General features: G+C 37.3%; 3 protein-coding genes across 5 annotated transcripts; 1 reads left to right on the forward strand and 2 right to left on the reverse strand.

Annotated features, from left to right (window-relative positions):
* The first annotated feature begins 3867 nt into the window (after positions 1 to 3867).
* On the forward strand, positions 3868 to 10187 carry LOC141667124 (phragmoplastin DRP1E-like). The gene is made up of 15 exons (XM_074473494.1): positions 3868 to 4168; positions 4334 to 4397; positions 4827 to 4934; positions 5409 to 5510; positions 5962 to 6012; positions 6105 to 6166; positions 6597 to 6687; positions 6770 to 6834; positions 7280 to 7474; positions 7567 to 7686; positions 7765 to 7835; positions 8036 to 8261; positions 9015 to 9065; positions 9148 to 9516; positions 9756 to 10187. The coding sequence occupies exons 1-15, from the start codon at positions 4037 to 4039 to the stop codon at positions 9882 to 9884; spliced, it is 1836 nt and encodes a 611-aa protein (XP_074329595.1). The 5' UTR covers positions 3868 to 4036; the 3' UTR covers positions 9885 to 10187.
* Positions 10188 to 15574: 5387 nt separating this feature from the next.
* On the reverse strand, positions 15575 to 55930 carry LOC141667936 (haloacid dehalogenase-like hydrolase domain-containing protein Sgpp). 3 transcript variants are annotated; one of them, XM_074474583.1, is made up of 6 exons: positions 55791 to 55930; positions 54713 to 54827; positions 54326 to 54477; positions 53988 to 54249; positions 53724 to 53904; positions 15575 to 15653 (listed from the first exon to the last, which is right to left on the reverse strand). In XM_074474583.1, the coding sequence occupies exons 1-6, from the start codon at positions 55817 to 55819 to the stop codon at positions 15643 to 15645; spliced, it is 750 nt and encodes a 249-aa protein (XP_074330684.1). In that variant the 5' UTR covers positions 55820 to 55930; the 3' UTR covers positions 15575 to 15642. The 3 variants fall into 3 exon arrangements, with proteins under 3 accessions (XP_074330684.1, XP_074330685.1, XP_074330683.1); XM_074474582.1 differs by lacking the exon at positions 15575 to 15653 and adding an exon at positions 38357 to 38592; XM_074474584.1 differs by lacking the exons at positions 15575 to 15653; positions 54713 to 54827; positions 55791 to 55930 and adding exons at positions 38354 to 38592; positions 54590 to 54664.
* A 1666-nt stretch (positions 55931 to 57596) lies between these two features.
* Positions 57597 to 60198, reverse strand: LOC141667666 (pentatricopeptide repeat-containing protein At2g20540-like). The gene has a single exon (XM_074474233.1). The coding sequence runs from the start codon at positions 60153 to 60155 to the stop codon at positions 58266 to 58268; it is 1890 nt and encodes a 629-aa protein (XP_074330334.1). The 5' UTR covers positions 60156 to 60198; the 3' UTR covers positions 57597 to 58265.
* Between the last annotated feature and the right edge of the window lie 11891 nt (positions 60199 to 72089).

The raw sequence follows: 72089 nt of genomic DNA on the forward strand, positions 1-72089 counted from the left end.
TGATACAAAATGGCACATGTCAAATTTTTATTGATTACTTATAAATATAACCTCTTGCATTCACACTAATAACATTAATTATATTATGAGTAGTGTTATGTGCACAAAATCGTGTACAAATATTTGCACAAAATGACGTAACAATTATTGTGCGATGATTTAATTTATATGGTTAGTATGAATACGTGAGCCTCATTCCAATTACAATCTAACTCATGTCAACAAATTTTTGTATCCAATTTTGTGCAATAATCATTTTTCTTATATTATACTACCTCCGTCCCCGCCATTTGTGTACAAATGGTTTGGGCACGAGTACAAGAAACATGTTAAAATGACATTATTTTTGATAAGATAGTGGGACGAGAGAGAAAAACAAAAATATAATTTAATGAGAAAAAATATAAAGTTGGAAAAAGTGGTGAGACCAATCAATTTTTAATAAATAAAGTGAGTGTAGTGGGAGAAAGTAGTGGATGTAGTTGAATTTTATATTATTAAACTACTATTTTGGGTAAATTTTGAAATTTATAGAATTGAATGGGAAATACCAATAAAGTGTATATAAATGAATGGAAAGAGGGAGTATTATATTGCCACGTCACTTTTTAATAATTTATTGTAACATTTATTGTAACTTTTTAGACCAGCTTTATTGTATAGGGCGGAATGTTGGGCGGTAATGAAGGCCCCAGAACAATGCCTAGAGATAGCGGAAATGAGGATGTTGCGTTCGATTTGTGGCCGCACCTTGTTAGATAGATTGTCGATGGGTTTTATCAGAAGACAATTAAGAGTTGCATCATAATAAAAAAAAGTAAGGGAAGGTAGACTGCGATAGTTTGGACATGTTCGGAGTAGGCGTATAACGGCTCCAGTGCGGAGAGTTGAAGGTTTAGTGTTGCCGGGTGTGAGAAGGAAAGGAAGACCGAGAAGAAGGAAAGGAAGACCGAGGAGAACGAGGGATAACCTACTTTCACTAGATTTGCATTGTTTAAACCTTCGGGGGGATATGATATTAGATAGAAGATCTGGAAGGCGTAGAATTAGAGTGGTTGATTAACTTATGGGATTGATGGATCTTGTATTTTGAGGGGTTAGTAGAATACAGTGTTAGTAACATATAGTGTCAGTTTATTCATTCTGTTAAGGTACTTAATTCTATTATTATTGTATTTTGGGTTTCATATATTATTGGCACTAATCATTTTTTGGTAGATAGAATGTCTTGTCTTTTTTGAACAGGGAGTTATTTGATTTACACATTAGAAGTTATGCGAGTGTTCTTAACCAAGATTGGGTTAAAGATATCAAAAGTGTTTTTATATGGATAAAAGTGACTACAAACAGTCACTATTCGGTATTGCGTATTATATCTTTTTTTAGTTATATTCTATATTTACACATGTTCACACACAAGCCGAGGGTCTTTTGGGAAACAGCCTATTCGTTCTTCTGAATGAGGGGAAGGCTGCGTACATCATACCCTCCCCAGACCCTGCTTTTGCGGGATATACTGGGTACGTTTGGTTTGGTTTTTTTTTTGCTTTGACTCTAGCATTAGTCTTTTAAAATTGAACGGGACCATCTACCCAAAAATTGAATTAGCTTTGGGCTTTAGGGATTATATATATGGTGCAGTTAGAGGTGGCCAAACGAACGGGCCGTGCGTGCTGGGCCGAATTATCATCAGGCCGATTTGGTCACCTCCCAACTCGTGAATGACACGTGAAGGTAAACGGGGCGTGCCGGGTTCGGGCCGGTTCGAAAAATATAAGCTCGTGTACAGCTCATCGGGTTATACGGGCTGGCGAGTTATGTTAAATTATTATTTTTTAATTACAGATTCAGATTTTGGCGTGTTGGAACAGGCGTGCCGGGCGTACGTGCCGGGCGTACGTGCCGGGCTGGGGGCGAGCTGGATTGTCACCTGGCGAGTTAGACGGGCCGAATTGTGTGGATAACAACTTGTATATAGACCTGGCAATTCGTTCGTGTCGTATACTTTCGTGTCGTGTATTTTCGTGTTTCGTGTACTTGAACGCCAAATACAAAACCGACATGTTTAGCATTCGTGTACATTCGTGTTCGTATACTTTCATTTCATGTCGTTTCGTGTCGTGTATGTCGTGTTAATTGAATATTAATATATATTAAATTTAATATTAATATATATTAAATTTAATATTAATATAAATTAAAATATAAGATTTTTAGATAAAAATTTATAAAATGTATGAAAAATATATATTGATCTCAATTCTATACAATATAATGAAATCAAATAATATTTTAAAAATAAATATACATACATTTATTATAATTCTACATATTATTTATAAAAAATATTAAAATTTAATTATAATATTCATCTATGTCTTATACTTCGTGTCGTGTACTCGAAGGATAAACACAAAACCGACACTACATCTCGACCATGTACTTTCGTGTTCGTGTACTTTCGTGTCGTGTACTAAAAAAATAAACACAAATACTAAATTTTCGTGTCGTTTCATGTCGTGTCCAAAATTGCCGGGTATATTTGTATACCACTGCCACAATATTATTTATCATATTTAATGTATTTTTCCATTTGTTTCGTATGTTGGCCACCTGGTTTGGCATAGCTTAAAAATTAACTATGGTTTTTGTTAATTTATTTTTTCTAAATTGGAAGTGAATGAAATAATTAATTATTTAATAATAATCATTTTAAGATTACATATATTAAAATGAAAAGAAAAACAATTTAAAGTTATTTCTAATAAAATATATAAATTATTGGCATTTTACAATATATTAAATAAAAGCAACTTTCTAACAAAGAAAAAGAAATGAGATATTAACTACAAAACAAATGTTTTTAGTGCAACCGAGTAGTAGTGTGCAGACTACTTTGTTTATTCAAATGGCAGTGAAACAAACTGAATGTGCCGCGCTAGGCGTGTCCAGGCGAGTTAGGCGGGTTGGCGGTCCGAAGCGGATCCGTGCCGTACCGATTTGACAATCCGTGTCGTGCCAATTCTCGAATAATGATTATTAGACCCGTGAACGTCCCGTTATTTTTTATGATCCGTGCCGAGTTTGATTCGGCCCGATACAAGCCGATTTTATACGAGTATAACAGTGAGTCGGGCCGAGTCTAACCGTCAGTTTGGCCACTTCCAGGTGCAGCCACTAATATTTTCGGTATCCCCATATACCTGGCCTAAAGCCAGGTAAAATTGGCCGCCAGATCATCATAATATTATTTATTTAAAATATTGAAAACAAAGCAAAGAGCACGTTAATTACTAACCACGTTGAGGTAAAACTTTATTTAAAATATTTACTTTTGAATCTATTAAATAATTATAATATAGATAAAAAATGATACTTTTTTTAATATATATAAAATTGATTTGAAATTCTGAATCGATCATTTTTGCTTCCAAAATATTGATTAATTATAATATTTTAACGGGTCTAAACTGTGTAGGTCAGACACATCTATCCATGAGTGCATTTTACAGTATAAAATGAACTTGATAAGCTATTAAACTTTCCTTAAGAAACATGTATCATATTCTAAAATTAATCTAGTATTAAATAAACTTACTGCATTTGCAGATTCTATCTCGATTTTGTTGACAGAAAAAAATGATATCCTGATAATAAACAAAATCAAAAACTCATTATAACAAAAATTCTAAACATTGGTATTCAAAAATACGTTATTTACTCGTTTAATTTAAATCAAAAAATTTAAATTGTAATTTTTTTTTAAAAAAAATTAAGCTAAATTATCCATACACGCCCGGTTAACTTCTCAAGTCTCAACTTCTCCCCTTTTTACTCTCGTCAACAACTGCACACACTCTATAAATATATACACACACATAAAATTACACTCTCTCCTTTTATACTAGTTTGGACTGTTTGAGTATAAAATTATAATTAACAAGAATCACCTGAGAGAGAGAGAGAGGCTAAAGAGATAGAGAGAGACGCTAGGATTTTGATATATATAGAGAGAGAGGCTAGGGTTTAGAGAGAGATGGACGGTTTGATCGCACTGGTGAATCGTATACAAAGAGCTTGTACTGTTCTCGGTGATTTTCCCGATGATCGGAATTCCCTACCGTCGCTTTGGGACTCTCTTCCGACTATCGTCGTCGTTGGCGGTCAGGTACATTTACATTCTCATCTCTTCCCCTAATTTCTCATTCTCATACATGTCTTATATGCATAAACATTATATGTGTGTGTAATGTGTATATTTATGTGTGTGTGTGTGTGTTAAATTGCTTGTATACTGATTTGATGCTGGTTGTTATTATTGTTGATTGTGTAGAGTTCCGGAAAGTCTTCGGTGTTAGAGAGCTTCGTTGGCCGCGATTTTCTGCCCCGGGGATCAGGTAGTTTTGATGTTTTGTTTCGTAATTCTATATATTATTTGTGTTTCATTTCTGATTAAAATGTTATTTAATTATCAATTGTCCGACTCAAATTGTTGCATTGTGTGTGATTGTAGACGAAATGTAGGGTTTTCGGTTTTAGGCTAATTTTATGTAAGGTGGTGGAACTGTTGGTACTTGATTGATAAAGCTTGGTTAATTTATTTGACAGGGGATTTATAAGCATGGCAATTCCTTTTATTTAATAATTATACATTGTAGTATAATGTGGTTTAATTAGTGTTGATTCTGATGGAGTAACATGATTTTCTAGGATTTAATTTTTTAATTATGTATCCAATTTAATTTTGCATGTACGGTTTGTAATTTCGAGTGGAAGCATGGGAATGCTGATGATTGTATTGTATATATTTTATGTATTGTTTTCAGGAATTGTGACAAGGAGGCCCTTGGTTTTACAACTGAATCAGATTGAGAAGGGACAACAGGACTACGCTCAGTTTCTTCACACTGGGAACAAAAGATTTACTGATTTTTGTATGTGATTTACTGCTATTGATAAAGAACTTCCTTGGTCTAATTCATTTTGTATAAATTTTTTATCCAATGTAAATCACTTTTATACTCTACTCATAGTCGAGGTTATGTTGTGGTCTCCTTCAATATGTTTGCTATGGTACATACAGAGAGTAACATTTTAATGGACAGAGATATGTGAATTAACTGCTACTGATTTGAGTTTAGTTTCTTATATGATTGTAACTGTTGTTTTGGTTATTGTCATTGGAACACATATATCAGTATTGGATGATTGGATCATCTTGCTACCAAGTGTCATCGAAGTGATTGTTTACAAGATCTAGACTTTAGCTAGTCAGGATGCATCTGCATGTTATTATTAGCCATGCTGCATGTATTACCTTACAAAAATGTTTGGTATATGCACGATATATTTGTTAGTAAAAGATGTTTGATTTCTTTTTTTTTTTTTGCATGTTCCTTATAATGAAGCTGCTGTAAGGAAAGAGATTGAGGATGAAACTGACAGAGTGACTGCAAAAAAGAAGCAGATCTCTCCACTGCCTATTAATCTTAGCATTTACTCACCAAATGGTAGTTCTTTTTCTTTTTCTCTGTGAGAAATGGGATGCTATGTTAAATCTTTTTTAGTTTCTGAGGATTTTTTTATACAATATAGTGCTTACTGCAATAACAGTAACAAATCTGTATATTTTCTCTCCACTCTCGTGGTGCAATATCTGGGTAATCAGTTCTATATGTCATATATGCTCATAACATACAGTAAACCAAATCTGGTTGTGTTAAAACATCCACATCCCCTATGTGTCACCAAAATACTCTTCAATTCCTTTTGGCAAATGAGCATTATTATACCCCTCCCCACCAAGTAACTCATTAGGACTTGAAGAGGCTTTTGCAAAGTTGCTAGATTGGGACTATTGCTAAGTAATCTAATTTATTATGTTTATGTTATAAGTTTTTTGCTCATCTTCTAAATTACCTTGTTTTTTTACAAAACAATTGCCTTCTACTATTGTGGCAGTTGTCAACTTAACGCTGATCGATCTACCTGGTTTAACTAAGGTCGCTGTAGGTATAACACCTCAACCTCTTATTCACGTTGCACACATATATTTTGCAAGTTTCTCCGTGCGTAAATGTTAATGTTAAACTCATTTTTGACAGAGGGGCAGCCAGAGGGTATTGTTCAAGAAATAGAGAATTTGGTTCGTTCATATGTGGAGAAGGTAACAATCATCTACAACCACTTCTTATGCAATTAAGTAAAAGTCTCTAAATTCTTTTTCTTGCAGCGTTTATATATGAAATCATAATTTTGAAGAATTTATTATACATCCGAGGAAACTAATTAATAAGGGACAATGGATTAAATATCAGTAAAAATGATACATATCATAGATTAATGTTACGCTATCTGAACTAGAGATCTTCCATCATTCTGTTCTAGTTTAGCGACATTGTCAGCATACCGTTGTAGAAAACAGTAAGGTAACCTTATTCACTTGTTACACAATGCAGGAGAAATAAATTGACAGTGTTTCCTATTTTGGTTTTTAGAACTTCAATGGAAAAAATATGTATTACTGAATTATGCCTTTTTATTTATACACATATTTTAAAAATTACTATATATGTAAACTTGTTTCTTGTTTGTAGCCAAATTGCATTATATTAGCTATAACTCCTGCTAATCAAGATGTTGCAACATCTGATGCCATGAAGCTTGCCCGAGAAGTTGATCCTAAAGGTACAAGTGATTTCATCTTTACCCATCCAGTTTTCTTAAATCTGTAGATAGATTGTTTAAATAACTAAATACCTTTTATTAGGTGAAAGGACATTTGGTGTGTTAACAAAGCTTGATTTGATGGATAAAGGAACAAATGCACTGGATGTAAGTTTTCTCCTTGTATAAGATTCATACCGGATAAATCTCAGTGACTGACACTGTGGAGGCTGGTCAATAAGCATAGACACCTATTAAGCAAAGCAATCGAGTTTTCTTTCTTACACTTTAGCCTTTTAATTTAACAAGAAGTTGAAGCCTGAAGGTCTTATTATTTCTATGACTTTATACAGTTCCTCTCCATTTACTTCCGGAAAGACTATCTACTCTAATGGCTTTAGGTGCATAATGCATTAGAAGAATCAGTAAAGTTTGTTTTATCATTAAGAGTCAAGCTTTATTATATTAATTAACTGCGTACCAATGATAATTTATAACTGAACATATTTGGCACTCTCCCTTTGAATTCACCCTCTAATTGAAGACCATACAGCTCACAACATATATGAAGCCTGTTATGTTTTTAAAGATTAATCTATGTTATATATTAAAGGTTCTTGAAGGAAGATCATACCGGCTACAACACCCTTGGGTTGGAGTTGTCAACCGGTCACAGGCTGATATCAATAGAAATGTTAATGTAAATGCTGCACGCCTGAGTGAGCGTGATTTCTTTGCCACCAGTCCTGATTATGGACACATTCATAGCAGGTTGGGTTCGGAGTATCTCGCAAAACTTCTCTCAAAGGTTCTGTGTACACATCATAAACCATGATATCTCTTATAGTTTTAGTTATCACATTAGGATGGTTGCTCAAATTTGCCTTCAATTTGTTTCAGCAATTAGAGACTGTTATTAAGGCTCGCATTCCTGGTATTATGTCAATGATAAGTAATAGAATCGACGATCTTGAAGCAGAGTTAGATCATCTTGGTAGACCTACTTCTATAGATGCTGGGGTAAAAGAGTCTTAAGCTTTTCTAATACTTGTGTATAAGTTCAAATTCGAGTTTTAACAGGATTTTTCTTATTAATAGGCCCAGTTATACACTATCCTGGAGCTCTGCCGCGCATTTGACAGAATATTTCACGAGCACCTTGATGGAGGGTAATTTTTTGAACCTTCTCTCCTCTCTGTCTCCTCCCTCTTTACGTGCTCCTGCATATGTTCCTTTCTTGGCGATGGTACTGTCTCAAGCTGGTCATTAGTCATTACCACCAAACTGTTATTATAACTTATTAGGTGTCTAAGCTTCCTATGACAGTAATCTCTTACTTTAGCAAACTAATTTCTGTTCATGTGATTAGACGACCAGGAGGTGACCGGATTTATGAAATTTTTGACTACCAGCTTCCATCTGCACTAAAGAAGCTTCCATTAGATCGTCACCTTTCACTGCAGAATGTAAAAAAAGTGGTTTGTGAGGCAGATGGCTACCAGCCCCATTTGATAGCGCCTGAACAAGGTTATAGACGCCTTATTGAAGGCGCTCTCAACTTTTTTAGAGGCCCAGCTGAAGCTTCAGTAGATGCAGTAAGTGTGTTTCTTAGCATTGAACTCGTCGTTACAAGGATGCATTCCCATACTTCATGTTATTTGGTTCTGCATTTGTCTTCAAAAATCCCAGAGATGGTGCTTTTGTAAAACTGGTAGTCACATGTGCACACTTTCTGAATTTGCTTGTTTAACCTTATGATGAACACCTTTATCCCGGGTTAGCAGTTGTCTGATTAGATAATAGATACTGGATGCATCTTCTCCTTTTAATTTTTTTGCATTTCCTTTTCAATCAATTATGTGACGTAGCTTCTTCATTCCGAATAAGGTATGGCCATCCCTACATTTGACTCAGAAAGATAATGTTATACTGCATCCATTTGAAAATAGTAGTACACTTTTGGAAAAAAAAATCTGTTTCAAATAAGTTGTCCATGTTCAACTTTCAATGTAATTTTTGACTTAAGATTCCAGAGAATTCTTCAATTTCTATTCCCAAGATTAGCTATTCCACTTACTTTTATTCAATCAATGCGATACGGTTACCAGTGGAATTTTTCTTATCAACATTAAATTTTCTTTATATGCATAATTTTTTGAAAGTGGACTATTATATTGAAACGAACGGAGTATATTGATACAAACTACTCATCGAAATATATATATTAGTTTTAGTTTGATAAGGCTGGTATCTTGTGCTTGTCTGGAATTCTTTTGAATGTTGAGAGAGCAGAATTGTCTGAATCGGACTTGTTAATTTAATTGTAGTAACTCGTTATACTGTACCAGGTTCACTTCATTCTCAAGGAACTTGTAAGGAAATCCGTCGGAGAAACTAAGGTTTGTTTCCAACTATACAGCATGTGGAGTTACCTGGCTAAAGAACTAGGAAGGGTGTTTTATATGTGTCTTCTTAGTGCAGGAGTTGAAACGCTTCCCAACTCTTCAAGCAGACTTAGCAGCAGCTGCCAATGCAGCACTGGAGAGGTTCCGTGATGCAAGTAAGAAGTATGTCTTGTTCCTCGTGGACATGGAATCTAGTTACTTGACTGTAGATTTCTTCCGTAGACTTCCTCAGGAAGGGGAACGAATGGGAAATCCAACTGCTGCTAATGTGGATAGATACACAGAGGACCACTTTAAGGCAATAAGTACCAATGTATCCTCTTATATTAGGCAGGTGTCTGATAGTTTTAGGAGGACAATTCCAAAAGCAGTTGTTCATTGCCAAGTTCGTCAGGCCAAACAAGCCTTGCTAGATCACTTCTACACAAAAGTGGGGAGATACGAGGTATCAATTTCCTTATTTGCTCTTTGCTTTTAACAAATAACACCAAGCTGAAAATTTTGAAAACTAAGACAGAAAAGTTAAATGAAATAAAATGGCATTCAATTTTAAACACTTAAATTGGAGGTAACCGATGAAGTTGTAATTACGTTATCATGCTAGTTTAGTAATTTGGCATCAGCTTCGGCACGTAAGTGTCAATTTATATATCTGTCTATTATTTGTTTATTTATTACCTTTAGACCCCGGAGTTTGCACGATTACTTGATGAAGATCCGGTATTGATGGAGAGAAGGCAGCGTTGCGCAAGAAGACTGGAGTTGTATAAATCTGCAAGGAACGAAATTGATTCGGTATTGTGGGCAAGATGAGATGCATACTCTGCATAGCTTCCTTCTGCAGCTTTTGTTGTCTTCAGATATGATTTTCAAGGTCACTGAGTAGTATTAACTCTTTTTTTTTGGCTTTCCGTTTTATTTTATATTCTAAATTGATAGAGGCGGTTCTATTCTATGTAGTTTTCCTGGAATTACAAGTTTTGATCGGATAATAGACCAAACAGATTGGCTATTTGGCATTGTATTGTACACTATTGCTTATTGGCCGTTGGCTAGTTTTTTACTCTGTCCAAAACCAAATTCCAGTTATCCCCCAATTTAGACCCGAGGGTCTTCTGAAGATAATCAAACCAAAATATAGCCTCTTTTAACTAGATATTGATATTGCATGTATGTGATTATGCTAATCCAATCCATTTGGCCGGAAGTATGGTATGCCTGTATCGGCTTCAGTAAAGAGGCTATATTTGCGCCTCTTTTAACACTTCTAATGCGAATACATTTGAAAAAAAAACATGTTTTACTGAATAAGCGATTGTCGTGTATTTTTAACATTTTCATGATAAAAACTTGTCGCGGATTCCTTAGGCAAAACCTGCCTTCAAATTTATCGATTCATCCTAATGTGGGATTTCAATATTAGCCAATCCTTCACAAATTGTAAATTAAGTTCACGGTTATACATCAAAGCAGTCACTCAATTGGTTCCCATATATCAAATATTTTATCACTGTGAACGGGATCTTAATTGCACTACTATAGTAATGAATAATGACCCGGACGTTAGCTTGACCAGTTGACTAAACGGAAAAGTCTACATGGCACGTAGTAGTTGGACAGAGTGGCACACTAACGGCTCTTTTTGCTGACTCGGCTATTATATACGTATAACTTTCATTCGGTTAGTTTATATAAGTGCAGTTAGGGTTCTTGGACAAAAAAAAACACTCACATCTATTTAAAATCAGTATTACATCAATTCCTTCTACACTTAGCCTATCAACATGTTCAAAAACGAAAACCCATGAGCAGCTCTTCATCCACTTCGATCAAGACTGCGGAATATAAGTATTGTATGTGTGGCAAATGAGTTAGGGTTAATACTTCTTGGACTCTTAAAAACCGAGGAAAAAGGTTCTTTACATGTGCTACACCTAAGGTATTTAAGTCTGTAACTTTTTTTAGTTTTTTTGAAAATTATTGTGTGCTAATTTGTTTGATAAATCTGGTAGGATGCATTTGGATGCCATTTTTTCGTATAGGTTGACGAAGATTTTACTGGGAGAGTATTGGATGTTATCACTCATTTGAATCATAGGCGTATTTATCCAGAGGAAAAACTAAACCTTGTTGAAGAAAATATCCAAGAAAATGGTGAAAGGAAGAGAATTTTGATAGAAGAAGTGGAAGAGTTGATCTGTGGACGAATTGCAATGGAAGCTGGAAAATAAAGTCTTGAAGAGGCAGTTGCAGATATGTGTATATGTTTTTTATTGTGTTGGTTACAGTGGTGTTATTGTTCAAGTAGTTGTAATTGTGTTGGTGTAGAAGATGCTAGGTAGTTGGTTGTAGTGAATGAAGTATGATGTATTATGTGTAGTGAATGAAGTATGATGTATTATGAGGTGTTGTGGTAACTGGATGTAATCAGTGGAAAATGAACCAAATGTATGAATGCAAACTTCAGAAAAAATGAATGAATGCACAACTAGTTTGCGACTAATAATTAACTTGCAATTAATACCAAATAATTCATATGAAATATGTCGTACAAAGTTACGAATAGTTAACCAAGAGTTTAAATATCATTACGAAAGTTTATGGCCATAATAATACCATATCAAACTATTCTACATAACAGTTGGACAAAAAACCAAACAGTTCCTTAGACACAACCAAGATAGTCTTAAAAACTTAAAGTATCATTGAAAAACTAAATAACTTATATATATCCCTTAGCAAAAGTAAATCCCATAGAACTGTTGTAGACCTAATCACCAAGTTCAAGTGGATCATCTGGTGTGTTGGTCCATTTGAATGTCCTTTTTTCAAGTATCCTTTTTGACCTTCTACTTGGTGCTTGAGCTGCTGGTGCTTCATCCACTGCTGATGTTGCTTCTAAGGTGCTTGACTGTTGAGTGTCAGATGTTGCTCCTGCTGTTGTTTTAGGTACAAGTACTGGAGGGGTTGAAGCTGGTGGTGTGTTTCTTGGAGGTAGGAAAGGGACAAAGCCTGGGGTGGGTATGAAAACAGCTTTGTACCCAATTGGGCCTAACAGCTTGTCCTGAAAAGTTGTTTCATCATTTCCCAAAACAACCTCTTATTTGTCATTAACAAAGGGCATGAATAGGGTTTGTATAGGGTTTAGTGTAGTTGTGCTCAGGAAAGAGGGTTTTAATTGTGCAGTTATTATTATCTGTGTCCTTACTACACCACATATAGAACCTACAATCAGCTTCACAACAAACTTGGCACCTTAGCGCATCATTAGTCACAAATTGAATCCCTCTTCTATCCTTAATACCATACTCTCTAACAGCATCCCTAAACTCTTGCATACTAGCAAACTTCATTCCCACATGCCAATTCACAACATTGTCATTCTCACTTATTCTGACCCCAAGTCTATTTCTTCTCCTTTTCTTAGGATTTGGTGGACCTATGTAACCTATTTTAGAGTTCTCATCTTCACTTGAAGAGCAATCTAACCTAAGTTCTTGAGAACCAAAATCTGACTCATCGCTGCCAATTGGATATCTAGGAAAGACTGTAAACCAGCCTTAGGCACATTATTCGCTCCAATACTCATGTCATGTTAAACCTTTTTTGAATTTTTTCTATACTCTGCAAACTCCTCATCACTATCCACAAATATGTCATCATCACTACCACTCTTTGAACCTTCACTCTCAGTTTCCTTATCATAGTCTGGATTACTACAATCCTCATCCTCATCCTCCCCCTCCCAATCCTTATCCCCACCTAGTTCCATATCTTCATTTTCATTTGGGTTGTCCTCAAACGATGAGTTAATCACTTTATCCATGGAGTAGTGGTCTACATATAAATCAATTCTACCAAAGGGTTTGTGAATATCTACCATCTCTCTAACACTGTTATCATCATACAATAATTTCACACCATCAGTAATACACATGCCAGTCTGAAAATATACCAAATCAGAGGGGTCATACACATAGTCCCTCGCAAAATCATCTAAATCCCTTAAAGAGAACACATCAGTGTCAACCCCAGGAACTACATCAACTTTCCCCCTTTGTATTTAATTATAAGAAGGTGTACCAAATCACCGTGATGATGAACAAACACACTAACAAATGATTCCATATTGTTACATGAAAGTAACACATATATCAAAACATATACATTAAATATAAGGCATGATTATAACAATTTATTTGAATTATAAATTTATACGACATAATCGAATATGCAATTTATACGAATTATAACAATCAAACCCTAAACTAACAAACACATATTGCATTCGAAACACACATAAAAGTACTTTAATACGTAAAGATGGGAGTACCTGTTACCATATAAGAATCCTTGAAGTAATCGCACCAGAATCGTTTTAAATGAGCCGCAGATTGTTTTAGGATTTTTGTCCTAAATGACGATTGAGTTGTGATAATAATAATAATTATAATAATAATAATTACCTTTTGTTTTATAATATTTTTAATATAATCGCGTATAATACACCCGTCATGCCACGTCTACCTCCATGTCAGCACCGTTACATTTTCCGTTTAGTCAACTGGTCAAGCTAATGTCCAGATCATTATCCATTACTATAATGGTGCAATTGAGATCCTGTTCACATGAAATATTTGATATACAGGTCTCACTTCAGTGACTATTTTGATATATAATCCATTAAGTTCATCAAGGCAACACATCAAAAAAAATAATCCCAAACCCTCGTTTTAGATCTACTTAATGAATTATATGAGAATGCCCAAGTTTCACAGGAGCATGCTTGTGTTTAGTTCATAATTTAATTTACATATAGAGTTGATTGCATTTCGTCCACTCGATAACTTTCACCCAAAACTGTACCATAATATTACAAGTAAACAATTAACAACTTGTAACTTTCTCTTCTTCTTCTTTTGTCAGGACTCGTAATTTTCTCTTGAATAATCTGTTTAAACCAATTCCGTAATTTGGTAAGTAAACAATTAAACTTCCTCTTGAGCAATCAATGAACATTAATCCCGTCTATTTGTTCCGTTACTGTTGAACTAATAAACGGCAAGTTGAAGTATGAACTTTTAACTGGTACTTTAGAAAGTTCACTCTAATCTATGGGTATTTTTATCCGATTTGTTTAGGGCTTCGATCAACTATATACACAAGCGACAATTAAATACCTCCTCTATTTTTTTATTTATCGTTTTGATTTTTGCACACATTTCAATATGTTTTGACGGGTTGGTTAAAAGCATAATTTTAAAAAATTATTTTATGAATTAAAATATAAATTATCTATTTTTATTTTAAAAAAATTATAAATAATATTTCTAACTAGTCGATCAAAACACATTGGAATGTATAAAAAATTAAAACGATAAATAAAAAATATAGGAAGTAAATGCTTTTAAATGATTCACATCTATGTATGTGCGTGAGATAAAATTGTATACAACAACTCCTTGAGCAAGAGTGTCGATGATAGGATAGATTATGCCATATTTCGGATTCGTAATTAAAATTGGTTTACACTTTAACTCATTGCTTTACAAATTAGCTTCTCGTCTTCTCTCGTCAAGCGAATGCTACGTGACTATGCTTATGTGAAATGGGGAGATTCCCTTAAATGTTCAGGCTAAAAAATCTAACTTTACTACTGTTCCATGGATCTAGACCCGATAATTTTTGACATAACACGAAAATTTTATGTTTATATTTGATACAAATATATACGATACAAATATGATACGAAAATTTTATGTTTATATTTGTGTTTGCATTTTGAGCATACGACAGGAGATACACAACTGAGAATTTACCCTTTAGGTACACGACACGACACGAGATACACGAAATAAATATATTTTTAAATAAATATAAATATTTATTATAACTATAAATACCTAAATTAAATAAATATAAATATGTATAATTATAATGAATACTTTTAAACTAATGCATAACTTTATACTGTTGTAAGTATAAATGATTTAAATGTATATATTTCATATAATTGTGTCTATATATATTAATATTCAATTGTATACAAAACACGACACAAAATAGAGGAACACGAACACGAAAGTACACGAATCCTAAATGGGTCGGTTTTGTATTTGACCTTTGAATACACGACACAAAATGTACACGACACGGACGAATTGCCAGGTCTACATACATTTATACAAGTCCTCAATCAATGATAAAATTGATTACAAGTATACCGAAAATAATAGTATGAAATGCAGGGCCGGTCTTAGAGATTTGGGTGTTCTAGGAACTTATAAAATTGTACCCTTTTTTAAACTTGATTTATTTTAATATTAAATTAAATTTTAATAAAAGATTTACAATAGGATGAAATAGTAGAGATCAATATAAACAATAGTAATAAAAGCGAAAGTTTGAACCTTGATTACAAAAGATAATAATATCATTGATTCATTGACTAGAAACATAATAATTTCACATGTTTAAACCGTGAGGAAACAAAATTGCAGTGTATACTCGTAAATTGCTGCGTATATTGAATACCTTAATTTTCTCGACATAACGTTTCCTTCGCCGGAAGTCAAAATAAACCTGCACAAATAGCATGCTGTAACCAAAGACTTATATCTCCAGAATTAAAGAAAAGCTTAAAAGAGGAAATGAAGAACTGGAATGGAAATTACTCAATAAGAAAACATAAACTTGAAAGTTACAAGGCAAAAATAAATCAGTCACACTCGATACCCTCTCTCTCATTCTAATGTCTATCATATAGACTCTCTCCTGCCACGTGGCGACTAATCATTGGTTTCCCAATCATTTCTGTTATGACACTAGATCCAAGAAATATGCTCTACTCCATTACTACGACATCGTATCAATACTTTATTTAAGATGACCAGCCCGTATAAGTATTGAATTTATATTAACCAATTAACTAAGGACAGCTAATTTGTTACATTACTCCTCCCTTAAATCAATCCTAGTCCTCAAGATTGAAGTCGGGGTACTCCTCCACCATCAAGCTAGCATCCTCTCAGCTTGCATCCTCAAGAATAGAATGCGACCAATGGACAAGCCACTGAACCACCGCTGCATTTCCTCGTTTAATCATCCTCCTTTGTAACATCTTGACATGATAGACAAGAAATTGACCCTCTGCTCCCACTTTTGGCAATGCTGTAATAGCAGTGTACTTTGAACCCACCTTTCTTTTAAGTATACTTATGTGAAACACAGGGTGTACAAGGCTTTCAGCAGGGAGTTTTAATTTATACGCCACCTTCCCTATTTTTTCCAACACTTCAAAGGGACCAAAGAACTTGTGTGACAGCTTTAAGTGCCTTCGAACAGCAACAGAGAGTTATCGGTATGGTTGGAGTTTAAGGAACACCATATTCCCCACATTGAATTCAGCTTCAATACGCTTCTGATCTGCATACGACTTGTACTTTTGTTGAGCCGACTGTATGGCTTGTTGCAACAACTGATTCATTATCTCTCTGTTAACTTGGAAGTCCTCAACTGATTGTACTTTAGATTTTTGCTGGGTTGAGACATTCACATATCTAGGCTGCACTCCATACAAGGCTTCGTAAGGACTACGTTTGATGGCACTATTATAAGTTGAATTATACCACCACTCCGCGAGGGGAAGCCACTTCACCCACTGTCTTGGTCGATGACTAACCATGGCCCGTAAGTATTGTTCCAGGCATCTATTTAAGCGTTCCGTTTGCCCCTCTGTTTGTGGGTGATAAGAAATGCTCATGTGAAGATGCGTTCCCACTGATTGAAATAGCTCCTTCCAAAAGTTGCTTGTAAAAAGCTTATCCCTGTCTGATACTACGGTCTTTGACATACCATGGAGTTTATAAATATTATCCAGAAACAGTTGTGCTACTTGAGTAGCGGTAATTGGGTATGACAGTGTCATAAAATGGCCAACCTTGGTGAACTTGTCAATCACTACTAAGATACAATCTTTATTGTCAGACCTGGTTAAGCCCTCAATGAAATCTAAGGAAATATCCTCCCATATCTGACTTGGAACCGGAAGTGGCGGTAGAAGACCCATGGGATGCTGATTTCCACTTTTAATTCGCTGACATATGTCACATTCTTGCACATATTGTGTAACATCCTTTTTCATGCTAGGCCAGTAAAAAAACTGGGACAACCTTTTGTATGTAGCCTCTTGGCCAGAATGGCCCCCTGCTGGGCTATCATGTAGCTCCCACAATATCTGTTGCCGCACATTTCCAGCTTGACCAACCAGTACTTTTCCATTTATTGTGATGAGCCCGTGACTATATCTATGGTGCTGAAAAGTGGAGTCTCCAATAGCCAGCCCTTGTATGATTCCTTGTGCTGTCACATCACATCATAGCTGGCCAAAACCTCTGTCAACCAGCTCGATTGCACAACAGTTATAGCTCGTAATCCACCCTCTTGCATTGTATTAGAGTCAACAGCAATAGGTAATCTTGAAAGGGCGTCGGCCACCACATTCTTTTTCCCCTTTTTATAAACTATTTCATAGTCAAGTCCCAACAACTTAGCCAACCACTTCTGTTGAAATAAAGCGGACAACCTTTGCTCCAGTAGAAACTTCAAACTTTGGTGGTCTGTTTTAATCATGAAATGATTACCTTGAAGATAAGTGTGCCACTTCTGGGTGGCCATCACGATATCTAGTAACTCCTTCTCGTACGTTGAAAGGGATTGGTGCTTCGTTGTGAGACCTTTACTCATGTACGCCAAGGGCCTGCCCCTTTGCATAAGCACAACTCCTACACCCACACCACTCGCGTCCGTTTCAACTACAAAAGGGAGGTCGTAATCTGGCAAGGCCAAAACGGGAGCAGTTATCATGGCTTTCTTGAGATGCTAAAATGCTTCCTCAGCTTCGTTAGACCAATGAAAGGCTCCCTGTTTCAAAAATTCGTACGAGGTCGACTTATCAAGCCATAGTTTTTCACAAATTTTCGGTAATATCCGGTTAGACCCAAGAAGCCCCTGAGTTATTTCACGTTTTGAGGAGAAGGTCATGACTGCATTGCCTGTACTTTACTGGGATCTGTTGCCACACCCTCCTGAAATATGATGTGACCTAAGTACTCTAATTGGCTTTGTCCAAAAGAGCATTTACTCATTTTGATATATAGATGATTGCTTCTCATTTTCTGTAAGACCACCTTTCGATGCTCCATATATTTCTCAAAAGTATTGCTATAAACAAGTACATTATCAAAGAACACTAGCACGTACTGTCGAATTTCATCTTGAAACACTTCGTTTATCAAGGCCTGAAATGAAGCAGGAGCGTTGGTAAGTCCAAACGGCATGACACGAAACTCGTATAGGCCTTGGTGTGTACGAAATATTGTCTTGTAAATATCCTCTTCAGCCACACGTATTTGATGGTAACCTGCCCGTAAATCCAGCTTGGAAAACCATTTGGCTCCTCCTAATTCATCCGAGAGCTTATCAATGATTGGGATTGGATACTTATTTTTCACCATGATGCCATTCAATCCCCTATAATCAACACACATGCGCCAAGAACCGTCCTTCTTTTTGACAAGTATGATAGGAGAAGCAAACGGACTTTTGCTATGTTGAATGAATCCAGCTTGCAATAGTTCCTTAATCTGCTTTTCAATTTCCGTTTTTTACACATAAGGAACTCGATAGCCCTGTTGATTCACGGGTTGGCTACCAGTCAAGAGGGGAATCTGGTGATCATGCTTCCATACTGGAGGCAACCCGCATGGTTCTGCAAATATATCTTCAAACTGAGTTAACAACTCCTGCAATCTGGAGTGCTTGTGTGCATCCAGTTCTGTATGACTCGGGATGGCAGTACTGGCACTTATATAATACAAGTAACCTTGTTGTTGTAGGTTTGGAGAATTAAGCAATTTCTGCAACTTCTTACAACTTACTGTCTGCAAATTTCCGCTAGTATCCAATCCTTTAAGAAACACTGGTTGTCCTTCTTTATTGATAGTGATGGTAAGAGCCTAAAAATCGAAAGTTATTGGATTGAATTGCTGCATCCAATCAACTCCCAATATGACATCAGAGCCACCAAGGGGGTACAACCTCAAATCAGATGTGAACATATGGCCCTGAATAGAATATGGCAGGTCCTTACAAGCAGTATCAATTAATTTAGTGGTGCCATCAGCCACAGTTACCGATAAAGTAGGAGTCACTTCAACTACTAGGCCTAACTGTTTGACCAATTGGGAATCAATAAAGCTATAGGTGGAGCCACTGTCCACTAAAATGTGCACTCTTCTATTTTTGATCAGCCCCTGAAACCTTAATGTACTGAGAGACTTGCTACCTGATAAAGCATTGAGAGATATTTCCCCAGCAATTTCCTTGTCATGTAGAAGATACTCCATTTCATCTAATACCTTATACACATCCCCTTGTTGTTTAGTGTCATCTTCTTCTCCCACCATAGAGTACAACCTTACTTTACACTCTTTACTGGGATGGTATAATTCATCGCAGTGAAAACACTGCCCTTTCTCCCTTCTAGCCATAATATCCTTACTATATAGAGTTTATCGTGGAGTTTTAAACTCTTTTGACACATAACTCTTACCTGTGTGCGAAACAGATGGAGTGAATGAGAATTGAGCCTCTCTAGGTAACAAAGGAGGCTTAGCAGGAGCTCCTTTCATCAGTGTAGGCATGGTAGGCTTAGAAGACTTAGCTTCCTCCTGCTTAGCGATGAACACTGCATCACCCAGTGTTTAAGGACGAAACATTTTAACAGTACCTTTAATATACTCCTTTAATCCAATGACAAAGCTGGAGACAAAGTATTCCTCCGTAAACCCTCGGTGTTTTGCTACTACCAAAGCCCTTAATTCTTCAAACTGGTCTTCATAATCAGTAACATAACCCACCTGTCTTAACTTATTAAACAAATCCTGAACATCCCTATCCTCTGGATTCTCAAACCGAGTGACCACATCATTTATAAAAAATTTCCACTGGATGTTAGGGCGACTAGATAGGTAAAATCGAAACCACACATTGGCTTTACCCTCAAAATGCATACCAGCCAATTTAACCTTTTTACTATCATCAATAGCAATGAATTCAAAGTACTGTTCAGCTTTGATAATCCAACCTTTAGGGTCTTGGCCATTGAATTTAGAAAATTCAAGTTTAGGGTGGGGATTGAAAGAAAATTCAGGCCTGGGAACATGTTGAAAATGTAAAGGAGGAACATGACTAGGATGTGTGTACATGTGCAAGTGTGAAGGAGGAACTAATGGTGGGACTAATACCTGATGTTGACCACTATTAGTTTTAGCAGTAGTATTAGTGTTAACAAAAGGTGTAGGATGAGGGATGGCATTGGTAGTTGTGTAAAATGGAGGGGGCATAGGCATAGTACCGTTAGTAGAGTAAGCATACTGAAAAGGGTTCATAAACAGACTCGTAGGTGGGGGCATAGATGTTATAAAGGTAACATGATTCAAAGGGGTAGAAGCATTTAAATTGAAAGGAGAGTTAGAGTTTGAAGCACTTGTTACCATAGGAATGACAACATCATGCTGGGTGGCTCCAGAAACATTGTCAGAGGTCGGAATTGACTGTGCTTCCATGGATTCCGTGGAACAATATTGATGTAACGCCTTGAACATCAACTTGATCTCTTCCATTCCGGTTTCAAATCGATCTAAACGAGTGGTGACATCGTTAAACCGATGCTCAGAGTCAACCCGCGATTTACCCAACTCCTCCGAAAACTCTTGCATCCTGCTTTTATGGGAGGCGAGTTTTTCATCCATTAACTTCATTCGAGTACCTTCCTCCATGGCTGAGGAAAGACGAGCTCTGATACCACTTGTAACCAAAGACTTATATCTTCAGAATTAAAGAAAAGCTTAAAAGAGGAAATGAAGAACTGGAATGGAAATTACTGAATAAGAAAACATAAACTTGAAAGTTACAGGGAAAAAATAAATCAGTCACACTCGATACCCTCTCTCTCATTCTAATGTCTATCATATAGACTCTCTCCTGCCACGTGGCGACTAATCATTGGTTTCCCAATCATTTCTGTTATGACACTAGATCCAAGAAAGATGTTCTACTCCATTACTACAACATCGTATCAACACTTTATTTAAGATGACCTACCCGTATAAGTATTGAATTTATATTAACAAATTAACTAAGGACAGCTAATTTGTTACACATGCTTATCCAAATTGTCACATTAATTGAAACATAAGTCACTTTATTAATTGATAATAAAATAAACGAATGTGTATTGGATTTTCTTAAAAAAATCAATATTTAAATTGGGTCTTCGTACTTTTAACTTCTTAATTTTCTTTTACATATTCATAGTTTTTTTTTACATTTTGTTAATGATAAAACTATTTAAGGAAATGACGGGGGAGAGTAGCAAAGAAGCAATACATACATATAATCACAGTTCGAGCATATGCACTTGGAAAAAAAAGTTAATTCATGAGTTTTTACCATTTTATTTTAATAAAGTAGTGTATTCATTCCTTTTTCACTCCAATTACTCCCTCTCACTCGATTCATGAATTGCTCCATAAATTTTTCATGAATTTATCTATGTCTATCATTTGATGGAGCCTACAACAATAAAATTATTTTTCATTGTTTTTTTTGCTTTTTTCTGAAACATCAACTGCTATACATACACCAACTGCTATACATACTCCAACACCTATATTTTAAATAATGGTTAAATTTTTGACTTATAAATAGCGGTCCTCAATTTTTATTTGTCACACAAAAATTTTAAATTATAAATTTTTTTTTTCATATTTTTTGTAATTCATATATATTTAAAAAAATGGGTACCAATTAATGATTTCGATAAAAAATTATTTTGTGATTCTATAATTAGATGATCATGCTGTAATTTATGATATTATGGATATTATTTGTGGGACAATTAAATAATAGAGATGAAATTAAATTTATGAAGTAAAATGTAATTTTTTACTTGATGAATAGTAACCGATGAATTGATGGGGTTTTACGGGTGCATAAAAATGAACAAAAATAATTGATTCATCGCGAATAGTAATCAAGTCCATTAATTCAATCCATGAATTGATGAATCAATGGATTTCATGGGTGTAGGCATGTCAATGGATCGGGTTTGGATCAGATCGACCTAAATCCATATCCATATCCATTTATTTTTTCGGATTCAGATCGGATCGACTCCGGATTTTTTATAGGCCGATCCATATCCGGATCCGTTCGGATCACGGATTTCGGATCGGATATCCGCTCCATTTATGTATATTTATCTTTTTAACTTCAATTATTACATTTTTTTTTAAAATTGACAATTTCGAAAAATATTAAAATACAAGTAGAATATAACGAAGTCCAAAGATAAATGAAAGTATTATATGAATTGAGACTTGGGTTATGCGGCTCTAAAATATAAAAGAACTAGGGTTATAAAAATAAACTAAACTATGAAGATCAAACCGAACAAAATATAGATAACGGGACTTGACTCGAGGATAACGGGACTTGACTCGAGGATAACGGGACTTGACTGGAAATAAAAGTGTTATATGAATTGAGACTCGGGTTAAGCGGCTCTAAAAAGTAAAAGAACGAGGGTTATAGAAATGGACTAGACTATAGAGACCGAACCGAACGAAATATAGATAATGAGACTTCACTCGAGGATAATACGTTTAAAATTAGAATTATTAAAAAATATTTATTACATTATATATATATAAACCGGACCGGGTTATTAACGAAACGGATCAATCTAAATCCATATCCGCTCCATTTATAATCGAATTTTTCTTATCGGATCGGATCTCGAATCGGAAATTTAATAGGTCGATTCATATCCACTAAAATGACCTCGGATTGGATCGGGTCGGATCGTAATCAGAGTGTTTACGAGAATGTGTGTATATTTTGTCTTACTTCACAAGGGTTTTTATACCCAATTCTGCCTTGAATGTCCAGCTGTTACAAATCATTAAGGAGGGAGTGAAAAGGGGGCGTTATGTCCCTTGTTCTTTCCAACGGTCTGCGAGTAATGGGCCTTGGCCTGAGCTTCCATGGGCCTTCGTCTCGCGGGCCTGAAGGTCCTTCGGCCTAGTAGCTTAACCACATATTGGGCCTTCGTTCGGTGGGCCCTGTTGGGCCTATAATAAACATGTCCATGTCCTTCGGCTGGGCCTTCGGGACGGCCGACGGACACCGGTCTCGGCCCATATTGGGGGAAAAGAACCCTAGGGAAACCGCTTCAGTTCCGCCTCAATCTTCGGTCGTACACGTGGCACGCTTGTGGGAACTTGCAGTGTATTAACTCGACAGCTGTTGGCACGTCTTCCCATGGCTCAATCTTAGACGTTGAATCTCAACCGTTTCAATCTGGGTCGTTTATTTTAAAAACCCCCAAACGTCGCCTTTACGAATTCATTTTAGGCACCTATATAAGCTCATTTGTGCATTTCCTTTTCTTTTCATCATTTTCAGTTTCTCCACACACAGTAAAAAACTGCAGCGAGTTTCTCAATCACTGGCAACAACAACTCCGTCTTCCCAGATTATCCCATCTCAATTCAAGAGCACATTCAAATCAGTAAGTTTCTTTTCTTGTGAAAGGCATATGTCATAGCCTACTTGTTTATTCGAGGTTTTAACTCAACTCAAATAAGGATGTAACAAGTAAATAGTGGTTCTATCGTCAGAGAGATCTCTCAAAGTAACATATGTCAAAGGATTAAGTAACATTGTTCGTCTACAGACTTGAGAACTTAATTCAATGGAAGAAGCTCAAGAAATTGATCAAGCCTCAGTGATATAAATCAAGATTGTGGATTTAATCAAGTGACTGAGATCTCGTCAGGGTATCAATTAATTACAGGGATTTAGTCTGAAGAAAATCAAGAGTATCAAAGTCAAGGCATGAAGAAATGTCACGGAAGTTAGTCACTCATGAACCAGACAGTACATCGAGTGTCAACATTGAAGTGGTGGAATTGATTCGTAATTGACAGTGATTTTCAGAAGATTTTCAGAAGAATGGTTGCTGCTCAAGATTAGTATTAATTCTCTATTAATAAATTAAGTCATATAATTTAATTAAGAGAATAAATTAAATCTACAAAGATTAATTTATTGATTAATTGAATTAATTGATTAATTAATTCAGAATTATTATTTGATTAAAATCTGTTTTAATCCAGCAAGACTATCTTTTGTATTAGCAAGACAATCGGTATGACAATCAATAGTCATACCGAAAGTCATGCTAGTTCATTTAGATTGTCTTGCTGAAAGTTCTATCAGTTCAATGGATAGTCCTACCGAAAGTCCTACCAGTTAAAAGGATTGTCATGCTAAGCAGAAAGGATTGTCTTGCCAGTTAAATCAAGGATTGATTTAATATAAAAGAACTGAAGCTGATTTCAATAGATGCAGTGAATTGAATATCAAACACAGCAGAACACATAACAAAAGAAAACTGCAGAGAACTTATTGCAAATTCTCAGATCATTTATTTCTAGTATGTATTGTTAAATCTAATCCACTAGAAATCCTTTTCTTGTTCTTGTGTAACTATCTAGCGGATCAAAATCCCTAGAACTTAATATCAAATTACATTTAGCATTTGATCCTTTTTATTACAAAAATAGAAAAAGTTCATGTCGAAGTTATTCTATATTTGGAATAATTTATTTGAGATTAATCCCTTGTAAACAATACCGTTGTTGTAACACCTTTCAAGTTTAATAATAGTTTTATTTAACTTGAATTTTGTTTCATTTTTTTATTCCGCATTTTATTCGATTAAACGGTATTGTTTGTATTTAACCCCCCTTCTACAAACATATTGAGACCTAACAATTGGTATCAGAGCCTTCTGATTAACGAACAAATCAAGATCCTAGACTTTTGTGATTCTTTCACTCCTTGAATTTTTATTTACTCAAAAAATTCATAATGTCTACACAAAAAGTTGGAACCGTTAAAATTCCACTATTCGATAAAAAAATTATGTTATGTGGAAGAAGAAGATGCTATTGTTTTTACAAGTTGCAAATCCCAAATATCTGGAAGTGTTAAAGAAGGGTCCAAAAATTCCGATGGTTATTGAACCAGAGATAATAGAAGATGATGTGGTGATTACCAAAGTTAGAACTTATGTAAAGAATCCTGAGGATTTTTCTCCTGCTGAAAAAGAAGAAGCCTCCCTGGATGCTAGCCTTCAATTAATTTTAGTAGATTCCCTTGATCCCTTGATGAATAGACATATGATGAACTGTAAAGATTCCATACACATCTGGGAAACTATTGAGGTGATTAATGAAGGCACAGACGAAGTTAGGGAGAACAAGTTAGAAATCCTAACCTCTAAGTATGAATACTTTAAATCCAATCCAGGAGAAGGAATCACTGAAGTGTTTGAGAGGTACAATGCATTGATCAACAACCTGAACATTAATGGTAAATAATATTCAATCAGGGAGGTCAACAAAAAGTTCCTTTTAACACTGCTAACTCATCTCGAACATAGAATCACTGCCATAAGAGAAGCAAGAGATCTGAGTGAGATTTCTTTGGAAAGGCTCTATGGTGTGTTAAAAACCTATGAGTTGGAGCAGATTCAGCAGAAGGAAGTCTACGGGAAAGGAAGAGTGGTCAGCACGTCTACTGCTCTAGTAGCTGATGAACAACAACAACAACCACAATATCAATATCAATAACAATCTCAACAGTCAGAAAGAATGGTACAGTCTTCCAAGGTTGAAGAAATGTGATAGTGGCAGAATTTGATCCTCCCACTACAAATCAATCAGGAGATGATTTTTATTCCTTGGAAGAACTGGAGCAATTGGAAGATGAGTCAATGTCCCTGATTGTCAAGAGATTCTCCAATATCAGATTCAAGAGGAATCCCAAGTTCAAGTACAAGTCCAACTACAACAGATTCCAGAAAGGTGGATCTTCATCCTCTAACACCAGCAGTGGTGGGTACAAAACAGGGATGGTTGATCGAAACACCATTCGATGCTTCAACTGCAATGAGTTGGGATACTTTGCCACAGAATGCAGGAAGCCAAAACAAGTTAGGAAGAACTCTTATGATTCTAATCAGAAGAGTAAATCTGAAAGGGCTTACCTGGCAAAGGGAAGAAGCTGGGATGATACTAACAGTGAAGATGAAGAAGTTGGGAATCTTGCTCTCATGGCTAGTGATGCAAACACCTCATCGTTAAGAAAAGAGGTAAAATTTACTGATGCTGAATTAGTTTATCATCTAGGAGGTTCCTTAGATTGTGCTCGTCGTGATAATGAAATGTTAAATCAACAAATCAAAGACCTTGAAAAAGAGGTCAATAAATTAAGACTTGTGCACATTAATCAAGATAAATTAAAAGAACAAGTATCTTTTCTAGAGAATAGAGTTGACTGTTATAGACAACTCGAAACTATTCTCAAAGACAAGATCACCGGTCTTGAGGTTAAGGTTAAAGCTTACTTTAATTCTTGTTCGAAGTCTAAAGAGTTTTACAATAAGCAAGCTGTTAATCAAACATCTGGAATAGGTTATGATTACAATGTTGCTATTGGAAAATTAGGCATAAACTCCCCTCCTCATGTCTGTGCAAAAGGTAGGGAAGTACCACATGTGCTTAAGGGTGTTGATGAACCCCTCTATAAAGAATCAATTGCTGAACCATTTGATGAGACCTCATTTATTATTCAAGAAGAAATCCGTGCTGAAGATCTTGCTAATGAGAAAGCTGTTTCCAAGTCAAGTGTGTCAAAGGTTTCAGACAAAGTTATGAAAGCAACTGAGACTAACTCAGACACACATGAGTTGGATAACACATATGTCATGTCTACCATGCATAAGTTGCCTATTGTTAATCCCTCTCATAAAGCATGTGGTGTTCCTGATTGTATGTCTTGTGCTTTTAATTTGATGTATGCTTATTTTAATGGTAAGCATGTCTCTAATGATAAGACTACTCCTCGTCAGCATGTGAATAATAGGAAGCATGATAGGTCTAAGACTGCTAGTCCTCCTAAAGCTAGAAAGGAGACATTTGTGCCTAAGCATAAACAGAAATTTGTCAAGGCTGTTCACAAGGTCAAATATCCAGTCATTGAGAAAGTTGAGAACATTAAAGTTAAGAATGTTGTTTTGCCTAATAAAGGCCAATTTTACAAGTATGCCGGACCCAACCAAGCTTGGGTTCCGAAGAAGGTCTAATCCATTTGTATTGCAGGGTATTAAACAGGTACAACCGGTAGTGTGGATTCTTGACAGCGGATCGTCAAGACATATGACCGAAGATAGAGCCCTGCTATCAAATGTGGTTGAGAAAGCTGGCCCAGTGGTTACCTTTGGAGATAACAACAAAGGTTTAATTGAGGGATATGGTTGTTTGCTAGCTAGAAATGTTATCATTGAAAATGTGTATGTTGTGCAAGGACTTGAACACAATCTGCTTAGCATTAGTCAGTTTTGTGACAACGGCTACAATGTTTTATTCGACAAGCTGAAGTGTCAGATTCTGCACAAGAAAAATGAAAAACCCTCCTTGATGGGAATCCGGAAAGGAAATCTGTTCGTAGCTGACATGAACTCTAGAAGCAATCCTGAAGTCAATTGTTTCTATGCAAAGGCATCGTTAGATGAGAGTTGGCTATGGCACAAGAGACTTTCTCATCTCAATTTCAAAACAATGAATTCTCTTGTCAAAAGAGAATTGGTCAGAGGTCTGCCTCAGCTGGAATTCTCCCCAGAAGGACTGTGTAAGGCTTTCCAGAAAGGAAAGTCAAAGAAAGTAAGTCACAGAGGCACTGACACATCCTCCATAACTGGTGTTCTGCAATTATTGCACATGGATTTATTTGGACCAGTTAATGTTCTTTCGATGTCAAAGAAGTGTTACTGTCTTGTGATAGTTGATGACTATTCCAAGTATACGTGGGTTTTATTCCTTCACTCTAAGGATGAAACACCACAAGTTGTGATTGATCATATTAAGTTGATCGAGTTAGATTCTAATGTCCCGAGCAATAAGGTCAGATAATGGAACAGAATTCAAGAATTCACTTCTCAATGGATTCTATACAAACAAAGGGATTACCAGACAATTTTCAGCTCCTAGAACCCCTCAGCAAAATGGAGTGGTAGAAAGGAAGAATCGTACATTGATTGAAGCTGCAAGAACGATGTTAAGTGAATCAGGTCTTCCAATGTACTTTTGGGCTGAAGCTGTCAATACTGCATGTTATACTCAGAATCGAACTCTAATCAACAAAGACTTCATGAAAACTCCTTATGAGATTATGAATGAACAGATACCTTCTATCAAATACTTTCATGTATTTGGTGCCAGATGCTTCGTGCTCAAGGATAGAGATGATCGTAGTGGTAAATTCGAGGCAAAGGCATATGAGGGTATTTTTGTTGGATATGGAAGAAGATCATACAGGGTGTATATCATTGATCAACACAAAGTAACTGAAAGTGTCAATGTTACATTTGATGACACTAAACTCCCTAGTATCCAAACTGAAGATCCTTCTGAGAAACTGAATTTTGATGATATGTCAGATTCAGAATCAGAACATGATCAAGAACCTGAGGTTGTTGCTGGTGAAGAACCTGTTAATCATGATGATACTCAAGGTAATGGTGATGGAAACTTTGGCAACAATGGAGATACCACTGCTATTGACGGAGAATCTTCAAGTCAACATGGCAATAATTCAGGGGGAGATGCTGAATGATCAACTAGTAGGACACAACATCCCAATAAATTTCAAGGCGAATCATCAAGATCAAATCTTCCAAGACAGACTGTCTGGAATAAAGCTCATCCTTTTGAGTTGATTATTGGTGATCCAGATGTTGGAGTCAGAACTAGACGTGCTACTCAAAATGAGTGTCTGTTCTCAGGATTTCTTTCTGAGATGGAACCTAAGAAGATTGAGGAAGCACTGACTGATCCAGATTGGGTGATTGCTATGCAAGATGAACTCAATTAGTTTGAACATCAACAAGTCTGGAAACTGGTACCTAGACCTACACACAAGAAAGCTGTTGGTACTCGGTGGGTATTCAGGAATAAACTAGATGAAGATGGTGTGGTTACAAGAAATAAAGCAATACTGGTAGCTAAAGGGTATTCTCAAGCTGAAGGCATCGATTATGATGAAACCTATGCTCCAGTGGCTAGATTAGAGGCCATCAGGATATTTCTGGCATTTGCAGCATTCTCTAACTTTAAAGTTTATCAAATGGATGTCAAGAGTGCCTTTCTGAATGGAAAGCTGGATGAAGAGGTATATGTAGAGCAACCTCCTGGTTTTGAAGATCCAGATAATTTGGATTTTGTCTACTTTCTTTTCAAGGCTATCTATGGACTCAAACAGTCTCCGAAAAAATGGTATGACACTCTCTCTGAATTTCTTATTCAAAATAACTTTATTAGAGGTGTCATAGACAAAACTCTCTTTTCTAAAAAGCATAAGAATGATACTATATTAGTCCAAGTCTATGTGGATGATATAATATTTGGGTCTACTAATGATAATCTCTGTAAGAGATTTGCTAAGTTAATGCACAACAAATTTGAAATGAGCATGATGGGAAAACTGAAATTCTTTCTTGGATTACAAGTAAATCAAAGGTTAGATGGAACTTTTATTTGTCAATCCAAGTATCTAAAGGAACTCCTCAAAAAGTACAATCTAGAGGATTCTGCATCAGCAAGGACTCCGTCAACTACAACTGTCAAGCTTGGACCATGTGAAAACTCCATTAAGGTAGATGTCACAAGCTACAGAGGTATGATTGGCTCGTTACTCTATCTTACTGCAAGTAGACCAGATATTATGTATGCTACATGCTTATGTGCAAGGTTCCAAGCGGATCCTAGAGATATTCATCTCATTGCTGTTAAACGAATCTTGAGATATCTTAAGGGAACACCAAATCTAGGTATTTGGTACCCTAAAGAATCTGGTTTTAACCTTGTTGGATATACAGATTCAGATTATGCAGGAAGTGTTGTTGATAAAAAAAGCACCTCAGGGAGTTGTTAATTCCTAGGTAGCATACTAGTCTCATGGTACAGCAAGAAACAATAAACAGTTTCCAATTCAACGGCCGAGGCTGAATATATTGCTGCTGGAAGCTGCTGTGCTCAGATCTTGTGGATTAGGAATCAGCTACGGGACTATGGCTCTGTATTGAACAAAATACTTATTCTATGTGACAATACAAGTGCAATAGCCATCACCAACAACCCTGTGCAGCATACAAGGACCAAGCACATTGACATTAGGTATCATTTTATTAGAGAGCACGTCATGAATGGTACTGTTGAACTATTTTTTGTTCCAACAAAAGAACAAATAGCAGATATTTTCACTAAACCTCTTGATGAATCCACATTTACCAGATTAGTTGGTAAATTGGGTATGTTGAATAGCTTTAGTGATTAAACTTGTTAATATCTGAAATCTGTTCTTGAATGAATTTACAAATGAATTTTTCATAAATGAAAAATTCATTTGCAAATTTATTTTATCATATTTTCCATAATACTTGCTTATTTTTTTGTAATTTTTATTATTATCTTATCTTATTTATTTATTCAACTTGTTAATTTTAATGTCTCAGAATATTTTATTTTCTCTAAAAATATTTTTCTATGAATTTTATTTGCTAAAATTCAAAAGAAATCTATTTTTGAACTGAAAATATAATTATCTCTGAAATATTTTAATTTTGTAAATATTCTCTAAAATATTTTATTATTTATTATTATTTATTTTTATTATTTTATATCAGCCTTTATTTCAGTTTGCTATAACTGGTTATTATATATTTCTGTGTTTATATGTTTTTATATATATATATCTGCAATGACAATCGGCAAGACAATCAATTGCCTTGCTGAAAGTCATTCCAGTATTAATTCTGTGTATAAGTTTATTTTATACTAGAATGACAATCGGCAAGACTATTGAAATTGTCTTGCTGAAAGTCATTCCAGTACATATATGTGTTTAATTTTAATTCAGTTTAATTTTATAACTGGCAAGAAATCGATATGACTATCAGATTGTCATACCAGTTATATTATTACTATTTTTGTTTTCTCAAATTGCCTGGTATGACAATCGGGAAGACAATCGGTATGACTTTCCTCGATTGTCATACCAGTTGTCTACTTAACGTTTTTTTTGTTTTGTTTTGTAAAATCATTCAGTTCAGTTTTCAAAATTCCAACAGTTCTTTTTCTCTCTTTTGTTTCTCTCTCTCAATTCGATCTCAAACCTCCATTGATACTTCTTACTCGAGTTTTTACTCAGCAAACAAAACTTCACTCCTGTAATATATACATACACGTATATACATACAGAAGTGCTGCCCAATTTATTTTTAAATTTCACTTCGTTTTTGTTCCCTTCAAAATCAGTGTTTGTTTGTTTTTGGGTATTTTTAGTTAATTTTTGTTTTGTGTCTTGTGCGTTGTTCAGATCTGTTATTGTGAGTTAAGAACATTAACAAGATACATTACTTTCTAAATTTTTTGGATATAATTGATTTAATTCGAATTATTAAATTAATTTAATTAATTCGAATTTTCTTAATATTACTCTTAAAATTCTGAAAGTGTGTGTTTTATTATATTTTTTAATCTCTCAATTTCCAAATTGTCTCGCATAATCTTGTTGGTTATTTTAATCCAGATAAATGTGATGTGGAAAAATTTAAGCCGTGGATTAGATTTTTAAATAAACATTCGATTGTTACCTCTGCTATTAAATCAAATGTGATTTTAAATGTCGATCTGCTCAGACTGATTTTCACAACCTCTACTGTGGCCGATGATTTTAAATCTTTTCATTCACCGTGGCAAACACACAGTATGTAGTTGATGAAACAGTCGTCAATCGAGCGTTAAATTTTCCATTGGACAATTTTTGTAATTTGCCCTCTGAAAATGATATTTCAAACTTTTTCCATGCTATTCACTATCAGGGGGTGATTAACTTAACCAAGTTGTCTAAATCCAATTTGGTTTCTGAATGGGACATTTTCTTCGATACACTTTCTAAAGTATTTGCCAACTGCACTAAATCCAACTTTCACAACATCACTTCCACTCTGCAGTATATTGGTCTTGCGGTTATTTTCAATCAAAGGATCAATTTTGGCAAACTACTTTTACCCATTCTTCTGAGACGTCTCACTACTGCTTTACGTGATCATTCTACAAATCGTAGGGTTTCGTGCTACTACGCTCGTTTTCTCATGCTCATAGCAGAACATCTTCTTTCACTGAGCATAAAGCTCTTTTTGCTAACTCTTCAGTAACCGAACCCCCTCCAGTAAGCAAAATGATTTACACACGCCAAGACACAACCTTCAAATTCATGCAAGTTCCAGTACTTGTATCTGCTTTCATGGCCACTTACATTCCTTTACCTATCTTCAATCTTCCCGGTCATGAACAGCAACCTCAACCTCCAGTGGTTCAAACCACCCAGGCTCAAACATCAGATGCTCTTCCTCTGCAGGTAATAATTCCTCAAACTCAAACTATTCCTCCTTCTGTTGAAAGACCCCCAGTGGTTGATAGGACTGACCATGAAGTTGTAGAACCACAGCTTCAATCCCAGGTCATAGAGCCAAACACAGAGTCACAACCTATCTCAACCTCTCCCCCACTGTCTAAAATGTTGCCTAGAAGGTTAGTAGGAAGTGGTATGTTGGTGGATGTGAATGAACCCTCAGTTCTGCCTCCTCCCAAGAAAAGAAGAACATTTACTGAGGCATCTGAAAGCCCATCCTTGTCCTCCCAACAGGACATGGACTTTGATATGGCCAGTGAACAGTTACTAGAGACATTCTATCAACAAGATGAATCTATTGAAATTCGCCATTGGGCCATGACATCCTGTACTGAGTCAAGCACACTTCCATTACTCATAATAGAAGCATACAGACCAATAGATGATACTCAGGACACGGAGCGAGGAGTGCACATTGAGTCGGTTATAGTGCCTGCCATAGTTACGGCAGAAGAGCAGTCACATGCTTCTGAGGGAAAATCTGACTCTCAGTCACCCTTAACAGAGTCATTTTCTCCCCTCCCATATCCAACACCTCTGGCTCCCTCACGGGATTCTCCACTCGCAGATTTATCTGGAGAAAGTGGAGGGCAACTCGGTCAATCTATCCCTGAAGCAAATCAGACATCTATTTTACATGAAAAGATAGGTTTGACTGAGGATCGGGACTCGCGAATTCCCATTGCACCACCACTGACCTCTCTTGAAGAGGCTAGGGTGATTTTAAATGCAGGTATAGAAGATCAGCATCAGGAAGACTCCTCACGAGCAATAATATTGAGAGATACACAAGCACGTGAGTTGAGTGAATCAAACAGGAGAGATATTCAGGTGAGCGCACACACAGACACAAACACTGAAAATCTGTTAGCTCAAATTGCTGAACTGAAAGAACTTGCAAAAAGTCAGGCTGAGGCTCAATCATTCAAAGCACAAGTGGTTGAACGGTCTTCTTCTTCCACCCCTGTCAATAATCAGCTGGCTCTCATCAGGACTGAAATATCAGATTTGAAGACCTCTGTTGTACCAAAGCTTAACTCAATCCAGGCATCTCCAACTTTATCAGCTGAAGACATTTCAAACTTCTGCTCTCTCCATACAAGAATGACTTCTCTTGAAGACTTGGTTGAAATGAATCATTCACTGGATTCCTCCAGATTTCTGAAGATAGAGACGGGCATGGAACATCTCAATGAAGGGATGAAGCACTTGTACTTCATGATCAAAAATTCTCACTGCCCTAATGAAGAACAAAGGACTTTCTTTGAAGGGCCGTCTGGTGGAGGCTCAGGCTCTGGAGGTGATGGAGGTCATGGAGGATCTAAGGGAAAGTCTGTAGAAGATTCCTCAACTAAGGAGGAGAAGAAAGGGAGAAGTGGAAAGGGAAAAGAAAAAGATTCTTCTGCTGGAGGCACATGGAAGGCTGATGATGTCTACTATAGTGGAGAACAGGATGACTTTGATATTTTTGACATTCCCACTGAACCAGTCTTGGAAGATAAAGATGGTGTCTTTGAAGCTGAGGAGGAAAGTGATTTTGGAGAATGGGAAGAGAAAGCTCAAGTGGATCCTGTTTTTGAGAAAGAGTTTCAACTGCAGCAGTCAGAGTTGAAAAGAAAAGAAGCTGAACTCAAAAAGGTATCCCAGATCATTGATATGAGGAAAAATATTGAACGAACAGAAACTCTTGAAAAGCAACGTCTTCATGACATTAAAGCTAAAGAAAGGAGAAGAGATGTCAGACTGAAGATTGGTGAAAAATGGGATGAAGCTAGGAGAGTACTTGATATGCCTCAGCTGAGCACAAACAATGATAGGCAGTTTCTACATCTTCTGGACAAGCTGGAGATCTCTAATCCAAACAATGACGTGTACATGAATGCTATAAAGACTGAAGTCTCAAGGATCACAGCTGCCTTTGACAGATCTCTAAATAAAATGAACATATTTGTATATTGTCAGAGCGAAGGATCTTTCAAGGTATCACTTCATCTGTTTGAGAATCATTCTTTATCAGAGATTTGGGTTCTTCTCAACAAAGTCAAAAGAAGCTCAGAATTGAATGAAGTTCTTCAAGAAAGGCTCAAAGAGTTTGCCAGCAGGGCTAGTCCTCAAGTGGTCAACAATCCTCATCAGATAAGATTCTTTAAGTCTGACTGTCTTCAAATCTACCAGCTCGATTCACAATCTCTTAAAGACTACTCAGCTAAGCATCTTGTCTGGATGGAACATCACCTAAGAACTGCTGGATATTCATCCATATTGAAAACTCAAGCAGCTGATCTGATTCAAGCTTATTGTGAAAAGAATATTAAAAGGTACACTCAGTTCAAGAATAAGCTAAAGTCGGTTGGAGTTCAACCAGTCAGACCAGCCAGCTTCACTTCTGAAAAGGATCGTGTCTTTGACAAGGAGTTGCTTCAAGATTTGGAAGAAGGTGAATTCGGAAGGGAAGACAACTGAATTCAATTAGCTCAAAACTTAATATAATATGATTAGGGCTTTATGAATCAAGATAGACTAATGTAGTTATATGTTCAGACTAGAGGAACATCTATCTTGTATTCACTTGTAAATTTCTTTTGGAATCTGGAAAATGTTAAATATAATTCAGAACTTTCTTGCTATTTACTTTGCATTACTGTTTATATCTTTTTCTTATTTGTTAGTTGAGTTATCCTTTAGGTATTTGTTGTTATTGTCTAACATACAAATAGGGGGAGATTGAAAGGCATATGTCATAGCCTACTTGTTTATTCGAGGATTTAACTCAACTCAAATAAGGATGTAACAAGTAAATAGTGGTTCTATCGTCAGAGAGATCTCTCAAAGTAACATATGTCAAAGGATTAAGTGACATTGTTCGTCTACAGACTTGAGAACTTAATTCACTGGAAGAAGCTCAAGAAATTGATCAAGCCTCAGTGATATAAATAAAGATTGTGGATTTAATCAAGTGACTGAGATCTCGTCAGGGTATCAATTAATTACAAAGATTTAGTCTGAAGAAAATCAAGAGTATCAAAGTCAAGGCATGAAGAAACGTCACGGAAGTTAGTCACTCATGAACCAGACAGTACATCGAGTGTCAACATTGAAGTGGTGGAATTGATTCATAATTGACAGTGATTTTCAGAAGATTTTCAGAAGAATGGTTGCTGCTCAAGATTAGTATTAATTCTCTATTAATTAATTAAGTCATATAATTTAATCAAGAGAATAAATTAAATCTGCAAAGATTAATTTATTGATTAATTGAATTAATTGATTAATTAATTCAGAATTATTATTTGATTAAAATCTGTTTTAATCCAGCAAGACTATCTTTTGTATTAGCAAGACAATCGGTATGACAATCAATAGTCATACCGAAAGTCATGCTAGTTCATTTAGATTGTCTTTGCCGAAAGTTCTATCAGTTCAATGGATAGTCCTACCGAAAGTCCTACCACTTAAAAGGATTGTCATGCTAAGCAGAAAGGATTGTCTTGCCAGTTAAATCAAGGATTGATTTAATATAAAAGAACTGAAGCTGATTTCAATAGATGCAGTGCATTGAATATCAAACACAGCAGAACACAGAACAAAAGAAAGCTGTAGAGAACTTATTGCAAATTCTCAGATCATTTATTTCTAGTATTTATTGTTAAATCTAATCCACTAGAAATCCTTTTCTTGTTCTTGTGTAACTATCTAGCGGATCAAAATCCCTAAAACTTAATCTCAAATTGTATCTAGCATTTGATCCTTTTTATTACAAAAATAGAAAAAGTTCATGTCGAATTTATTCTAGATTTGGAATAATTATTTGAGATTAATCCCTTGTAAACGATACCGTTGTTGTAACACCTTTCAAGTTTAATAATAGTTTTATTTAACTTGAATTTTGTTTCATTTTTTTATTCCGCATTTTATTCGATTAAACGGTATTGTTTGTATTCAACCCCCCTTCTACAAACATATTGAGACCTAACATCTTGCTTTTCAATTTCCCGGTACATTTGCATGCAAGTTTCTGTGTTTTATGATGTTTGCATGTGGGCTCAAGGGTTTTTATCTGGGTTCTGAGTTTAGGGGACTTTTCTGGGTTTTATACGTGTGTTGTTGCGCTTTTTGGAGTTTTTAACCTTTTGGGCATTTCTGGGTAGGAAATAGAAGTTTTTCTGGGTTCCCCTATGGGTTTAAAGATGGCATGCGAGGTGTTTTTTGGCCAAAAATGCTCTTCGGGGGGTTCTTGGCCTAAGAACATCCTTCAAGAGCCGACCCGGGGGCTGATGGGCGGTTCGGAGTTTAAAGATGGCAGGCGAAGGGTTTTCTGGGGGCGAGTACATCCTTCGGGAGACTTGCCCTTTAGAACAGTCTTCGGGAGCCGACTCCGGATCTTTTTCTTGTTCGCTCGGTTCTGGGACATGTACTCGGCCTTCTAATGTTTTTTATTTTTCCTTTGTCGTGTCCCGAGTACATGGACTAATGTCACTCTTTTTCCGAATACAGGGAGATGGACTGAGCGAACCGCCCCCCCCCAGAGACTTGGGATCCGAGGTCGGGCACTTTGGTGGGAACCTCTTCCATCAGCCTCAAGAGAACGGGTCGGGATCTTTACGGTTTGGTGGCGAATTACCCGGCGGCGAATAACCGGTCGGAGTTGACGAAGGAGAGAATAGTCCAGATGTATTCGAACTTCTTCGTCCTTCGGAATTTCTTTTGGCTCTACGCCCCCAAGGAGCACGAGCGGATTTATGACACGCCTGGAGTGCCGGAAGGGTTTGGAGGCTGTGTCGTCGGGATCTCGGAGGCGGCCTTCAAATGTGGCTTCAGAGTGCCGATTCTGAAGATGGTGAAGTGGCTCTTCAGACATATGGGGATCCCAATGGATTCATCCATATCAATTGCTTCCAGAACAGGTGTCTCCATGCCGGAATTCGTCCAACTCCGAGGCTATTCTGGTGACATTACGACTTCCGGAAGAACCCGAAGAGTCCGGGTTTTTATACCATTGTTCGTCGGGCTGGCCAAGCGGATTGGACGACCACCAACTCCAGCAACAAACAAACCCATACTCACTGGTGTTTCGTGAGTGGTCGGAAATTGGCTCTGTTGGGCGTCTGGCGAGACGTGAACCCGACGCTGCTCCTCGCTCCGAGTCTAACGGAGAGGAAGAAGGAGGACTACGCGGCCCTGGTAGACGTCAATGTGAGCAAGTTGACTCCCGAAGAGTTTCGGGATAGAGATTAGCTCCTCAGCTTGTGGGGTGGGGATAACAAAACTTCTTCCTTCATTCTTTCCCTAAGTAGTTTTGTTCGCCCGCATATTTTGTTCCTTTTTTATGTATTCTGTTATATATGTTCGTGCTGACTTGTCGCCTGTTTACATTTCAGTGTCTTCAAGAGAGGCTCTGATAGAGAGGAAGAAGGCCAGGGCGGCCGAGAAGAGGGCCGCAGAAGAGGCGGCGAAGAAGAAGGCTGCTGATGGAGGGTCCACATCGAATCCCTCAGAGGAGACGGAGGACAGATCGGAGGCGGAGAGTGTGACGCCCTCCAAACCTGGGTCAGAAATTTGGGGTCCACAACACATACCCAATATATAAATCTGTATATGAAATATTATTTGCAATGACCCTGCTTTACATAACCACAGATCGCAACAGGTTAAAGTATGAAAATAAGCCACAACCTTAACTTTTATTACAACGTACCAAATCTCAACTAATTTAAGTTACAACTGACATTGAAATTATTCTTACATTCTTATTATCTCACTACCATATGAAGCTTCTTCTAGCTCGATCCAACTCAAACTGGAATCCTAGCTCGCACTTTGGACTGAGGGACTTCACTATCATCCATATCCTTCTTAACTGTAAAATACATAAAAAGATTCGCAAGAGTGAGCTAACTAGCTCAGCAAGTCACAATGACAATAATTGAGGTTAATTAATGATCAAACGAGATGGTTAAGAGGAATCAAATTTACTGCTAAACAATCATTAGAACTGGATATTCATTTTAAGTTTTAAAAACCAAGGTTAGGCTGTTGATCAGTCACGCACTAACCCCGAGCAAAGCACACAGCACTGCTCTCATTACTGGATCCAAGGCACACATTGGCCTAACTTGACCATTGATATGGTCTGGCCACGAATCTGGTCCCTATATAAAAACTATCCAATTCTAAAGCAGTTCAATATGATAAACAATATAATTCAATAAAACAAGATCGTAATCAACAGTGATGAAATATTTGTATAAAGGCATAATGCATTTCATGAGTATCATAAGGGGTATCGAAGTAGGTATAAGAAATGGCCTCCAGCTTGTAGGAGAATCGGGTATTAGAGGAACAATGGTTTACAAGATTTAGTTCTTTGATGTCGCAAGGTATGGTTGAGTATAAAAGTTTCGGTATATTTAAACAATTTTGTTCCAGTGTTTAGTATATGATGGGTATATATTTGTGGAGTAGTATCGTATTTGTGTGGTTTAGTATCTGGTAAATCAACAAGAAATGGTTTACAAAAATAAGGCTTACGGCACAAAGATCAGCCGATGTGGCTCAGGTTTAAGGCTGAAGGATTCAAAGTGTTTCCAATATAAAACAGAGCTATTTTGAATATTAACAATATGTCATAAGAGAATTTAGAAATATTTGCAATGTATATCGAGAAAGGTTTAGAAGTACTTGCCTTATCACAATCGATTCCAATTTTACTTGTATTCGTCGAATAACTCTCTTCAACAATCACTCGTCTACTTTTCCTATGCCTCGATTCTATTCTCTGATCACCTGCTTCCCTAACCTATGCCTTTCTTACTCTGCTAGGCATCATAAGTATCTATCAATATTTAACTCATACAATTCTATTTGACATACACTTCTGTCTACCCCTCGTTTCACCCAAATCCGATTAACGGATTGAAAGTTACGCTATAAACAAGTAATCACCGAACATATAGACCGACAGTCAACCAACAAGTCATATATAGCACATAGCATGTTAAATAATCAATGACATATCATTTATATAGAAGTTTCGGGTCATTAACAGGCTTTCAGATATTTAAAATGATTCTTAAAACATTTTTCGGAATTAAAACGGGTCGTTAGATCAGTTTCGAAGTAATAAACAGGGTTCGGCTGGCCAATTCTGGCTTCAAAATAATTTTATAATAATTATTGAGCCTCGAAAATAATTTAAAATAATATTTTAAAGCTCGAAACTATTTTTCAGAATTTTTAAATCAATTAAAACAATTAAATCCAATTAAATAATCAATTAAAATTAATAACTAATTAACTAATTAATCAATTAATATTTAAATTAATTGATCCATTAATCAATTAATTATTAATTAAAGCTTTAATTAAATAATTTAGATTTATTTTCGAATTAAAAACAGATTTTGGAATTAAAATAATCATTTTTAGAATTTTTTAAAATAGTTAAAACTATTTTAAAATCATTTTATAAAAAGAAATCCTATTTTTGAAAAGTTGATAAACAGAAATCTGATTTTTGAAAATAATTAATACAGAAGTATAATTTTTGTAAATTTATAAAACTGAGGTATGAAGTCGGAATATTAGGGAAAACTACAGGGGCCAAACTGAAGTTTTCCACCCCTGTGTCTTCTCCGATGAACTCACGTCGGCCGGACTCCATGGCCGCCGCCATGGAGCTTTTCCGGTGGCCGGAAACATTCCAGAAACAAGCCAGAAATTGCAGGGTTAAAGAACACGGTATCAGGAACTCAAATATCACAATCAATTCAAGCCAACATCCGTAAATCAGCCGAAAAATTAACCAGAAAAACCCCCCCGCCGCCTGGGTTCGTTTTTCCGGCGAGGTTCGAACTACGCAATCCAGAGATCGTCAGTTAACAAGTTACACATGAATCAATTTGTTTTTTCACGATCTACTCGATGATGTAATCAATTTCAGCTTTCAATCCCAAACAAAGAAACGCCTAAATCTAATTAAGAACATTCAAGCTACTAAAAACCCTAGTTCATCAATTCGAGAATCAAACACAAAATTAAACACGTTATTGAACTCCAAATCGGTCATATAATATACCAAAATCATCAGGATGAAAAGCTCTACAACATGCAATCATCAAATCAGCCAACCAATCATCCGAACAAAAATTCCTATTTTAAATCATTAGTAATTCGAATTAAAAACAGTTTGTAGGGAATTACCACTTGATTCTGCAGTGGTTTTGATGGAAGATTCTGAAAGTACAAATCAACAGCTTCGTTTTGAGTATAAGCACGCCAAAATCCGATATCGATAACGCCTCCGAATTTGTGTTTGATTACGAAGAACAATTTATAATTATAGTATTTTCTCTGTAAAACTCTGTAAATACTGTTTGCAAATAATTTTTGGTACGAAATAAAATACGGTAGAGGCTATTTATAATTACTGAAAATTAGTATCCCGTTGGATCATTCCGGATATAAAACGATACGTTTATTTGTAAAAACTGATCCAAACGGTACTGGTTTTCGGGATAATTATCCAAATCAATACAATTTGTTCTGCGGTCTTGGTCTCAGCGCCTGGTTACACGTATTACGAGGTGATAATTGTGATAGTTTAATAAAAAGCTCCCGTTTATCAAAAATACGAGTTTTATCGATTTACCGAAACAAATAATGTATTGAAAATGTTGCGCCGGGACCCGCGCAGGACAAACCGTACGCCGGATCGAAAAAGTCAAAACATGAAAAATGCTCAGAATATTGCAATTAGGTTAGGAAGGAGTTCTCGGAAGAGTTTCGGGTTATAAAAACGTAACAACGGATGACGTCGGTTGGTTCCCGATTTTATAAAATAGTTTTTAAATACTCGGAAAAAGATTTTGTAAAATCCATATAATTCCTGTAAAATCATAAATTATCATAAAAATAAATAGGAAGATATGACAATTATCTATATTTTATTTTGGACTTATAAAAATTAAAATACTCAATTAATATTATTTTTAAATATCCAAACACATATAACACTTAACAAATAATCTACAGAATAGATATTGAACATACATAATAATTATTTATTAATAAAATAATTACACGATATATCCCGAATATTACATCCTTCCCCCCTTCAAAGGATTCTGTCCTCAGAATCTCCTAAGAATACTAATGAGGGTACTTTGCTCTCATATCTTTTTCTAACTCCCAGGTTGACTCTTCAACCTTTGGGTTTCTCCACAGTACTCTGACTAACTTTACCACTTTATTTCTTAACACTTTCTCTCTTTCTTCTAGAATCTCTATCGGACTCTCTACAGTTGATAAATCTGTTTGAAGCTCTATTGGCTCGTATTCGATTACATGCCTCGAGTCTGGATTATACTTCTTAAGCATCGATACGTGAAAAACATTATGAATGTGCTCCATGTGCGGAGGTAACGCCAACTCGTAAGCTATTTTGCCAACGCGCTATAAAATCTTCAAAGGTCCGACATATCTTGGGATCGGCTTTCCTTTCTTTCCAAATCTCGTTAATCTCTCCCACGGTGATACTTCTAGTAATACCAAATTCCCTTCTTCGAATTCCATATCATTCCTTGATTGATCTACATACTTCCTTTGACGATCTTGTGCTGCTATTAATCTCTTCTGGATAACTTTAACAACTTCCTTTGTCTGCTGCACTAATTCAGGTCCAAGTATTTTACGTTCTCCTACTTCGTCCCAATACACTGGAGATCTGTATTTGTGTCCATAAAGGGCTTCGTAGGGTGGCATTCCAATACTGGCGTGATAACTGTTGTTGTAAGCAAATTCTACCAGAGGTAAATGCTTGTTCCAACTTCCTTTGAAATCAATAGCACAAACACGTAACATGTCTTTGATTGTTTGGATCGTTCTTTCACTCTGGTCGTCCTTCTGTGGATGGTAGGCTGTACTCATATTATGTTCCGTTCCCAACATTCTTGAAAACTCTTCCAAAATCTTTAATTAAATCTTGGATCTCGATCGGATACGATGGACACAGGAACTCTATGACGAACTACGATTTCTTTTAAGTACATATGAACCGACTTGTCCAGTGAAAATCTTCCATTTATAGACAGAAAATGAGCTGACTTGGTAAGTCTATCCACTATAACCCAAATGGCATCATGATTAGCTTTTGTCCTTGGTAACCCAACTATGAAATTCCTGGAGATATGCTTCCACTTCCACTCTGGAACCTCCAATGGTTGTAGCAATCCACTTGGTCTCTGATGCTCTACTTTAACTCTCTGACATGTATAACATCTGATAATCCATTCCGCAATTTCACTCTTTATATCTGGCCACCAATAATTTTCCCTTAAATCTCTATACATCTTGGTACTCCCTGGATGGATTGAATACCTGAAATTATGAGCTTTCTATAAAATTTTATTCTTCAACTCCGTCACTGGTGGAATCCAAATTCTAGAAGAGAACCTAAGAATACCTTGATCGTCCTTTTTGCGTGCACAATTCTTCACCTACCAAATGATTTATATCCTGATCAATTACCTCTTATTGACACTTCCTTATCTTCTCTAACAACTCCGACTGGAAAGTCACTATACATTCTTACTCATTTTAGATCATGAACCCTGACTCCCAATTCCAACTTCTAGATTTCCATAAATAATTCTTCTGGTACAGTCTCTATGTCCGTTCTCTCTCCTTTTTGCTTATCTCTTGCTACTACATTTGCTTTCCTCGTTAGTTCATACTTCAAACTCTTATGGTCCGTATAGATCTTACACCTTTCTCCATACATTTCATATTTCCCAATCTTTCAAAGCGAATATTATTACTGCGAGTCCCAAATTATGAGTAGGATACTTCTGCTCATAAGGTTTCGGTTGTCTGGATGCATATAAAATACTACGTAATCCAGAGATCGTCAGTTAACAAGTTACACATGAATCAATTTGTTTTTCCACGATCTACTCGATGATGTAATCAATTTCAGCTTTCAATCCCAAACAAAGAAACGCCTAAATCTAATTAAGAACATTCAAGCTACTAAAAACCCTAGTTCATCAATTCGAGAATCAAACACAAAATTAAACACGTTATTGAACTCCAAATCGGTCATATAATATACCAAAATCATCAGGATGAAAAGCTCTACAACATGCAATCATCAAATCAGCCAACCAATCATCCGAACAAAAATTCCTATTTTCAATCATTAGTAATTCGAATTAAAAACAGTTTATAGGGAATTACCACTTGATTCTGCAGTGGTTGATGGAAGATTCTGAAAGTACAAATCAACAGCTTCGTTTTGAGTATAAGCACGCCAAAATCCGATATCGATAACGCCTCCGAATTTGTGTTTGATTACGAAGAACAATTTATAATTATAGTATTTTCTCTGTAAAACTCTGTAAATACTGTTTGCAAATAATTTTTGGTACGAAATAAAATACGGTAGAGGCTATTTATAATTACTGAAAATTAGTATCCCGTTGGATCATTCCGGATATAAAACGGTACGTTTATTTGTAAAAACTGATCCAAACGGTACTGGTTTTCGGAATAATTATCCAAATCAATACAATTTGTTCTGCGGTCTTGGTCTCAGCGCCTGGTTACACGTATTACGAGGTGATAATTGTGATAGTTTAATAAAAAACTCCCGTTTATCGAAAATACGAGTTTTATCAATTTACCGAAACAAATAATGTATCGAAAATGTTGCGCCGGGACCCGCACAGGACAAACCGTACGCCGGATCGAAAAAGTTAAAACATGGAAAATGCTCGGAATACTACAATTAGGTTAGAAAGGAGTTCTCGGAAGAGTTTCGGGTTACAAAAATGTAACAACGGATGACGTCGGTTGGTTCCCGATTTTATAAAATAGTTTTTAAATACTCGGAAAAATATTTTGTAAAATCCATATAATTCGTGTAAAATCATAAATTATCATAAAAATAAATAGGAAGATATGACAATTATCTATATTTTATTTTAGACTTATAAAAATTAAAATACTCAATTAATATTATTTTTAAATATCCAAACACATATAACACTTAACAAATAATCCACAGAATAGACATTGAACATACATAATAATTATATATTAATAAAATAATTACACGATATATCCCGGATATTACAGAGAGGGTCACGCCGCTCCGTCAGGCTCCGGCGGCCTCTGATAGGGACGAGGAAGAGCCGGTGGTGGTGAGGGAAGGGAACTCTTCCAAGAGAACCCGCGGTCGGGAGGGTATCGTTCACTCCTATCTTCCCGGATGAGGTGTGCTGACTTCCGACCACACTATCTACCCGGCGAGGCAGTCTACGAAGGAGGTTGCTTCGGACCTGTGACACAGCCTCCAGCTCCCAGCCGATCTGCCGACCTTTGCTTCGGCTTCTCCGACTGAGGCTTGCACCGAGCTTCTGTCCTTTTTGTCCCTGGTATGTTTTTAATTCTTCATTTTTTTTTGCTCGTCCTTTTTTCCTTCAGCACCTTTCCTAATGCTTTTGCCTTGTCTTTTTTGCAGGCTGCTCCTTGGGCCGCAGCTGTGGAGGATAAAGTCAGGGACATGGAGACTCGGATGGCCGAGGTGAAAGAGTTGGAGAGAAGGGCCACGATGGCCAAAGAGGAACTCGTAAGGGTGAAAGACCAGAGCGAGGTCCTGGATGGCGAGGCCATCGCGCTGAGGGGGGATAAGTCCCGGCTGGAGAAGGAGTTGGAGAATGCGAACCGGAGAATCTCCCACCGGAACGTCCAGCTGAAGAGGTCCCGAAAGGAGCTTCGGAAGAAGCAGAAGCAGCTGGACCGGACGGAGGAGCGCTGCTTCCAATTCGGCGCTGACTATATCCTGGAGAAGGCCCATGGTCTGAACTGGGATTATAAGCAGTTGCTGGACGACAGCCTGGAGGATCCGATCGGCCGGCCAGCTGTTGAAGTCCCTCCTATCTCCTCCGGTGAAGACGAAGAGCTCTCGGATGAAGACCCTCAGGCCTAAACTTTCAGCATTGAGGTGCTTGATATGACTGAAGATGATCTTGTTGCGAAATTTGTCGTTGGTGTTTCCATGGTCATACCCAACTCTTGCAGCGGCATTCTTCGTTCATCTTCTTGACTTATATTTTTATTTTTTATAATCGGTACTCCTGCCTTTTGTAATTGGTACTCCTGCCTTCGAGATTTTGTAATTTAACTAGCCTTCGGGCTTTTATATTTTAATACATCTTTCATCTTTCGTCAGCATTGTTTTTTATTTACTGATTTTTAATAGTTGTATCTTCGGCTTCATTAGCCTTAACAATTAAAATGAATCGTCTCTTCGGCATTATTGATGCCTTAACGATTTCAATAAAATAAATTGTATCTTTGGCTTCATTCTCCTTAACAATTTTAACGAAATAAATCACATCATCGGCATATTCATTCGCCTTAACGATCTTGATAAAATGAATTGTATATCTGGCTTTATCTGCCTTAACAATTTTAACAATTTTAATAAAATGAATCGTATCTTCGGCTAATTCATTCGCCTTAACGATTTTGATAAAATGAATTGTATCTTTGGCTTTATCTGCCTTAACAATTTTAACAATTTTAATAAAATGAATCGTATCTTCGGCTTATTCATTCGCCTTAACGATCTTAATAAAGTGAATCCCTGCCTTACTACCCCCTATGGCCCCAAGGGTTAAAGGCCGAAGGTTACTTCGGGCTGTTAATTCTTTTACTGCACTTAGGCGAAAGAACAGGGATGCTGATCTTTCAGCGATTGCCCCTAGATCAGTATGTGACGGTTCGTTCGGCCAATAGGAGGTCTTCTTCGGGATTGCCCCTAGACCTGGTTTTGGGTCCTTTTTAGAACACGTGATTGAGGCCGAAGGACCATTTTCTTTTTTTAGATTGCCCCGGGACAGGGGTTCCTTCGGACTTTTCAATATCAAATGAATAAGGGAAGACGAATGATAGGGCGTTATTCTAGGATTGCCCCTTAAGGCCCTTAATTCGTGTTTATCATGTGCAAATTGAATCATAATAATGTACTGAAGGATGTTCGAGTTTTGGGCGATTTCCCCTTATGTTACATGTTTAACAAATTAGACAAGGGCGGCGGCCGAATGGTTTATCTTCTTCGGGATCGCCCTCAGATAATACTCGGGCGGCCGCGGCAAGTGTAAATAAAGAAATGTGACAGAATATGCTTCTTTATTTATAATCGAATTGTTTACATTCTTCACATAGGATTCAAATACAAACTTTTAAAGAAATTTCTTACTGATAAAATTTTCGAAGGCGACTGGCGTGCCAAGTGTTTTTGATTGCTTCGCCCGACAACGTTTCAAGCTTGTACGTTCCGGGGCGAACGACCTCGATCACCTTATAGGGCCCTTCCCAGTTAGGCTGAAGCTTTCCTTATTTGGCCGGCATAGATGCGGCCAACTCCCTTAGGACTAGGTCTCCGACTCCGAAAGACCTTTTCTTCACATTGGAGTCATAGTGTTGTGCCGCTTGTAGTAAGTACCTCATGTTCCTTTGGTGGGCGGCTTCTCTTTCCTCCTCCAATAAGTCTACGTTCGCCCTCAGCCCGAAACTATTAGTTTCCACATTGTAGGTCTCGGTTCGGTATGATTCCAAGCCCACTTCGACAGGAACTAGGGCCTCGGTTCCATAGGCCATTCTAAAAGGAGTTTCTCCTGTTGATGTCCTAGGGGTCGTTCGGTAAACCCATAAGATCCAAGGGAGTTCTTCCGCCCATCTTCCTTTGGCCTCGCCCAGCCTCTTTTTTATTCCTCGAAATATCACTTTGTTTGCCGCTTCGATTGCCCCATTTCCTTACGGGTGGGCGACTGAGCTAAATTTCTGTTCAATTCCGAAATGGTGCAGAAATTTGCGGAATTTGTTCCCAATAAACTGAGTTCCATTATCTGAGATGCACGTTTTCGGAATGCCAAATCGGAGAATGACCTGTTCCAGGAAGAACTTTTTTGCGGCTTCTTCGGTTATGGATGACAGAGGACGGGCTTCGACCTACTTGGTCATGTAGTCGATGGCGATTATGCAGTACTTCGGTTACTTTATGCTAGTTGGTAGTATGCCGACTATGTCCACGACCCATACGGTAAATGGGATAGGGCTTAGTACAGAGGTCATTTCTTCTGGGGGTTGTTTCGGGACAGTGGCGAACAACTGGCACTGTACACACCTTTTTGCATAGTCGCTGGCGTCGGCTCTCAGAGTGGGCCAGAAGAATCCCTGTCGGAGAATTTTAAAGGCGAGCGACCGACCAGCCAGGTGCTCGCCGCAAATTCCTTCGTGCACTGCCTCCAGAGCCTGTTGTTGTTCTTCGTTGTTCAAACATCGCAGAAGAGGCTGACTGACTGACCGGCGATACATCCGCCCATTAACTATTGTGTAGCTCGATGCTCTATATTTAATTTTCAGCGCTTCCTTTCGGTCTGGGGGTAGAATGCCTTTCTCCAGAAAGTTCCTGAGGGGGGTCATCCAGTCGCTCCCCTGTTGAATTTCAAGACATTCTTTCTTCTCGATCGAAGGCGTCTTGGCTTCGGTGAGGTAAATAGAACCAGTTAAGTTATGTGTCTCGGCCGAAGCTAGCCTAGAAAGGGCGTCTGCCCTATAATTGTTCTCTCTGCCAATTTGACTTAGTTCAAAGGTTTCAAATGATAAAGAAGCATCTCGTACCTTGGCAGCATAGGCTTTCGTTCGGGGATCCCTTTGCTCATATTCCCCCGTGAAGTGTTTCACAACCAACATGGAATCGCTGAAGGCCCTTAGGTGCTTCGCCTCAAGGCTTCGGTCCAGCTTCATTCCTGCGAGGAGTGCCTCATATTCGACCTCATTATTTGTCAAAGGAAAGTCGAATCTTATGGCTTGGCATATCTCGAATCCTTCGGGGCTGGAGAGGATTAAGCCGGCCCCACACTTTTTTCCGGCTACCAACCCATCTACAAAAAGTTTCCACTTCCCCGGGATTCGGATTAGTTGTTCGTCAGGTGAAAGATCCTTCGGACCCAAAAATGTGCATTCAACCATGAAGTCGGCCAAATTCTGGGCCTTAATTGTCGTTCGGTGAACGTACTCGAGATCAAATTCCCCGAGTTCGATGGACCATGCTACGACTCTTCCAGAGGCTTCGGGCCTGGTCAAAATCTTCTTCAGAGGTTGGCTGGTGACAACTTGGATCGTCCAGCCTTGGAAATAATGTCGCAATTTTCGGGAGGCCATAACCAACCCATATGCGAATTTTTCGACGTTGGGGTACCTTGTCTCTGCATCCTTGAGGACATGGGACACGTAGAACACGGGATGCTGATTGCCCTCGTAGTTTTTCACAAGGAAGGCCCCCAGAGTTCTGTCGGACACGGCTAGATAAAGCTGAAAGGTTTCCTTCGGATCGGGCCTCATCAAGAGTGGTGTCTTTGTAAGATATTCTTTTACTTCTTCGAATGCCTGTTGACATTCAAGCCCCCATTCAAAATTCTTTGACCCTTTGAGCACGGCGAAGAAGGGGAGTGCCTTCTCGACTGACCGGGAAATGAAACGCTGAAGGGCGGCGAGCCGGCCTGTCAATTTCTGGATGTCTCTGATGCATTTGGGAGGTTCCATATTAATAACTATCTCGATCTTCTCTGGGTTCACCTCTATTCCCCGGGCGCTGACCATGTAACCGAGAAACTTGCCACTAGAGACTCTGAAGGTACATTTGTTCGGATTGATCCTCATGTTGTTCTTTCGGAGCGTTTCGAAGCATTCTTTTAAGTCTTCGGCATGATCTTGGAATAGTGATTTTACTATCATATCATCCACATATGCTTCCATGTTCCTTCCGATCTGCTCTTTGAAGACCTTGTTCACCATTCGCTGGAATGTGGCTCCAGCGTTCTTCAGTCCGAAGGGCATTTTAATATAAGCATAAGTCCCCTTCGGAGTTATGAACGCTGTCTTGGGCACGTCCCTATCATTCATAGCAATTTGATGATAACCAGAAAAAGCGTCCAAAAAACTAAGTACCTTATATCCTGTTGTGGCGTCTATCAGTTGGTCGATGTTAGACAAGGAGTAGTGATCCTTCGGACATGCTTTATTGAGGTCCGTGTAATCCATGCACATCCTCCATTTCCCATTTGACTTCTTGACGACCACCACATTGGTTAGCCAGTCGGGATACTCAATTTCCTCGATAAATTTGGCTTCTAACAATTTTTCCACTTCGGCCTCTATGACCTTCTGTCGTTCGACTACAAATGTCTTCTTCTTCTGCTTTACCGGCTTGACCTCGGGCTGCACATTCAAGCAGTGCGTTGCCGTCTTGGGATCCAATCCGGGCATGTCTTCCGGCCCCCAGGCGAACACATCATGGTATTGCCGAATTACATCTATTACCTTTGTCTTCAGATCCGCCCCCATATTTTTTCCAATCCGAACCATCTTTCCCGAATGGTCCGCGTACAATTCCACTTCTTCGGTCTCGGCGGCGGGTTCGGCGATCGGGCTCGAGAGATCGGCCCCAAATTTCTCCAACTCGATGTTCAATGTTTCCCGGCTTCCGCTGGGTTCGGACTTTGCCCGCTTCCTCTTTCCGGTTCTATCCGGTCCTTCGTATTCCTGATCCTTCTCAAGGTCTTCGAGCATTATGATTCGGGCGGTTTTCTGATCGCCCCTTATTTCTCCTACCCCTTTATCAGTGGGGAACTTAATTTTAAGGTGGGGTATAGACTCCACTACTTCAAAGGTCAATAAGAAGGGCCTGCCGCATATTGCATTGTACGGGCTTTCGATTCGAACTACATAGAACTTCACCAGCTTTTCGACGGTATATGGCAACTTGCCTAGGAGGACTGGTAGAGTAATCGTTCCTTCGAACTGAATGGGATGCCCTCCGATGGCATAAAGGGGGGCCTCGTTGCAGGGCTCTAGTTGCTCTCCGGCCAAGTTCATCTTCCAGTAGGTTTTGTGGAACAGTATGTTAGCCGAGCTGCCTGTATCCACCATTACTTTCCATATCTTATTCTGCCCGATGATAGGATTGATGATTAGATGATCCTCGTGCGGGCGAATGACATCCTCGTAGTCTTCGGTGCTGAAGGTCATGGGCATATGGGGCTTTGCTTGTCCGAACTGATACAGGTTGTACACTTGTCGGGCATACTTCTTCTTTGCTGTCTTACTGTCCTTATCCAGGATGCTTCCCCCAGATATAGTTTTTACTTCGCCCCTTATCATGTCCCTTCGCTCTGGTTCATCGGCCTCTACCTCCTCCTCTTAGTTCTCCTTCGGCCCCAACCTATCTCTCAGATCTCGGACGAATTGATTAAGCTCGTCGTCTTTGATTATGCGCTCAATGAGCTTTTTGAGGTGATGACACTCATCGGTGTTATGCCCCTTGTCCCTGTGATAGTCGCAGTACTTATCGGGGTTTTTCTTGTGGTTCGGGACCTTCATCTTGGCGGGACGGACAAATCCTGGTTTGCCCTTGATCTCATGGAGAATCTTGGAGATCGGCGCATTCAAAGGGGTGAATACTGCCGAATCTCTATCTCGTCGCCGTTCGGCCCCACGATCCATTTCTTTCCTTCCTTCTTTCCTGCTATCCCTTTGGTCAGATCCTGATCTTGAGCCTTCATATCTGTCGGCTCGCTTTGATCGGTCGTCTCTTCTTGAATCTTTATACCCCCCAATGCTTTCCATCTTTCGGCGAATATTCTCGCCTCTATCATTCAGGGATTTTGGGGGGAAATCGTAAAGAGATGAGCGAAGCTTTTTACCTTTATAGGGGTCCAGCCCCGCCGTTAGGAAGCCCATTGCTTTGATTTTGTCCAGGTTAGTGACCATCCCCGCTTCTTCCTTGAACCGAGCGAGATAATCCCCCAGCTCTTCATTCGCCCTCTGTCTACAGTGGACCAGGGCTTCAGTATCCTTCGCCTTTCGGCATAGGTGCGAGTAGTACTTCAAAAACTTCCTCTTCAACTGCTCGTAGGACCCGATGGACCGAGGTTTTAGGGACTTGTACCACATCGACGCAGACCCTTTGAGATAAGTCTTGAACATTTTGCACAACATAATATCATTGTGGCCCATCCCAATTATCAGGAGTTCATATTTTTCACAGTGGTCCTCGGGGTCTCCTTTCCCATTGAACTCGCTCATCTTAGGGAATTGTCTCTCTTCGCCCGGGGGGTCGGTATAGCTCGATTTCTTGTGTCACAACAGGTTCTCGATCGGGCCTTCTATCACCGAACAGGGCCTTCTCTAGGCGGTTGAGCCTGAGGCGGGATCCATCGGGCTCTTCATCCGAATCAGAAGAAAAGGGTTGTTTGGTCCTTTTCCTTCGGGGATGCGAATCAAAGTCAGACTCATCTTCTTCGTCATACACCCTACGTTCCCTTCTATCCTTATTCGTTCCGCCGGGCTCGTCGGCCCGCATTGCTTCCCGCAAAGTTCGTTCTTGCAGTTCAATTTCCTCCCTTTGCAGCTGCAAGGCCTTCAGCCGGAGCGCATCAGCTTCTCTTTTCTTGGCTCGCGCTTCCGCTTCTTTGTCAACTTGATCAACTTTGGTCTTACCCTTCTCCGCGGCCTTTTCTGCCCGGATCTTTAGGAGTAAGGCCTCTTCTTCAGAAGTTAGTGTAATAACCCCGTCCTCGTCGACTAGGGAGGACGGTTGTCCTTTGTCAGTAAAACCAGGCGGCGGTGAACGTTCATGAATTGTTTCTGTCATGGTCTCGTTCTCAGCTTGTAACTCTCGTATTTCCCACAGACGACGCCAAATGTTACGCCCAGATTCCTTCGGGAGCTTGAACAGGCTTCGGCTGCCTTGAAGGTGGCTTCGGCTTATACCTGAAAGTGAAGAGAATGCGAGGGTTTGTACCCACGATTCACCTCCGGTGTGAGAATCAGAATCTGGTAGTAAGGGTAGGGTAATAATACAAGAAAAGCAGAGTGTTTACGAGAATGTGTGTATATTTTGTCCTACTTCACAAGGGTTTTTATACTCAATTCTGCCTTGAATGTCCAGCTGTTACAAATCATTAAGGAGGGAGTGAAAAGGGGGCGTTATGTCCCTTGTTCTTTCCAATGGTCTGCGAGTAGTGGGCCTTGGCCTTGGCCTGAGTTTCCGTGGGCCTTCGTCTCGCGGGCCTGAAGGTCCTTCGGCCCAGTAGCTTAACCGCATATTGGGCCTTTGTTCGGTGGGCCCTGTTGGGCCTATAACCAACAGTACCAATGCTTGTTCCTCCTTGGTCCTTGCAACTTCTGTACTCTTAATCCATTGAAAGAATATTTAAGCACTCTCGTGATCGGCTGTTTCCATTTGCAGTATTTCTATTCCACCTTCAAGTCTTATTCATAATTTCCATTATATTCATACTTTTCCTTCCAACCAGATGGAGTATAGTACTATACTTCGAATTAATGGTAAAATCTCACAAACTTAATTCTGGCACTGTGTAAAAATATGCAGATAATAGACCGAAAGACCAGATAGACTACAACCTCATGTAATTAGTAGCTTAGGGACGGGAAAAATTATTAATAATCGAGATTTTATCTTGTGGAAGAAAAACACTAGATCTGTGGTAATCGCGACTGACATAAAAGGCATAATGAAGTCGAGATCATTATTTATAAGATACAATCGAATGGCATACTAAATCAACCTACGATATTAGTTGTCTAAGATACAAGACAACCAGCTTAGTATAACATCTCACGGTAGCCCGAATAAATATTTTACATAGAACATTTCACTGATATACAGTTATAGCTTTTAAATGATTATCAAATTTCTTTCCGTTTAAGACATAGTACAGAATATAAAGAGGCATGATGTATGAAGAATAAGTTCATCAATGTGGACACAATTCAAGATGCCATCAATGACCAAGGTATGATTATTAATGAACACATTATGCTATGTAACTAGCTTCTTGTACTGTTTTTCTTCATTTTTACTAAGCGTTACTAGCAATTATATTGAATATTAGACAGAACCTGTTGCTGCGCCTGTCTTTCTATCGATCTCTTCCAAAGCAGCCCACAACTTTGGATCTGCATAATCCTTAATAAGTAAGGCTGGTTTTGCTGTCTTTAATAAGTCTTCGGGATTTCTGGTCGTCAAACCAACAACAGGCATTTCGGCAGCAACCCCAGCTGTTATTCCTGAAACAGAATCCTGCAGAAACAAGCAGAATATTATTTGTTTGAACGTTCATTTACCACGCTTGAAAGGCAAGTAAGTTGAACAAGAAGCCAAACCTCACAAATAAATGTGTGATCTTTCGACACCTTGAGTAGTTCAAGTGCCTTTAAGTAGGGATCTGGGAAAGGTTTGGCACGTTCACAATCACTCCCGATAATAACAAACTCAAAGAAATCTGATAAGCCAAGAAGAGAGACCATCATATCAGCATTTAGCCTAGGAGCATTAGTAACAGCTGCTCTTCTCAAACTGCGGTCTTCAATCCATTTTATCAATTTGTCAAGGCCATTTATAGGCTTAATTTGCTCCTTGGCCATTCTGTATTATTCAAAATTTACAATTATATGGTGATACTTTCAGTAAGTTTAACAAATACAATCATGAGAATATTCACCTCCTGAACACTGCTTCTTTATCTTCCATAAATTTTACACCGCGTGAATGATCATCAGGGAACAGGAAAGTTGCGATATCTTCATTATGCTTTCCAGCAATATTCTGAATAAAAAACTCCTCCGTGATAGGGACACCATCATTGAAACCTATCTGACAGTTTACCTAGCAGTGTTAGGCTCCCAAAACAATCTAATTCAATATAGATAAAATATGATGCTTATTTTTCTTGTAGGGCATGTGTAACAAACACAGACATACATACAAAACAAAATTGCCTTCTCGTCACATTTTGTGTTCTGTAAAGCATTTTTTGTAAGCAGAATATGCGGGACTTGGCACGTAAGATTATCCAAAAAAAAATATAGGAAAGAAAGAACACCCCTACTTCTGAAAACATTTCCTGGAAAGCATAGAAGTAGAGGGGATCAGAATCGCATAGTGTTCCATCAATGTCAAACAGCACTGCTTCGAGTGGAGCCAATCTCGAGAGAGAAGATGTGCTGTTTTAAATATAAGAAATCAGTTTTATACCTTACCAATTCAAAACTCCATTCAGAATTCCTTGCACCACAATTTCCATCAACCAACAATTTCAACAAAATTGTATTGGGAAGATACATTTCTTCTATGATGTAGGATATGAAACAAAACTTACAGTACTATACCAATTAACCAGTATGTGATTGATAGGCAAAGTGTATGCAAGCAAGACACAGTAAAAACTTGTGATAGAATTTGAAAAAAAAAGTGTCGTGATCAAGAAAGCATCACACCCCATTGGTCTATGTATTGGTTTAGATTCTTTTTTTGCATCGTGACTTGTAAAAAATGACAAGATCTTCCAATTTACTGATCTATAATTAAATATAAAAACTAGCAGAATGAACAAGGTAAGTTTCACCATGACCAACTTGTGTTCCTATTATGATGTATCATATAAAAGTACTGTAGTGAAAAAAATGATCATTTACGTCTGTGAGTTAGAACCGGTGAAATTGTACACACGAGAAGAGATGAGCATAAAGCTTTACATATGACAAGAAGTTTAAGCCCTTCATTGATACAAAATGGATGATACCACCGCATAAATTTCATAAAAATATGAAACCTCCATAATAAAACATCTACATTCTACAGGATACAGCAAATCAGAAACATAACAGTATAATATACTTTGGTCACACTCAAGCAGATTTTAAAAATGATCAAGGACTTCCAATGCAACTAAACAAAATCTACAAAAAAAAAGAACTTATGAAAGAATACTAATTAACAAACATATGAAGAAGCATAATTTCAAATTCTTGACCCCCAAAAAAGGCATCTTGAAAGTGCAAGAAATAACACGAGATTGGATCTAAAAAGTCAATAAATTATAACACACAAAAATATAACAACAAAGAAAGGCATCAAGAATGATAAATGAACATGTATGTAAAAAAATGGGGTTGATATATGATCACCTGTCGTCAATTGAGTTTTGGGCTGTCATGATATTGATAATGCAAAATGATAACCAGGGATGCAATTCAATCACAGGCAATGAGTTTCTTTTTATACAGAAAATGAGTTCTTATTCGCATATATACTTTTTTAACATGTCTCAATATTTTATTTTTGTAACTCAGAGTGACAGAGCCACAAGCGACAAAGTTTGGTGCGGGTGTAAAATTTCTAAAAAAAGAAATACTCTGGATTAATTTTATCTTATCATCGTTTATAACATTGCTAAGTTAACCCAAATAAAAAGCGTTACATTTTAACAAAATTATTTGATATTTTCATGTGGGATTACAGTGTTTGAATCATGAGATTTTAACATTATTAATAGGAATAGAAATAAAATTTTAATATGTAAATATATTTGAAACTCCTTTTCATTCATGTTAAACATGTTAAAATATCATGATATAATTATATAAACAAGCTCTTTAATATATTCCTTATTTTGGTTAAGCAGGTGCTAAAAATTACGGAATGGTATTTTGTGGTCTTTATTTTTTTTTATTATTGCATTATATTTTATTCGGTTGAAGTCCATAAATATAATTTATACTAATTCTTTTGTTTATGCAAATGAATGACATATAGGAATCGAGTCATAGAGCACTAACCTAATTAGAAAAATATATTCGCACGTGACTGACAAATATTTTAGTATATTGGCAGCCCAAAAACTCCGTATATATATTACTATCTCCCTCCGTCTCACCAATTCTTTACATTTGATTTGGGTAAGAAAATTAAGAAATATGTATAAAATAGTAAAAAAAGAAAGAAAAGTGAGTGAAATAATGGGATCCACTGATTTTTAATGTATAAAAAGGAGATAGTGGAGTAAAAGTATGTGAAAAGGTGAAAAAAGTGGGAAAGTGTTAGAACCATTTACTATTTTCGGTAAATTTTAAAATGTAAAGAATTGAATAGTATATCCAAAAAGGAAAGTGTAAAGAAATGGTTGGAGAGAGGGTGTATATTACTTACTATTTACTATTAGTATTGTTGTAAAAATTAGGACCTAATCAGTTGAGCTATGGATTTAGAATTAATCAGGAAATGGGGACTAATCATGAAAATTGGATGGAGTTTGACATTTTAATGTTATTTAATATTAGTTAGTATTATACTAGTTATTTATTAATGACTATATATTTATTATATGATGAATTTTATAATTATTTATATTTAAATGAATATAGTAATTAAATTTTAATAAATAATTATATAAACTCTGATATAGAAAATTTATAAGAATTAATTGAATTTTAAATATTAAATCAATCGTATATCTTGTAAATAATTAATCAGTAAAATCAGGAATTTTTAAAGTAATAGACTGCTAGGGTTTCAGTTTGTTTCTTCGTCTTTCTTTTGTTTATGGAGCTTTCCTAATACCTTATACTTTAACTCCTCTTAACCAGCCAGATTGCTTGTCAGCATCTCCTGTCAGGAGTATGCAACTTATCTGTATGTTATTCTCAATTTTTTACTTGATAATTTGTAGGTTTGGTGAGTGTTCGACTATGGAAATAGTGTTAAAAGATATAAAATTTCGATCATTATTCATAACTCTTACCACTTAAATGCTATATTCCCTCCCTTGTATACAATTTATGTTGATATGACACTTCTTTTTTGCGGTATTATTGAAGTTGAAATAAATATCAAGCTAATGTTCTTATACCGAAATTAACTTGGCTGTTGCACATAAGTGTTGGTAATTGCTATGACAAATATACATGTTATGGGATTACTTTACGCGAGATGAATTCAAAATTGTTTTCATTCACGGTCACAGAACATGGCGGCAGCCAGTGTATTGTTATCGGTATTACTACTTGCCTAAACATCATGACGACAGTCAGTCCTCTACTTATACACTTGCTGGCTGCTGTCTTACAAAAAGAAAAGAAATGTATATATATCTTTAAAAAGGATTAAATGGAAGTGCCATGATCAGTAATAGCTTGCCAATATGAAAACTGAAAAGAGTGGCAGACGCAGGAGGTTACAAACTCAACAAAATTGGTTCTGTCATAGTTTCAGCAAACTTGCGCTGTATACCTGTCTATCTCATTCCTCCTCTGCTGCTTCATTCTGTCATTCTTTGTACAACATTGCCGATTGCCCGGTTCTACCAACCTCTAAATAGTCCTAGACTCATTTTGTTATCATAGGGTTAGAAAGTGCTTTGCATGAATCTGCCAAATATTTTTTTACATGCACTTTCAGATGAGTACACCAGAGCTTGTTCTATTGACTTTTTTAGCCGAAGTGAAAGGTCTCAACAGCCAGCACAGCCACCTAATCTGCTGTTCAACATTTCTTCCATATCTCGAGTTTTGCGCATAAATTAGGTAAAGCCAACGTCCATCCTTGAAAGCCATGGTCCAGAGATTCCTATAGCTAGCTAATGAACCTTAATTGGTAGTATATATTTAACATCTTAAATTTCTGCTAGACATTTTAATTTGAGTACCCATGTCACTTAACATGGAGTACACCATGTTCCTCTTATGATCCGAACCTGTCACTTGATAAGATTCGCCCCCTAGATCCCCAATCTGAAATACACTTGACCCTGCAGCTTTCTGGAAACCCTTTTCCACCATCTTCCTCCTCACCTTATCTACATCATCCCACCTTCCCTCTGCAGCATATATATTGGATAACAAAATGTATGGCCCAATATCCTCTGGTTCCAAATCTATTAATCGCTTAGCCACTACTTTCCCAAGCTCTACATTTGAATGGCTTCTGCATGCTGAAAGTAAAGCTCCCCAAAAAGCAGGCCCTGCCTCCATTGGCATCTTTTTGATAACCTCCTCTGAGTCTCTCAGCAAACCTGCACGGCCAAGGAGATCAACCATACAACCATAGTGTTCAATCTTAGGATCAATCTTGTAAACTCTATGCATAATATCGAAATACCACCAACCCTCCAAAATCATTCCTGCATGAGTGCATGCACTTAAAATGCACACAAATGTAGCATCATTCGGCATCTGGCCACTCCTTTCCATCTCCATGAACATATGAAGAGCTTTCTCTCCGTCGCCATGCATTCCATAACCCATTATCATCGAATTCCAAGTCACAACACTTTTTTCAGGCATCTCGTCAAAAACATTTTTGGCCAAATCCAATGCCCCACATTTGGAATACATTGTTAAGAGAGCAGTCGAGAGTAAAACATCAGCTTTAATATTTTTATCACGTTTAATGTAAGAATGAACCCATTTCCCTCTATCAAGTTCTGCAAGGTGTGCACATGCAGACAAAACACTCATAACAGAAGCTTCATTAGGACGTACATCTCCTTCTGCTATCATCCTATCAAATAGCCTCAAACACTCACCATATCTCTTCACCCTCACATACAAAGCCAATATAGTATTCCACGAAACAACATTCCTAACCGCCAATCGATCAAAATACTCAATCGCAGCCACAATATTCCCAACCCTCGCAAACCCATCAATCAAACAATTCCAAGAAACTAAATCCCTACACGGCATCCCATCAAACAATTCCTTGGCCCTCCCCATATCCCCAACTCCCACATACCCCGCAATCATCGAATTCCAACTAAACAAATCCCTCTCCGGCATCTCATCAAATAACCACCTTGCCAACCCAACTTCCCCATTCTTCACATACCCATCAATCATCGAATTCCAACTCACCACATCTAATTCACAACACGTATCAAACACCTTCCCCGCATCCCTAACTCTCCCAAAAACAAAAAACATATGAATCATCGCGTTCCGAACAAACAAATCAAACTCAAACCCATGTTTCACAATCCTACAATGCACCTTTTCCCCTTCTCTAACACGCCCCAATTCACCACAAACCTTAACAATTATCGGAAAACTATAATGATTAGGCCAAACAAATCTCGCAATCATTTTCTCATAATAAAAACACAAACCACTTAAAGGGTCATTCAAATTGACAAAACATCTTGTAATAGTATTACAAATAAAAGCATCAGGCTTCTCAAAATGATCAAACAACGCAACTGCATAATCAACTCCACAAGGAAAAGAACAAAGTTTTTTCACTACACGACCAAAAGCAAGTGAGTGTTGAAAAAGACCTGAAATTATGAGCTGGGACTGAACTTGTTTGAAGTTCTTTAGAGATACATTGTGTGTATCTAATTTATGGAGAATTGGGTGGGTCAATTTCAAGATGGGCAGCCCTTTATCGTCTAATGGATCGGTGTAATTGAGTTTGGGCCATAGTTTTGGTGAGGTTTTGGAGAAGCTTTTTTGGGTTGCAATGAATTTTTGGAGAGAGCGTGTTGAAATGTGAGACATTTTCTTGATTTGGCGGGAAGGTTTTTACAAGACTGATGATTTAAAGAACATTACTGATAATTGATGACCGCTTTGAGAGAAGGACAGTGAGTTCCTTATAAATAGTATAAAACTTAGATTAGTTAGGGTGAACGACAAATTTAGCTTATTTTTACATAAAATTGACAAAAATAACCAATTTCTGAAAAGTTGGCCAACTTTAGCCGATGAGATACTAACTGTTATCCACTTTATACAAATACCCAACTGGCAGTGGAGTATCCCATATATGAAATACCCAAACTACCAGTAGAGTATTTTATACAAATTGGATACCCAACTGAGTATTCAATCGGGCAAAATTGACCACTTTTTTCAGAATGGATACTTTTGTTAAATTTTTTCAAAAATCGGCTATTTTTGTCATTTTTTCGATTAGTTACCGGGCCGATACCGGTTACTCCGTGGATTGTTTACGTTACTTTTCGGCAGGTTTTTTTAATGTTTTTTTCGGCACCTTTTTTTAATGTTCGTTTAAAATATACTTTCATAATATTTTTTTTAAAAAAAATCTTAAAAAAAGTTTCATGTTTAAACTTTTATTCAAAAAATTTTTTTTTAAGAAAAAACATTATTAAACTATTAAAACCTCAAAATACATGCAAACCATATACAAATGCACCGGGACGGAGGGAATATATTATAAGGACACGGGGTAATTATCATTATTTATATATATATATATAATTTTTATTCTTTATTTAATTAGTTTTTAGTAAGATTAATTTTATTTCTTAAATAAATTTTATGTTTTTCCTGAATATTGTATTTTTTTTAAAATGTACTTTTTGTACTTATATATTTAGTTATTATTATTATATTTGACATTGATAACCGAAATATAACATATGTGTTATAATTTATTTTATTTCTTTTAATGTTTGATTTTTTTCACATTATAAAATTTTAAATAGAATATATTAATCATATAATATATTATGTTTATGTAATTATTCTTTTTATTTATATTTTTTTTCTTAATCTTGTGGAGTTTGATAAAAATTAAAAAGTTATTTGGGATTTGCATCTTGTGGCGTTTTTAATAATATTTTATAATTTTTCGGTTCTCGTAATGATTTTGAAAAAATTCTTTACACATAATTGTCATAGTATTTTTAAATATATTTTATTAGATTTGTATTTTCAATTTTGAATTGTAATAATTTTATTATTATTATATTTCTTCATAATTTTTATGTTTTATAGAATTAATGTGCTCTAAAGCTTGTAAAAGTCCGTAATTTTTCCATTTTACCAAATGAAACAAAACACATATAATATTTTAGACCTAAGTATTCCTTATTTTATAAGATAAAAATTAAAATTATCAATTCAAAAATAGTTTAAGTCAAACTTACATATTCCATTTTTTTAAGAAAATGATACTACCTTAATTTGATTAACAAATAATTTGTTGATTGTTATTTATTTTTATTTTTATTAAGATAATTGTTACTTGTATTATATATAACACTTTTAATAATATTTTATTTAATTAGAAATATATATTTATAGTTCAATTTCTTAATTAATTACTTAACGTGTAATAGAATAATATAATAAGTAAATAAAATATAATATATTTTTTAAATTTGTATTTCAATTTTAAATTGTAATAGTTTTTTATTTATATAATTTTTGTTGTTTTTAATTATATATGATTCATGTGCCCTACATTTTTTAGAAGAAAATTAGTAATTTTTCCTTGTTACAAAACAAAACAAAACACATGTAATACTTTTATCTAAATATAATTTAAATGTATTCCTTATTTTATAAAATAAAAAATTAAAATTATTTACATATAACAATTTTTTATTTTTTCTAAATAAAATATTTTTTAAACTTATTTACAACAAAACTATTTCATTTATGACTTTTACGAAATTAATAATTTTAATATATCTAAATATATACTTTTTATATGATTTTGTCAAATATTTTGATTTGTGATTAATATTTTAATATAAATATTAACAACATATGTGTCTAAAATTTCATGTCAACCTTTTAATATGATATATTTTTCATAACACGACTTTTAAAAATTAATTTCATATTAATACAAACATTGTATAAAATATATTTCAATATGTCATGTAATATGTTATATATATATATATATATATATTTTTAATTCAATTACGTGTATGTAAAAAATATTAAATTTTTCTATAGTGTTTTCACATATAGTATAAATTTTTTTAATTTATTTTATTTATTTTATTTTTTTTTTAATTTTTAATGAAATGTTTATTTTTTGTAATATCTCATTAGTTAATTAAAATAATTTATTTTGACGTTTTTTAGGTTTTCTTTTTTATGTATTTGTTTTTTTATTTGTTCATTTGGTTGTATAACTTTTTGATATTTGTATAAGTTTTTATCTAAAATAATTTCATTTTGTAAATGATTAGAATGAGTTTTATTTAAGTGTTTTCTTATATTATAAGATAAAAAAGAAATCATCTATCAAAAATATTTTAAATCAAACTTGAATATTTTAATTTTTTGTAAAAAAATGATATTATTTTAATTCGATTAACAAAAGATTTCTTAATTGCTAATTATATTTGTTTTTATCAAGATAATTTTTACATGTATTATACATATATATAATATGATAGTTTTATTATTATTCTATATCATTTAAAAATATATATTTATAGACTTATCTTTTATGTTTGTTATACAAATTATTAACTATTATAATAATATAATAGAATAAATAAAAATAAAATATTATACATACGCCCACGCTCATTTATAAAATTTATATGTAAAAGTTTTTCTTGAAATTTTAAATTATTATTAAAAAATTTATGTTGGTTAAGTTACCATTATGATTTAATTATTTAATTTAATAATAATAATAATAAATATATAAATTATAATTAAATAATAATAATAATTAATGATTTTATATATTTAAGTTTAAGTTTTTTTTATTATTTCAACTTGTATTCCATTTATTAGACATATTTTTGTTGTTAGTACTTTGAAATTAACAATTATTAAAGTTTTACTGTTTTTACTTAATATACGATTATACTGTACATAACAATTTTTTATTTTTTCTAAATAAACTATTTTTTAAACTTATTTACAACTAACTTTTATGAAAATAATAATTTGAATATATCCAAATATATACTTTTTATATGATTTTCTCAAATATTTTTATTTGTAATTAATATTTTAATATAAATATTAAGAACATATGTGTTCTAAATTTATAATACCAAAATTTCATCTCAACACTTAATATGATATATTTTTCATGACACGTCTTTTATAATAAAAATTAATTTCATATTAATATAAACATTTTGAAAAATATATTTCAAGTAATATGTTTTATATATTATTTTTGTTATTTATTTTTAATTTTAATTACGCGCATATGTATATAAATAATTTAAAACTTTTCTATAGTGTTTTCACATCTAGTATAATTTTTAAATTTTTATTATTATTATTTTTAAATTTTTAGTTAAATATTTATTTGTTATAATATCTGATGTATATATTATGTAATATAATTTATTTTTACATTTTTTTAGGTTTTCTTGTTTATGTATTTATTTTTTTTATTTGTTCATGATAGGGATAAATAAATTATGATTGTATAATTAAATACTGCATTAATTGTACAAGTTGTGGGCTGCTAGGCCCAATAAAAAGATATATGAAACTCAGACCAGAAAGGTTAAGCCTGATGGACCAGATCAGGCCTGATGGAATAAAAAAGGCCCAAAAGCCCTAATTATTAATTAATTTCGTAATTAATTAATAAGGGAAAAATCAGCTATTGAGAAGAGTCCCGATAAGGATATAAATCCTTATAAATTAGCCTCAAGGGGACCTAAAAGGATAAGGAATCAGCTTCCTACTTCCTAGGACTCCTAAGTCTATCCTAATTCAGAGGCTTGTCCACCAAGTCTCCTATACCAAGTCCAATTCAAGGACTCCCACATCTATATAAGGGGTCTCACCCCCACCAATCAGAACTACGTTTTTTGGCTTGATCCTTGGCAATCAGCAAGATACGTAGGCATCTCGTAAAGGCAGATTGAGTCACGAAACACGAGGGCAGCCATTAAAGGCCTTGAGCTCCCGAATCTTAGTATTAAATACAGCAAGTAATACCTTGGTTTTTTATCTATAACATTTGGCGCCGTCTGTGGGAAAAACGCAACAACAACCATGGCGAGAACACGGAGAACAACCAGCACTCTGGAGGAGGGAACACCATCAGGGACAACCCAGGTGATTTCATCAACCGTGGAGGTTCCTCCCCATTCAACTTATGCATCTACTCAGGGGGAAGCCCAGACAGGGGCAACTCATCCTCAGCCACAAGGGACAACTCCCCCGATTATTCAAGGTACGAATCCTCAAGTTCAACAAATACATATACCTGTGAATTCTCGACCCGTCGGGTATGAATATTCAACTATTGTTACTACTAACCCCCCTTATGGGATGCCCCTTCACCCTGAGGTTGGAGGAAGTGGATATGCTGGGCGAAGCGAAGCACGAGGGCGGTCGCCCCCCTATATACGAGGTTTGGATCCTATCCCTGAGGATCGGGAATTTTCTGGTCCATACACTGAGAGAGACTCCGAATCTTCGGATGATGAAGTGGCCCCGAGAAGGAGGCGTCCTGGAAAAGAGCCAATGGCCGATGGAAGGCAACGCCCCCAAAGCACCCCAGGGGCGAATCCCCAAGAAGTGCAGGAAAAGATCAGGGCTCATGAGGCTGAAATCCAAAGGCTGAGACGTGATTTGGAGGCTCACCAAGCCACCAGATCCCACATACCTCCTAGGGGGAGAAATCCTCCTCCTATCATAGACCTGGATGGTCCGGTAAGAAGAAGGGCTGCTGTCCCAAGAACTGATCCAAACAATCTCCTTCCCCTTGGAGATCCTGATGATCCAATTCCACCCTTCACAGAAGAGATAATGAATGCCCATATCTCGAGAAAATTCAAGATTCCCACTATCAAAGCCTATGATGGCACGGGAGACCCCGCTAATCATGTTAGGACATTCTCTAATGCACTGCTGCTGCAACCCGTGAATGATGCTATAAAATGTCGGGCCTTCCCTCAAACCCTGTCGGGTATGGCTCAAAGATGGTACAGTCGCCTACCCCCAAATTCTATTGGATCATTCAGAGAACTAAGTCAGGCTTTTATTAAGCAATTCATCAGTGGAAGAGTCCATGAGAAAAGTTCAGCATCTCTTATGAGTCTTGTGCAAGGAGCTAAGGAATCCTTAAGAGATTACCTGAATCGTTTTACAAAGGAGGCTTTAAAAGTCCCAGATCTTGATGATAAGGTAGCCATGATAGCATTGCAACAAGGAACTAGGGATGAGTTTTTTAAGATGTCTTTGGCCAAACGACCCCCTGAGAGCATGTTGCAGCTCCAAGAGAGGGCAGGGAAGTATATCAAGGTTGAAGAAAGTATGAGGAAGACCGTAGTAAGTAATGAGCCCACTGGAGGCAAGAAACGAAAAACTGATTTGGAGTATATCGCTAAGGACAAATATCCTAGAACCGAACAAAACCCTGATTTAACCCCCAAGAAGGGAGGACCTGGGCAAAAGTTCACTGAATACGCTAAGCTGAATGCTCCCAGAAGTCAGATTTTGATGGAGATTGAGAAAGACAGAGATATTCGCTGGCCTAAGCCCTTGAAGGCTGATCCCGCCAAGCTAGATAGGGGCAAGTATTGCAGGTTTCACAAAGATGTTGGCCATGACACCGATGAGTGTAGGCAATTGAAAGATGAAATTGAGTTTTTGATTCGAAAAGGAAGATTGAATAAGTATACTGGAGATGGAGGGGACAGAAATAATAATGGAAGGAAGAACTTTGAAGATCGTAGGAGGGACCAAGATGATCAGGGGCGGAATCCCCAACCTAGAGGACCAGTTATAAACACCATTTATGGAGGGCCGAGACCTCAAGGGCCTGTGATAAACACGATCTTTGGAGGTCCAACTGCTGCTGGATTGTCCAAAAATTCCAGAAAGGCATATACTAGAGAGGTTATGCATATTGTTGGAGAAGCCCCGAAGAGGGCCAGGACAGAAGTAACATTGGCTTTTGATGATTCCGACCTAGAGGGTGTGAAGTTTCCCCATGACGACCCGCTGGTCATAACACCGATAATAGGAAATAGCCCGGTTAAGAGGGTCCTTGTGGATAATGGTGCTTCTGTGGATATCTTGCTCCACGACACCTTTCTAAGGATGGGGTATAACGACTCCCAGTTGACACCAACCGACATGCCGATATATGGATTTGCTGGAGTAGAATGTCCTGTGGAAGGGATAATTAAATTGCCAACCACCATAGGTACGGAGCCAAGGCAAGCGACTCAGATGCTGGATTTCGTGGTGGTAAAGGCTAGTTCAACTTATAATGCTATCATGGGGAGAACAGGGATACATGCCTTCAAGGCAGTCCCCTCTTCCTACCATTCAGTCATGAAGTTTCCCACCCGAAACGGGATTGGAGAAGAGAGAGGAGATCAAAAAATGGCTAGAAGCTGTTATGTGGCCTCTTTGAGGGCAGATGGAGTCGGGGGGCAGGTTCTCCCTATTGAAGATATGGATGTTCGAGAAAATGATGAGAATAGAGGAAGGCCAGCAGAAGAATTGGTTTCGGTTCCTTTAGATCCCAAGAATCCTGAGAGGATGACTTTCATTGGAGCCACATTAGAGGAGCCCCTTAGAGGGAAGTTAGTGAAATTTTTGCAAGAAAATAGTGATGTGTTTGCATGGTCAGCAGCTGATATGCCAGGCATAGACCCGGAGTTAATTACTCACAAGTTAAACGTAGATCCAAGCCGGAAGACAGTGAAACAAAAGAAAAGAATTTTTGCCCCGGAAAGACAAGAGGCTATAAAGCAGGAAGTGGAAAAGCTCTTAGAGGCTGGATTCATTGAGGAGATTCAATTTCCGGAGTGGTTAGCAAACCCTGTAATGGTGAAGAAGGCTAATGGAAAGTGGAGGATGTGTATAGACTTCACCGATCTGAATGATGCATGCCCCAAAGACTGTTTTCCGCTGCCTAGAATTGATACTTTGATTGATGTCACCGCTGGACATGAAATGCTGAGTTTCATGGATGGGTTTAGCGGATACAACCAGATCAAAATGCATAAGGATGGCGTTCCAAAGGTATCATTTATCACTGACTTTGGCGTTTATTGTTATCTTGTTATGGCGTTTGGTCTCAAGAATGCAGGAGCCACCTATCAAAGGTTGGTGAATAAAATTTTTAAGGATCTTATTGGGAAGACTATGGAAGTCTATGTTGATGACATGCTAGTCAAGAGTCTAGTAAAGACTGATCATATAACCCATTTGAGGGAAGCTTTTGAGGTCCTGAGGTACCACAAGATGATGTTGAATCCCACGAAGTGTGCTTTCGGAGTAGGATCTGGAAAATTCTTGGGATTGATGGTCTCAAAGAGGGGAATTGAGGCTAACCCCGATAAAATAAAGGCAATCCTGGACATGGAACCCCCAAAAACTGTCAAGGATGTTCAGAAACTCACAGGAAGGGTTGCTGCGCTAGGACGATTCATCTCCAAGTCAGGAGACAAGTGCTTGTCATTCTTCAAGTCATTAAAGAACGTTAAAGACTTTGTATGGAGTGAGGAAAATCAGAAGGCATTTGAAGAGTTAAAGAAGTATATGGGCCAGGCCCCGTTGTTGGCCAAGCCAGTTCTGGGTGAAGTTTTATTCTTGTATTTGGCTGTTTCAGAAAGCGCCTTGAGCGCGGTGTTGGTTAAGGAGGAACTGAAAGTCCAGAAACCCGTATACTATGTCAGCAAAATTTTGCATGGTGCTGAGTTGAATTATTCAGCCATTGAGAAATTCGCTTTAGCCTTGATAATGGCTTCAAGAAAGCTGCGTCCTTATTTTCAAGCTCACCAAATTGAAGTGCTAACAAATCAGCCACTGAGAAATATCATTCACAGTCCCAAGGCAAGTGGGAGACTGATTAAGTGGGCAATAGAATTGGGAGAGTTTGATCTCAAGTATAAGCCACGTATGGCCATAAAAGCCCAGGCACTAGCTGACTTCGTGGTGGAATGTACCATACCCAACCAAGAAGTCGGGGGGCAGGAAGATACCACACCTCAAGACAAGGGAGTCGACAATGGGGACAAGGAGAAAGAATATTGGGTTCTCTATTTTGATGGAGCATCAAAAACAAATTCCAGTGGAGCAGGGTTGGTTTTGCAAAGCCCAGATGGATTCTTAATTGAGTATGCCATGAAGCTAGACTTCCCAACAACAAACAATGAGGCAGAGTATGAAGCCCTGATTGCTGGCCTTGGCCTAGCTGGGACACTTAGAGTCAAAAACTTAAAGGTCCGTGGAGACTCGAAGCTGATCATATCCCAGGTAAAGGGAGAATTTGAGGCAAGAGATGATACGATGGCTAAGTATGTTCGCCTAGTAAGGGCTGTGATGACCCAATTTAATGAATGCCATGTTGAACACATTCCAAGGGAAGAAAATGCTAAGGCAGATGCGCTATCAAAGTTTGCTTCATCTGAGATTGAAGAAAGTTCAGGGAGTGTGTACTTCCGTGTTTTGAAGACACGAAGCATAGATGTTAAGCTTGTGGCTCCCGTAGATTTGGGGACGTCATGGATTGATCCCATCAAGGCTCACATTCAGACCGGTTGGTTGTCAAGCGATGCAATTAAGGCACGGAAGTTAACTGTTCGAGCACTAAGGTACTCTTTGATAGATGGGATTCTATATAAAAGATCTTTCGTGGTTCCTTACTTGAGGTGTCTCAGGCCCGATGAGGCACGCTTAGCTCTTGAGGAAGTGCATGGAGGTATTTGTGGGCAAAACTTGGGGGGCAGGGCCTTGGCTCATAAGATAACTCGTTTAGGCTTCTATTGGCCAGAAATGATGGCTGATGCCAAAGAATATGTAAAGAAGTGTGATCGTTGCCAGAAGCATGCACCAGTCGCCAGACAACCCCCCGAGATGCTGACCTCTATCAACTCACCTATTCCCTTTGCTATGTGGGGGATGGATATTCTAGGGCCTTTTCCTATGGCCACAGCACAAAGGAAGTTTCTGATTGTAGCCATTGATTATTTCACCAAGTGGATCGAAGCCAAACCTTTGGCCAAAATCACAACTAAGCAGGTTGCACAATTCCTGTGGGAAAACATTATGTGCCGATATGGAATTCCCCGTATCCTCGTCACTGACAATGGAACACAATTCAACAACGAGGAATTCAAGAAGTATTGCGAAGAAAATGAAATTGAGTTACGGTTCACCTCTGTGGCTCATCCGCAAGCCAATGGGCAAGCGGAGGTAGCAAATCGGATAATCCTGGATGGACTAAAGAAGAGGATCGAGAAGTCAAGAAATAATTGGGTAGATGAGATACTTCCAATATTATGGGCCTACAGGACTACCTGTAGAGTCACGACAGATGCAACTCCTTTTATGTTGGCATATGGGGCGGAAGCAGTAGTTCCCGTGGAGATATCACATTCCTCTCCAAGGATTCAGGCCTTCGATGAGAAAGAAAATGAGGAAGGGCAGAGATTAGCCCTGGATTTAATTGATGAAGTGCGAGATAAAGCACACGCAAAGATAGTAGAATATCAGAAAAAGGCTTCATTCTACTACAACCTAAGGGTTAAAGAGAGGTTTTTCAAACAAGGTGACCTAGTCTTGAGAAAAATAGAGGCTTCTGGTGTCGGACAGAAAGGAAAGCTTGCCCCAAATTGGGAAGGGCCGTATAGAGTCAAGAGCGTTCAGGGTAGATGAACCTACAAGCTGGAGACTATGGATGGTTTTGAAGTCCCGAGAACCTGGCACGCACAAAACCTGAAGGTTTACTACGTGTAAGATGGTCGAAGTACGATTCTCACTTGTCATTATGACAAGTAGGTTTAAAAGCACCTTGAAGCTTTGTTAGCTATTATAGATCAGGGTCGAACCCATATTATGTAAGGTTTTGGAAAACCAGACTTGAAATTGAAGAGTTCAAAATTATTTCAACCTATGGATGTTTGAGTTGTGATAATACTTGTGTGGCCCATTAAGCCAAGTTTGAATATTAAAGTATCGGAAAAATGAAGGAGAGAATGCAAATAAGGAAAGTAGCATAGCCCCGCAGGGTAATAAGTTTTAATACAAACAAAAGTCCAGACATAAATTAAGGATAAAATTACAAAATAGAAAAACTACTCCTCCATGTGGGAGCCTTCATTCTCTTCCTCCTTATCAGCGCCTTCAGCGTCCTTCGCAGGAGAAGCGGGAGGAGAAGCAGTGTTAGGATCCAAGATGCGATCATCTGGCTGAGGAGAGTCGAAGAGGGCGTCTATGCTGTCCTCTGACTCAGCCCGCTCAGGACTTATAAAGTCCTTAGGGTCGACTAAGCCCTGGTACTTCTCAGAAACAGCCTTCACGGCCGCATCCCATCCCTGAGTGAACTGTAGGGAGTAAAGACCCTCATCATGAATCTCCATGAGATTCTTAAACTTGTCAGAATCCATGTAGTCATCAATGAGCTTATCCTTATCGCTCCTGAGTTTCACCAGCTCGGAATGAGCCTTAGCCAGCTCCTCTTTCTTCGTGTCCAGCTTCTTCTCCAGGACCTTGGCTCTCTCCTCCCACTTCTTCATCTCCTTCTCAAAAACATCAGAATTACCCTTCCAAGATCTAGCCTGATGTAGGGCCGCCTGGAAATAGGTATTACTCTGCAAAGAAATATGTATGAGTTGGCGCAAATTCATTGGGATACAAGAAAAGTTGAAATTCACAAAAGGAAGAGAAGAAAAAAGAAAATTACCGCAGCTTGGGCTTGAGAACCCAGAAGCTCAATAGTCTCGACATCACTCCCCGTAACAATGCCAGTGAAATCATGGGGAGTGATGGAATGGTACGACCAATCCTTGGCATGTTTGGTGGATCCAACCACCGTATCGCTCCTCCTGAAGCCCCAGTTAGGCCTGAAGGAATGTGCCTTAAGTGGAGGATCCACATCGTCCCCTAGCTCGACCACCGGGACGTGGGGCTTAAGGAAAGTAGGACCGTCAGGTTTGCTCCTGGGGTCCCTGTTTAACTTGGCCCTCTTCTGGCGGCCAGATTCCCCCTCCTTGGGCCTATTGACATTATTAATAGCCTCACAAGCTGAAAGGAAAAGCAGAAGGAATATTAAAATCCAGAAAAGAGAAAAATGTGAGATGAAATGAGAAGTGGGAAGTGAAGTGAGGATTCTCACTCCACACTACACTTATATAGGCGAAAAGCTCGGAATACGAGGCGTTTTTAGGCCCATTTAGCCAGGCCCAACCTAAAGGCCCATCTACAAGAAGTATCAGGAACAATTTAGAAGCTCCTGTGGAATTTAAAAAGTCAAAAATCGACCAGAACCTTAATATGGTTCGATCAGAGTCCTGATCGATGCAAAAGAGAGTCCTGATCGATATCTTATTCGAACAGAAGGGAAGAAATCTCCTAAGATCGATCAAAGTCCTGATCGACAGAGAAGAGAGTCCTGATCGATATGCTATTCGAACAGAAGGGAAGAAATCTCCTAAGATCGATCAGAGTCCTGATCGACAGAGAAGAGAGTCCTGATCGATATGCTATTCGAACAGGAGGGAAGAAATCCCCTAAGATCGATCAGAGTCCTGATCGACACAGAAGAGAGCCTTGATCGATATCTTATTCGAACAGGAGGGAAGAAATCCCCTAAGATCGACCAGAGTCCTGATCGACGGAAAACAGCATCCTGATCGATATTCCATTCGATCAGAATGGTCGAGAGCCATTTAATTCGTTCAGAGTCCTGATCGAAACCGATCAGGAATCCTGGTCGATTAA

This window comes from Apium graveolens, chromosome 6 (assembly GCF_009905375.1).
Source record: "Apium graveolens cultivar Ventura chromosome 6, ASM990537v1, whole genome shotgun sequence".
NCBI lineage: Eukaryota > Viridiplantae > Streptophyta > Magnoliopsida > Apiales > Apiaceae > Apium > Apium graveolens.

Coding starts and splice junctions, on each gene's coding strand:
- LOC141667666 (XM_074474233.1), bottom strand. CDS start 60,155: ATGTCTCACATTTCAACACGCTCTCTCCAAAAATTCATTGCAACCCAA.
- LOC141667936 (XM_074474582.1), bottom strand. CDS start 55,819: ATGACAGCCCAAAACTCAATTGACGACAG. Junction 54,828..55,790: donor CAAAACTCAATTGACGACAG/GTGATCATATAT, acceptor TATTTAAAACAG/CACATCTTCTCTCTCGAGAT. Junction 38,593..53,723: donor AAAGACAGGCGCAGCAACAG/GTTCTGTCTAAT, acceptor TGTATTTTACAG/TTAAGAAGGATATGGATGAT.
- LOC141667124 (XM_074473494.1), top strand. CDS start 4,037: ATGGACGGTTTGATCGCACTGGTGAATCGTATACAAAGAGCTTGTACT. Junction 4,169..4,333: donor TCGTCGTCGTTGGCGGTCAG/GTACATTTACAT, acceptor TTGATTGTGTAG/AGTTCCGGAAAGTCTTCGGT. Junction 6,688..6,769: donor CCGAGAAGTTGATCCTAAAG/GTACAAGTGATT, acceptor ACCTTTTATTAG/GTGAAAGGACATTTGGTGTG.